General features: G+C 42.4%; 3 protein-coding genes across 6 annotated transcripts; 2 read left to right on the top strand and 1 right to left on the bottom strand.

The window, feature by feature from the left end:
• The first annotated feature begins 35658 nt into the window (after positions 1–35658).
• On the top strand, positions 35659–36340 carry LOC127294726 (protein transport protein sec61 subunit beta). The gene has a single exon (XM_051324604.2). The coding sequence runs from the start codon at positions 35771–35773 to the stop codon at positions 36104–36106; it is 336 nt and encodes a 111-aa protein (XP_051180564.1). The 5' UTR covers positions 35659–35770; the 3' UTR covers positions 36107–36340.
• A 1954-nt stretch (positions 36341–38294) lies between these two features.
• On the bottom strand, positions 38295–42537 carry LOC127294725 (RNA-directed DNA methylation 4). Of its 4 annotated transcripts, none has more exons than XM_051324600.1 (10): positions 42255–42537; positions 42042–42131; positions 41715–41809; positions 41228–41299; positions 40989–41030; positions 39302–39450; positions 39095–39213; positions 38912–38993; positions 38761–38834; positions 38295–38672 (listed from the first exon to the last, which is right to left on the bottom strand). In XM_051324600.1, exons 1-10 carry the CDS (start codon positions 42361–42363, stop codon positions 38536–38538), a joined length of 969 nt encoding a protein of 322 aa, XP_051180560.1. In that variant the 5' UTR covers positions 42364–42537; the 3' UTR covers positions 38295–38535. The 4 variants fall into 4 exon arrangements, with proteins under 4 accessions (XP_051180560.1, XP_051180561.1, XP_051180562.1 ...); XM_051324601.1 differs by having other exon boundaries at positions 41228–41296; XM_051324602.1 differs by having other exon boundaries at positions 41715–41803.
• A 4352-nt stretch (positions 42538–46889) lies between these two features.
• Positions 46890–48164, top strand: LOC127347433 (uncharacterized). Its single transcript, XM_051373622.1, has 2 exons — positions 46890–47277; positions 47362–48164. The coding sequence occupies exons 1-2, from the start codon at positions 46890–46892 to the stop codon at positions 48162–48164; spliced, it is 1191 nt and encodes a 396-aa protein (XP_051229582.1).
• Positions 48165–72089: the final 23925 nt, after the last annotated feature.

Below are 72089 nucleotides of genomic sequence, written 5' to 3'. Positions count from 1 at the left end.
GGATTCACCGTAGACGAAGCCGGAGTGCTTTGGTACAAAGAACGTCTCTGCGTACCATCGGACTCTGACTTGAAACGAGTCATTCTGCAAGAAGCCCATGACACCCTTTATTCAATCCACCCCGGAGGTACCAAGATGTACCAGGACCTGAAAGAACAATTTTGGTGGCACGGAATGAAGAGAGAGATCGGTAGCTATATCGCTAAATGTGACATCTGTCAGAGAGTCAAGGCAGAACACCAAAGACCCGCCGGACTGTTGCAACCCCTTCAGATTCCAGAATGGAAATGGGACTCCGTAGGAATGGACTTTATCACCGGACTGCCCAAATCCAGCAAAGGCAATGATTCAATATGGGTAGTGGTCGATAGATTGACCAAAGTCGCCCATTTCATCGCCGTCAAAACCACCTATCAAGGCCCCAAGTTAGCTGAACTTTACATCTCCAGAATAGTCGCTCTGCACGGAACCCCCAAATCGATAGTGTCAGATAGAGGATCACAGTTCACCTCAAGGTTACGCGTAAAGTGCATGAAGGACTAGGCACTCGCCTAAACTTCAGCACCGCCTATCACCCTCAGACCGACGGACAGACTGAGAGAGTAAACCAGATACTGGAAGACATGCTTAGAGCATGCGTACTGGAATACGGATCCAAGTGGGAAGACTGCCTACCTTACGCAGAATTCTCTTACAACAATAGTTACCAAGCCAGCCTACAGATGGCCCCCTTTGAAGCCTTGTACGGAAGGAAGTGCCGTACCCCCCTGAACTGGTCAGAAGTCGGAGAAAGCCAAGTTTTCGGCCCAGATGTTCTTCGTGAAGCCGAAGAGAAAGTCCACAAGATCCGCGAGTACCTCAAGACTGCGCAATCCAGACAGAAGAGCTACGCCGACAAGAGACGTCGGGAGATGACCTTTGAGATCGGAGACTTCGTCTATCTCAAAGTATCCCCCTTGAAAGGGATGCAAAGGTTTCAGCTGAAAGGAAAGCTTGCACCTCGCTATGTTGGACCTTTCCAAGTCCTTAGCCGCCGAGGTGAAGTATCTTATCAACTGGAGTTGCCTGAAGAAATGTCGGTTGTGCACGACGTATTTCACATCTCGCTTCTCCGGAAATGCCTCGAAGTCCCGGAGAAGACCGAAGTGTTCAAGAACATCGATCACCGATCGGTGGATATCAACAAGGATCTGACTTACCGCGAAGTGCCGATTCGCATATTGGAAGAAGCTTACCGAACCACCCGCACTCGAAGCATCAAGTTTCTGAAGATCCAGTGGAGCAATCATACCGAGGATGAAGCCACATGGGAACGCGAAGACTTCATGAAGAAGGAGTACCCAGATCTCTTTAGTACCTAACTTTCTTTTCGATCTCGGGACGAGATATTTTGTAAGGGGGAAGGGTTTGTAACACCCCAAATTTCAATAAAAAGAAAGTTAGAGAAATCCAGAAAACCAAAATTTCAAACCAACAAAAACTTTTCTTTTTGCATATAGTACCATGCATAGGACTTGTGCATTTGAGTGATATGCCATGATGATTGCTTTTACTTGTAATTGCTATGCTCTAAAAACCCTAGAGTGATCATGTGAAGATCACCAACCAAATAAATCAAAGAGGAAGAAATTCCATAAATTGCAAAACCCTAAAAACCCTCACATATGCTCTATGGCATTTTTATAAATCTTGACCCTAGACCTATTTGGTCTTCACCATTAGTTGGATAATGTTACTAAACACTTATTACAACTTATGGAATCAAGGTTGCACAATTCAAATGAAATTCAAACACAATTCCCACTCACATGAGATAATGGCCAAATCTGCCAGATTTAGTCTGATCACTACTTTGAGCCCCTGCAAATCAATTTTCCCAAACCAATTCTTGCTAACTCTTTGCACCATTTCAAAGACAACATCAAGGTGAACAACTTTGATGAAGATCACCCTGCCAAATTCATCTTGGATCAATAGCTATGCTCATCCAAAGTTGCAATATTTTAACAAGTGCAACAATCTCCACTTAGCCATTTTGGCCAATCTTTGAATTCAAATTTTTCCCCCACCACCTCCAATCACCTCTGGTCATTTACAACTTATCTCAACACTCACATTTCAAAAACTTTCACTTTTTGAATTAAGTCAAATTTGGAGAATTTTGCAAATTGCAAAATATGACACTATTTAGACACTATTTGCTATAGTGATCTACACATCTAATCTACATCAAACCTAGCCCATTTGGTCCCCTGGTTCCCTCTAACCATCAAGGACACATAGTGGAGCTAAGGAGGAGGGGGTAGCTCACATGTGCATGCCATGCCGGCCATGGCACCACCATGCCGCCCCACCTCCTCTCTCCTTCATCGCCACCCCTGCCCACCTTGCCAAACAACGCCACCGCATCCTACCAAGCATGCTAGGGCAAGCCACGGTCGAGGAGAAGCTCGACACTGGCCGGAATGCATGCGCCCGGCACGGCGACGCCATGCCGTGGACGTCGCACAAGCGCGCGCCCTGGACACGCGCCGCGCCACTACCTCGAGCACGCTCTGGCCCCGCTTGCAACGCGTTGAGCACCGCAGTGACACCGCGACGCCGCCAGACATGCACCCAGCCCAGACCCGTGACCGCCGGCGCCGGAGACGACGACCATATCCCGTGAACGCCGCGACCGTCGTGGAAGCAACGCGACCCAACCGAGCCTCCCCCGACCAAGCTGTCGCTGCCGTTAGACTCGCCTGGACACACAGAGCACTGCCGCCACCTCGCCTAGCTCGCTAGCTCGCCGGAGACGCCGCGAGCATGTCGACCACCACCCTGCCCCGCAACCCTTGCTCAATCCTATAAATAGAGCGTTCCCTGGAAGCAACTGAGCACACCACCTCACTCCCCACCCTTCACCACTTCGCCTCGCACCGTTAGCCACCTCGATCGTCGCCGGAGCAAGGCCAATTGCAAGATCGGAGCCGCGGAAGCCCTGGAGAAATCGCCATTGATCCAGGCCGCCTCGAGCTCCGCCACTGCTACCAGCTGCTTCGCCGTCGTCCACACCTTCCCCGAGCACACTGCCATCCCTTGCTGGAGCCGCGGTGAGCTCTCCGACCCCCTACCCTTGCCGCCAACCTCTCTGCCTCTCGCCGGAGAAGACGACGCACCAGCGCTGTCCGATCCCCTTCTAATCCTACGCCCCACATTAAAACGTACCGATTCGGGTGAGATGAGCCGCTGACAGGCGGACCCCACCCTGTCAGGCAGCCCGCGCGTCCGTGGACCGTGGTGGGCTGGCTCGGGCCGTTTTCAAATCGTTTGGCCCAATAGCTTTTCCCGCCGGCCCTTTAATTCAAACCTAGTTTAATTAATTCAAATGAATTTGAATACTGCCTCCACTTTGAAATTCAACCATTTCAAATTGGCTAAACCAAATCTAGTGAATTTTATGTTGTTAGAAAGCCACTGAAATTCTCTACAACATACCACTGGCCTCATGGTCAATTTCTTTGTAGAATTAATGTGACAAAAATAACAAGACAGGGACTTTTCCCTATTCAAATAATTCTTAAAAATCAACCAAAATAGATATTAAGTCTTTTCCAACTCTAATAGCTCACATTTGACTTACACTAATTGTTTATGCAATAAAATGGGGTGGTCACTTTGCCTGATCATGCCATGGTTTAATGAATGGATATTTGACTAGTTTAACTAGTTGATATTGTCCAAAACTATTAAAGTTAAATTGTGTGAAGTCTTACACTTCATTTAAATTTGTCTCACATAGATTCATGGGATGTTTGGACCCCTGGTCCCAAACTCTCTTATATGAATTACTTGAGATTTAAATCAAAGGTAGTGTTATTTAAACGGTATGAGGTGATCCACCTCATTTAAACCATTTTCCCAAATGATGATGATGAACATGTGACTTAGGTCAATATGAGTTCATCCATGATTGTTGGAGAAATTAAATCTTAAGAAGATTTCAATGAGAGGAAATTATTTCTCAAGAACCCTATGGAAACTATCACTTACATAGGAAAGGCAAAGAAGTGAATTCTATTTAAACCCCACAACCCATGCACCCTAGTTTATTTATTTTGTGTGCATAGAGTAGTTTGTGTGTTTATTTGTGATGTGTGGAATAGCCATTGAATTAGTGAGTAATTATACTCGTATTCAAATTTAGACGGTAGCACCGGAGAGTACGCCGAAGAAGAAGGTTGCTACCAGGAGGAAGAGGAGGAACAGTTTGAGAACTATCAAGGCAAGCTACTACCAATGCAAGCTATTATTCTTGCAAAGTGCAAAGCCCCTTGGGGCAAGGCACCATGTTCTTACCTTTTCTTATATGAACCCATCCCAAGTTTTTACTTTACAAGTTGTTACCTGTTTTCTAAATGAGTTACTTTTATAGTTAACTTTGGTCAAGGTACAAGTTGAGTCCTAGAGTAGTGAGTTAGTCTCCCCCAAAGCAAAGCAAATTAGCACCCCTCATGAATTAGAGCTAGTGCTAAAGAATTAAAACTTGACTACTCTAGATGGGAACCATGTGAATTTTGAAAGGATTTTTAAACCTTGGAATGAAGATGCATTCCATTGAATGATTTTTGAAGGTGAATATGACCAAGAGAAGATGGTGATTTTTGATAAAACATGATGTTGGTTTGAATGCGATACCTTTCCAATTATCAAGTACCCCCACAATACCTGATTATGGGTAGGGCTTAACTGGAAGTTTATGCGTCTTAGTATGGGTTCCCTCTAAACAAGCGTCATCGGGGTTATGCCGAAAGCTGCCTCTACCACAAAAGAAACGATACGATATGATGCGAAATGAGGTGAATGTCCGGCCCAAGCCCTGTGCAGTTCCCAGGCTGACTGTCTGTCTTCACTGGGAGGCCAAGCTCATGGGGAGAGGTGCTCATACTAGGATTTGTAAGTGAAAGGTTATGGTTGATGATCCGCGTACTGTGTTACGATGATTCGGGGAAATCCCGACGGATGAAATCAAATGTTGTGGCACAAGTGTGCAACCTCTGCAGAGTGTAAACCTATTCGAATAGCCGCGTCCACGGTTACGGACGGTTGGAAAGGCCATACAGTTTCCGATGTCATATCTTTGAAAATGATGTTGAAAAGGATGATGGTGAAATGACTTGTGGTGGATTGAATTGAAATCACCACTTGAAGGGTGGGAATGACACTAATGTTCCCACTTGAGTTAGTTAGCACAGGAAGAGTTGTTTACAAAAATGTTTGTGAAATAAAATTAGCTTTATGCAAATAAACTAGAGCTTAGCAAACCATACTAGAATGTCTAGCACTTACATTAGTATTAGTTTGCGAGTACTCAATGTACTAACGGCTTTGTCCCTGGCTATTCAAATGGCCAGAGTATGAAGATGAACAAGGAGATGACCAGCAGGACGCCTACGACAACTAAGCGCCTTCCGACGTCAAGCGTTGGCCTGTGGACTAGAGAGTCCTTGTATCTTACGCTTCCGCTATGTTGAACTATGAACTTGTGTTTGTTCGTTGATCAATAGATCAACTATTCGTGTAATATGGATCATGTGATTCCAATTTGTAAGACTTATGGTTTGTAATGAATGATGACTGTGATACTTAACTATTATGCCTCGCAACAACAATATTCCTGGGATTGCGATGTATGACATAATAGGCATTCGGACTTAAAAATCCGGGTGTTGACAAGCAACACAAAGGAAGATTAAGTTTCAGCGGTTGCTTTCAACTTGTAACATATATATCTCATGGATATTGTCAACATAGAGTAATATAATAAGTGCAATAAGCAAGTATGTAGAAATCAATGCACAGTTCACACAAGTGTTTGCTTCTTGAGGTGGAGAGAAATAGGTGAACTGACTCAACAATGAAAGTAAAAGAATGGTCCTCATAGAGGAAAAGCATCGATTGCTATATTTGTGCTAGAGCTTTGATTTTGAAAACATGAAACAATTTTGTCAACGGTAGTAATAAAGCATATGTATCATGTAAATTATATCTTACAAGTTGCAAGCCTCATGCATAGTATACTAATAGTGCCCGCACCTTGTCCTAATTAGCTTGGACTACCGGATCATCACAATGCACATGTTTTAACCAAGTGTCACAAAGGGGTACCTCTATGCCGCCTGTACAAAGGTCTAAGGAGAAAGCTCGCATTGGATTTCTCGCTATTGATTATTCTCAACTTAGACATCCATACCGGGAAAACATAGACAACAGATAATGGACTCCTCTTTTATGCATAAGCATGTAACAACAATTAATAATTTTCTCATATGAGATTGAGGATATATGTCCAAAACTGAAACTTCCACCATGGATCATGGCTTTAGTTAGCGGCCCAATGTTCTTCTCTAACAATATGCATGCTTAACCATAAGGTGGTAGATCGCTCTTACTTCAGACAAGACGAACATGCATAGCAACTCACATGAAATTCAACAAAGAGTAGTTGATGGCGTCCCCAGTGAACATGGTTATCGCACAACAGGCAACTTAATAAGAGATAAAGTGCATAAGTACATATTCAATACCACAATAGTTTTTAAGCTATTTGTCCCATGAGCTATATATTGCAAAGGTGAATGATGGAATTTTAAAGGTAGCACTTAAGCAATTTACTTTGGAATGGCGGAAAATACCATGTAGTAGGTAGGTATGGTGGACACAAATGGCATAGTGGTTGGCTCAAGGATTTTGGATGCATGAGAAGTATTCCCTCTCGATACAAGGTTTAGGCTAGCAAGGCTTATTTGAAACAAACACAAGGATGAACGGCGCAGCAAAACTCACATAAAAGACATATTGTAAACATTATAAGACTCTACACCGTCTTCCTTGTTGTTCAAACTCAATACTAGAAATTATCTAGACCTTAGAGAAACCAAATATGCAAACCAAATTTTAGCATGCTCTATGTATTTCTTCATTAATGGGTGCAAAGCATATGATGCAAGAGCATAAACATGAGCACAACAATTGCCAAGTATCACATTACCCAAGACATTATAGCAAATTACTACATGTATCATTTTCCAATTCCAACCATATAACAATTTAACAAAGAAGAAACTTCGCCATGAATACTATGAGTAGAAACTAAGGACATACTTGTCCATATGCTACAGCGGAGCGTGTCTCTCTCCCATAAAGTGAATGCTAGGATCCATTTTATTCAAACAAAACAAAAACAAAAACAAACCGACGCTCCAAGCAAAGCACATAAGATGTGATGGAATAAAAATATAGTTTCAGGGGAGGAACCTGATAATGTTGTCGATGAAGAAGGGGATGCCTTGGGCATCCCCAAGCTTAGATGCTTGAGTCTTCTCAGAATATGCAGGGGTGAACCACCGGGGCATCCCCAAGCTTAGAGCTTTGATGCGTGTGGTTGGCACGTCCGTTGGGAACCCCAAGAGGAAGGTGTGATGCGCACAGCGGCAAGTTTCCCTCAGTAAGAAACCAAGGTTTAATCGGACCAGTAGGAGTCAAGAAGCACGTTGAAGGTTGATGGCGGCGAGATGTAGTGCGGCGCAACACCAGGGATTCCGGCGCCAACGTGGAACCTGCACAACACAACCAAAGTACTTTGCCCCAACGAAACAGTGAGGTTGTCAATCTCACCGGCTTGCTGTAACAAAGGATTAACCGTATTGTGTGGAAGATGATTGTTTGCAGAAAACAGTAAAACAAGTATTGCAGTAGATTGTATTTCAGTAAAGAGAATTGGACCGGGGTCCACAGTTCACTAGAGGTGTCTCTCCCATAAGACAAGCAGCATGTTGGGTGAACAAATTACAGTTGGGCAATTGACAAATAAAGAGGGCATGACCATGCACATACATATCATGATGAGTATAGTGAGATTTAATTGGGCATTACGACAAAGTACATAGACCGCCATCCAACTGCGTCTATGCCTAAAAAGTCCACCTTCAGGTTATCATCCGAACCCCGTCCAGTATTAAGTTGCAAAGCAACAGACAATTGCATTAAGTATGGTGCGTAATGTAATCAACAACTACATCCTTAGACATAGCATCAATGTTTTATCCCTAGTGGCAACAGCACAACACAACCTTAGAACTTTCATCCTTTGTCCCAGGTGTCAATGCAGGCATGAACCCACTATCGAGCATAAGTACTCCCTCTTGGAGTTACAAGCATCTACTTGGCCAGAGCATCTACTAGTAACGGAAAGCATGCAAGATCATAAACAACACGTAGATATAACTTTGATAATCAACATAACAAGTATTCTCTATTCATCGGATCCCAACAAACGCAACATATAGAATTACAGATAGATGATCTTGATCATGTTAGGCAGCTCACAAGATCTGACAATGATAGCACAATGGGGAGAAGACAACCATCTAGCTACTGCTATGAACCCATAGTCCAGGGGTAGACTACTCACACATCACACCGGAGGCGACCATGGTGGCGTAGAGTCCTCCGGGAGATGATTCCCCTCTCCGGCAGGGTGCCGGAGGCGATCTCCTGGATCCCCCGAGATGGGATCGGCGTTGGCGGCGTCTCTGGAAGGTTTTCCGTATCGTGGCTCTCGGTACTGGGGGTTTCGTCACGGAGGCTTTAAGTAGGCGGAAGGGTAAGTCAGGGGGCCACACGAGGGACCCAGATGACAGGGCCGCGCGGCCAAACCCTAGGCCGCGCTGCCCGGTAGTCTGGGCGCCTCGTGGCCCCACTTCGTTTCGTCTTCGGACTTCTGGAAGCTTCGTGGAAAAATAGGCCCCTGGGCTTTGATTTCGTCCAATTCCGAGAATATTTCCTTACTAGGATTTCTGAAACCAAAAACAGCAGAAAAAGAATCGGCACTTCGGCATCTTGTTAATAGGTTAGTTCCAGAAAATGCACGAATATGACATAAAGTGTGCATAAAACATGTAGATAACATCAATAATGTGGCATGGATCATAAGAAATTATCGATACGTCGGAGACGTATCAGCATCCCCAAGCTTAGTTCTGCTCGTCCCGAGCAGGTAAAACGATAACACGTATAATTTACGGAGTGACATGCCATCATAATCTTGATCATACTATTTGTAAAGCATATGTAGTGAATGCAGCGATCAAAACAATGTATATGACATGAGTAAACAAGTGAATCATATAGCAAAGACTTTTCATGAATAGCACTTCAAGACAAGCATCAATAAGTCTTGCATAAGAGTTAACTCATAAAGCAATAATTCAAAGTAAAGGTATTGAAGCAACATAAAGGAAGATTAAGTTTCAGCGGTTGCTTTCAACTTGTAACATGTATATCTCATGGATATTGTCAACATAGAGTAATATAATAAGTGCAATAAGCAAGTATGTAGGAATCAATGCACAGTTCACACAAGTGTTTGCTTCTTGAGGTGGAGAGAAATAGGTGAACTGACTCAACATTGAAAGTAAAAGAATGGTCCTTCATAGAGGAAAAGCATCGATTGCTATATTTGTGCTAGAGCTTTGATTTTGAAAACATGAAACAATTTTGTCAACGGTAGTAATAAAGCATATGCATCATGTAAATTATATCTTATAAGTTGCAAGCCTCATGCATAGTGTACTAATAGTGCCCGCACCTTGTCCTAATTAGCTTGGACTACCTGGATTATCACCGCAATACATATGCTTTAACCAAGTATCACAAAGGGGTACCTCTATGCCGCTTTGTACAAAGGTCTAAGGAGAAAGCTCGCATTTGGATTTCTCGCTTTTGATTATTCTCAACTTAGACATCCATACCGGGACAACATAGACAACAGATAATGGACTCCTCTTTTAATGCTTTAAGCATTCAACAACAATTAATTCTTTTCTCATTAGAGATTTGAGGATGTTTGTCCAAAACTGAAACTTCCACCATGGATCATGGCTTTAGTTAGCGGCCCAATGTTCTTCTCTAACAATATGCATGCTCAAACCATTCAACTCAGTGTAGATCGCCCTTACTTCAGACAAGACGAACATGCATAGCAACTCACATGAAATTCAACAATGAAAAGTTGATGGCGTCCCCAGTAAACATGGTTATCGCACAACAAGCAACTTAATAAGAGATAAAGTGCATAATTACATATTCAATACCACAATAGTTTTTAAGCTATTTGTCCCATAAGCTATATATTGCAAAGGTGAATGATGGAATTTTAAAGGTAGCACTCAAGCAATTTACTTTGGAATGGCGGAAAATACCATGTAGTAGGTAGGTATGGTGGACACAAATGGCATAGTGGTTGGCTCAAGTATTTTGGATGCATGAGAAGTATTCCCTCTCGATACAAGGTTTAGGCTAGCAAGGCTTATTTGAAACAAACACAAGGATGAACCGGTGCAGCAAAACTCACATAAAAGACATATTGAAAACATTATAAGACTCTACACCGTCTTCCTTGTTGTTCAAACTCAATACTAGAAATTATCTAGACCTTATAGAAACCAAATATGCAAACCAAATTTTAGCATGCTCTATGTATTTCTTCATTAATGGGTGCAAAGCATATGATGCAAGAGCTTAATCATGAGCACAACAATTGCCAAGTATCACATTACCCAAGAAATTAATAGCAATTACTACATGTATCATTTTCCAAGTCCAACCATATAACAATTTAACGAAGGAGAAACTTCGCCATGAATACTATGAGTAGAAACCAAGGACATACTTGTCCATATGCTACAGCGGAGCGTGTCTCTCTCCCATAAAGTGAATGCTAGGATCCATTTTATTCAAACAAAACAAAAAACAAAAACAAACCGACGCTCCAAGAAAAACACATAAGATGTGATGGAATAAAAATATAGTTTCAGGGGAGGAACCTGATAATGTTGTCGATGAAGAAGGGGATGCCTTGGGCATCCCCAAGCTTAGACGCTTGAGTCTTCTTAATATATGCAGGGGTGAACCACCGGGGCATCCCCAAGCTTAGAGCTTTCACTCTCCTTGATCATGTTGTATCATACTCCTCTCTTGATCCTTGAAAACTTCCTCCACACCAAACTCGAAACAACTCATTAGAGGGTTAGTGCACAATAAAAATTAACATATTCAGAGGTGACACAATCATTCTTAACACTTCTGGACATTGCATAATGCTACTGGACATTAGTGGATCAAAGAAATTCATCCAACATAGCAAAAGAGGCAATGCGAAATAAAAGGCAGAATCTGTCAAAACAGAACAGTTCGTATTGACGAATTTTAAAATGGCACCAGACTTGCTCAAATGAAAATGCTCAAATTGAATGAAAGTTGCGTACATATCTGAGGATCATGCACGTAAATTGTCTTAATTTTCTGAGCTACCTACAGGGAGGTGGACCCAGATTCGTGACAGCAAAGAAATCTGGAACTGCGCAGTAATCCAAATCTAGTACTTACTTTTCTATCAACGGCTTTACTTGGCACAACAAAACACAAAACTAAGATAAGGAGAGGTTGCTACAGTAGTAAACAACTTCCAAGACACAAAATAAAAACAAAGTACTGTAGGTAAAAACATGGGTTGTCTCCCATAAGCGCTTTTCTTTAACGCCTTTCAGTTAGGCGCAGAAAGTGTGTATCAAGTATTATCAAGAGACGAAGTGTCAACATCATAATTTGTTCTCATAATAGAATCAAAAGGTAACTTCATTCTCTTTCTAGGGAAGTGTTCCATACCTTTCTTGAGAGGAAATTGATATTTTATATTACCTTCCTTCATATCAATAGTAGCACCAACAGTTCGAAGAAAAGGTCTTCCCAATATAATGGGACAAGATGCATTGCATTCAATATCCAAGACAACAAAATCAACTGGAACAAGGTTATTGTTAATGGTAATGCGAACATTATCAACTTTACCCAAAGGTTTCTTTGTAGAATGATCAGCAAGATTAACATCCAAATAACAATTTTTCAGCGGTGGCAAGTCAAGCATATTATAAATTTTCTTAGGCATAACAGAAATACTTGCACCAAGATCACATAAAGCATTACAATCAAAATCTTTAGCCTTCATCTTAATGATGGGCTCCCAACCATCCTCTAGCTTTTTAGGAATAGAGGCTTCACGCTCTAGTTTCTCTTCTCTAGCTTTTATGAGAGCATTTGTAATATGATGCGTGAAGGCCAAATTTATAGCACTAGCATTAGGACTTTTAGCAAGTTTTTGCAAGAACTTTATAACTTCAGAGATGTGGCAATCATCAAAATTCAAACCATTATAATCTAAAGCAATGGGATCATCATCCCCAATGTTGGAAAAAATTTCAGCAGCTTTATCACAGCGATTTAATGAGCTTTAGCGATTTAGCGGTTTCGCGCTTTGCATTAGAAGTGGAAACATTGCTAACACCAATTCTTTTATTATTATTAGTAGGTGGTGCAGCAACATGTGTAGCATTAGCATTACTAGTGGTGGTAATAGTCCAAACTTTAGCTACATTCTTCTCTTTAGCTAGTTTTTCATTTTCTTCTCTATCCCACCTAGCACGCAGTTCAGCCATTAATCTTATATTCTCATTAATTCTAACTTGGATGGCATTTGCTGTAGTAACAATTTTATTATGATGATTTTCATTAGGCAAAACTTTTGATTTCAAAAGATCAACATCAGCAACAAGACTATCGACTTTAGAAGCAAGCATATCAATTTTCCCAAGCTTTTCTTCAACAGATTTGTTGAAAGCAGTTTGTGTACTAATAAATTCTTTAAGCATGGCTTCAAGTCCAGGGGGTGAACTCCTATTATTGTTGTAAGAATTCCCATAAGAATTACCATAGCCGTTGCCATTATTATAAGGATATGGCCTATAGTTGTTACTAGAATTGTTCCGGTAAGCATTGTTGTTGAAATTATTATTTTTAATGAAGTTTACATCAACATGTTCTTCTTGTGCAACCAATGAAGCTAATGGAACATTATTAGGATCAATATTAGTCCTATCATTCACAAGCATAGACATAATAGCATCAATCTTATCATTCAAGGAAGAGGTTTCTTCGACAGAATTTACCTTCTTACCTTGTGGAGCTCTTTCCGTGTGCCATTCAGAGTAGTTGATCATCATATTATCAAGAAGCTTTGTTGCTTCACCAAGAGTGATGGACATAAAGGTACCTCCAGCAGCTGAATCCAATAAATTCCGTGAAGAAAAATTTAGTCCTGCATAGAAGGTTTGGATGATCATCCAAGTAGTCAGTCCATGGGTTGGGCAATTTTTAACCAGAGATTTCATTCTTTCCCAAGCTTGAGCAACATGTTCAGTATATAATTGTTTAAAATTCATTATGCTACTCCTCAAAGATATAATTTTAGCAGGGGGATAATATCTACCAATAAAAGCATCCTTGCATTTAGTCCATGAATCAATACTATTCTTAGGCAGAGATAGCAACCAATCTTTAGCTCTTCCTCTTAATGAGAAAGGGAACAATTTTAGTTTAATAATATCACCATCTACATCTTTATATTTTTGCATTTCACATAGTTCAACAAAATTATTAAGATGGGCAGCAGCATCATCGGAACTAACACTGAGAAAATTGCTCTCGCATAACAAGATTCGATAAATCAGGTTTAATTACAAAGAATTCTGCTGTAGTAGCAGGTGGAGCAATAGGTGTGCATAAGAAATCATTATTATTTGTGGTTGTGAAGTCACACAACTTAGTATTTTCAGCGTTGGCCATTTTAGCAACAGTAAATAAAACAAACTAGATAAAGTAAATGCAAGTAAACTAATTTTTTTGTGTTTTTGATATAGCAAACAAGATAGCAAATAAAGTAAAACTAGCAACTAATTTTTTTGTATTTTGATTTAGTGCAGCAAACAAAGTAGTAAATAAAACTAAGCAAGACAAAAACAAAGTAAAGAGATTGAGAAGTGGAGACTCCCCTTGCAGCGTGTCTTGATCTCCCCGGCAACGGCGCCAGAAAAAGAGCTTGATGGCGTGTAACTCACACGTTCGTTGGGAACCCCAAGAGGAAGGTATGATGCGCACAGCAGCAAGTTTTCCCTCGTAAAAGAAACCAAGGTTTATCGAACCAGGAGGAGCCAAGAAGCACGTTGAAGGTTGATGGCGGCGGGATGTAGTGCGGCGCAACACCGGGGATTCCGGCGCCAACGTGGAACCTGCACAACACAACCAAAGTACTTTGCCCCAACGAAACAAAGTTGAGGTTGTCAATCTCACCGGCTTGCTGTAACAAAGGATTAACCGTATTGTGTGGAAGATGATTGTTTGCAGAAAACAGTAGAAACGATGTTACGATAGATTGTATTTCAGTATAGAGAATTGGACCGGGGTCCACAGTTCACTAGAGGTGTCTCTCCCATAAGATAAACAGCATGTTGGGTGAACAAATTACAGTTGGGCAATTGACAAATAAAGAGGGCATGACCATGCACATACATATTATGATGAGTATAGTGAGATTTAATTGGGCATTATGACAAAGTACATAGACCGCCATCCAGCATGCATCTATGCCTAAAAAGTCCACCTTCAGGTTATCATCCGAACCCCTCCGGTATTAAGTTGCTAACAACAGACAATTGCATTAAGTATTGCGCGTAATGTAATCGGTAACTACATCCTTGAACATAGCACCAATGTTTTATCCCTAGTGGCAACAGCACATCCACAACCTTAGAACTTTCTCACATTGTCCCAGAGATATCAATGGAGGCATGAACCCACTATCGAGCATAAATACTCCCTCTTGGAGTTACAAGCATCTACTTGGCCAGAGCATCTACTAGTAACGGAGAGCATGCAAGATCATAAACAACACATAGACATAACTTTGATAATCAACATAACAAGTATTCTCTATTCATCGGATCCCAACAAACGCAACATATAGAATTACAGATAGATGATCTTGATCATGTTAGGCAGCTCACAAGATCCGACAATGAAGCACAATGGGGAGAAGACAACCATCTAGCTACTGCTATGGACCCATAGTCCAGGGGTAGACTACTCACACATCACTCCGGAGGCGACCATGGCGGTGTAGAGTCCTCCGGGAGATGAATCCCCTCTCCGGCAGGGTGCCGGAGGCGATCTTCTGAATCCCCCGAGATGGGATCAGCGGCGGCGGCGTCTCAGTAAGGTTTTCCGTATCGTGGCTCTCGGTACTGGTGGTTTCGCGACGGAGGCTTTAAGTAGGCGGAAGGGCAGGTCAGGGGGCCACACGAGGGGCCCACACCACAGGGCCGCGCGGCCAAGGGGGGGGGCACCTCCCTAGGGTGTGGCCACCTCGTGGCCCCACTTCATTGACTCTTCGGTCTTCTGGAAGCTTCGTGGCAAAATAGGACCCTGGGCGTTGATTTTGTCCAATTCCGAGAATATTTCGTTACTAGGATTTCTGAAACCAAAAACAGCAGAAAACAGCAACTGGCACTTCGGCATCTTGTTAATAGGTTAGTTCCAGAAAATGCACGAATATGACATAAAGTGTGCATAAAACATGTAGATAACATCAATAATGTGGCATGGAACATAAGAAATTATCGATACGTCGGAGACGTATCAGCTATATATTGTAAAGGTAGAGGATAGAAATTTTAAAGGTAGCACTCAAGCAATTTACTTTGGAATGGCGGAGAAATACCATGTAGTAGGTAGGTATGGTGGACACAAATGGCATAGTGGTTGGCTCAAGGATTTTGGATGCATGAGAAGTATTCCCTCTCGATACAAGGCTTAGGCTAGCAAGGCTATTTGAAACAAACACAAGGATGAAGGGTGCAGCAAAACTCACAAAAAAGACATATTGTAAACATTATAAGACTCTACACCGTCTTCCTTGTTGTTCAAACTCAATACTAGAAATTATATAGACCTTAGAGAGACCAATTATGCAAACCAAATTTTAGCAAGCTCTATGTATTTCTTCATTAATAGGTGAAAAGTATATGTTGCAAGATCTTAAACATGAGCACAACAATTGCCAAGTATCACATTATCCAAGACATTTTACCAATTACTACATGTAGCATTTCCCGTTTCCAACCATATAACAATTTAACGAAGAAGATTCAACCTTCGCCATGAGTATTATGAGTAAAGCCTAAGGACATATTTGTCCATATGCAACAGCGGAGCGTGTCTCTCTCCCGCACAATGAATGCTAGGATCCATTTTATTCAAACAAAACAAAAACAAAAACAAACCGACGCTCCAAGCAAAGCACATAAGATGTGATGGAATAAAAATATAGTTTCAGGGGAGGAACCTGATAATGTTGTCGATGAAGAAGGGGATGCCTTGGGCATCCCCAAGCTTAGACGCTTGAGTCTTCTTGATATATGCAGGGGTGAACCACCGGGGCATCCCCAAGCTTAGAGCTTTCACTCTCCTTGATCATGTTGTATCATCTCCCTCTCTTGATCCTTGAAAACTTCCTCCACACCAAACTCAAAACAACTCATTAGAGGGTTAGTGCACAATCAAAATATTCATGTTCAGAGGTGACATAATCATTCTTAACACTTCTGGACATTGCACAAAGCTACTGAAAGTCAATGGAATCGAAATATCCATCGAACATATCAAAACAGGCAATGCGAAATAAAAGGCAGAATCTGTCAAAACAGAACAGTTCGTAAAGACGAATTTTATTGAGGCACCAGACTTGCTCAAATGAAAATGCTTAAATTGAATAAAAGTTGCGTACATATCTGAGGATCACTCACGTAAATTGGCATAATTTTCTGAGTTACCTACAGAGAATTTGCCCAGATTCGTGACAGCAAAGAAATCTGTTTCTGCGCAGTAATCCAAATCTAGTATGAACCTTACTATCAATGACTTTACTTGGCACAACAATGCACAAAACTAAGATAAGGAGAGGTTTCTACAGTAGTAAACAACTTCCAAGACTCAAAATAAAAACAAAGGTACTGTAGTAAAAACATGGGTTGTCTCCCATAAGCGCTTTTCTTTAACGCCTTTCAGCTAGGCGCAGAAAGTGTATATCAAGTATTATCAAGAGATGGTGCATCTACAGCGGGGTGTGGAGTTTTCTCAACCATGCATAGTTTATTGGATACATAAGTTTCAGCGGCTCCCTTTTCATTAGTCTTGGGCTTGCTACTTTCATCAAACAAATTTTCAGGAACAAGCCAAGCATAGTTATTTTCTAGTGCTTCATGCATTGCTAGGAGCTTACATGGTATTGGTGCTTTAATCTCCCCACCATTATTAAATATTATTAGTATACTTAATTCTATCCATATCCATCTTTTCAAGGATACTAACAAAATTGGTATAAGAACCAAGCATCTTATATTTAATAAAGACCTTTCTAGCCTCTCTTGCTATACCACCAAATTCTCTAAGAAGGGTTTCTAAAATAAAATCTTTCTTTTCCCCTTCTTCCATATCACCGAGTGTAAGAAACATGTGTTGGATTATAGGATTGAGATTAACAAATTTAGTTTCCAACATGCGAACTAAAGAAGCAGCAGCAATTTCATAAGTAGGAGCAAGTTCTACCAAGTGTCTATCTTCAAAATCTTCAATGGTACTAACATGATTGAAAAATTCTTCTATATTATTTCTCCCAATTATAGACCCACGTCCTACCGGTATGTATTTTACGGTAAAATTAAAAGGAAACATGTTGAGATAAGTAAAGCAAATATAAGTAACTAAATTTTTTTGTGTTTTTAATATAGAGTATGCAAACAAGATAGCAAATAAAGTAAAACTAGCAACTAATTTTTTTGTGTTATGATTTAGTGCAGCAAACAAAGTAGTAAATAAAGTAAAGCAAGACAAAAACAAAGTAAAGAGATTGCGATGTGGAGACTCCCCTTGCAGCTTGTCTTGATCTCCCCGGCAACGGCGCCAGAAAACAGTTGCTGGCGCAAAGTTGACGTGGGAGTTAGAGATCTCTGTGGTGCAACTTTTCTTCAGTTCCCCGGCAACGGCGCCAGAAAATAGTCTTGATACGCGTACAGCACGCGTCCGTTGGGAACCCCAAGAGGAAGGTGTGATGCGTACAGCGGCAAGTTTTCCCTCAGTATGAAACCAAGGTTTAATCGAACCAGTAGGAGCCAAGAAGCACGTTGAAGGTTGATGGCGGCGAGATGTAGTGCGGCGCAACACCAGGGATTCCGGCGCCAACGTGGAACCTGCACAACACAAACCAAGTACTTTGCCCCAACAAAACAGTGAGGTTGTCAATCTCACCGGCTTTCTGTAACAAAGGATTAGATGTATAGTGTGGATGATGATTGTTTGCAGAGAACAGTAGAACAATTGCAGTAGATTGTATTTCAGATGTAAAGAATGGACCGGGGTCCACAGTTCACTAGTGGTGTCTCTCCCATAAGATAAATAGCATGTTGGGTGAACAAATTACAGTTGGGCAATTGACAAATAGAGAGGGCATGACCATGCACATACATGATATGATGAGTATTGTGAGATTTAATTGGGAATTACGACAAAGTACATAGACCGCTATCCAGCATGCATCTATGACTAAAAAGTCCACCTTCAGGTTATCATCCGAACCCCTTCCAGTATTAAGTTGAAAACAACAGACAATTGCATTAAGTATGGTGCGTAATGTAATCAATAACTACATCCTCGGACATAGCATCAATGTTTTATCCCTAGTGGCAACAGTACATCCATAACCTTAGAGGTTTCTGTCACTCCCCCAGATTCACGGAGACATGAACCCACTATCGAGCATAAATACTCCCTCTTGGAGTTACTAGCATCAACTTGGCCAGAGCCTCTACTAATAACGGAGAGCATGCAAGATCATAAACAACACATAGGTCTAAATTGATAATCAACATAACATAGTATTCTCTATTCATCGGATCCCAACAAACACAACATATAGCATTACAGATAGATGATCCTGATCATGTTCGGCAGCTCACAAGATCCGACAATGAAGCATAATGAGGAGAAGATAACCATCTAGCTACTGCTATGGACCCATAGTCCAGGGGTGAACTACTCACTCATCACTCCGGAGGCGACCATGGCGGTGTAGAGTCCTCCGGGAGATGAATCCCCTCTCCGGCAGGGTGCCGGAGGCGATCTCCTGAATCTCCCGAGATGGGATTGGCGGCGGCGGCATCTCTGGAAGGTTTTCCGTATCGTGGCTCTCGGTACTGGGGGTTTCGCGACGAAGGCTATTTGTAGGCGGAAGGGCAGGTCAGGGGGCGTCACGAGGGGCCCAGGAGACAGGGCCGCGCGGCCAAGACCTGGGCCGCGCCACCCTGTGGTCTGGCCACCTCGTGGCCCCACTTCGTTGACTCTCCGGTCTTCTGGAAGCTTCGTGTGAAAATAGGCCCCTGGGCGTTGATTTCGTCCAATTCCGAGAATATTTCCTTACTAGGATTTCTGAAACCAAAAACAGCAGAAAACAACAACTGGCTCTTCGGCATCTCGTTAATAGGTTAGTTCCAAAAAATGCATAAATATGATGTAAAGTATGCATAAAACATGTAGATATCATCAATAATGTGGCATGGAACATAAGAAATTATCGATACGTCGGAGACGTATCACACCGCCACCACTCCGACGTGCTTCCGGATTCAAGGAGGAGCTACTACTTCCGCTGCCCGCTGGAACGGGGAGAAGGACGTCGTCTTCATCAACACCGAACGTGTGACCGAGTACGGAGGTGCTGCCCGATTGTGGCACCATGATCAAGATCTTCTACGCGCTTTTGCAAGCGGCAAGTGATCGTCTACCGCAGCAACAAGAGCCTACTCTTGTAGGCTTTGGAAATCTTCAAGGGTGAGTTTCGATCATCCCCTCGTTGCTCCCGTCTTCTAGATTGCATCTTGGCTTGGATTGCGTTCTCGCGGTAGGAATTTTTTTGTTTTCTACGCAACGAATCCCTACAGTTAGAATTAATGAGAATATAAGATTGATGGCCGAATTGCGTGCTAGGTGGAAAAAAGAAGAAAATGCTAAAGATAACAACGTAGCTAAAGTTTGGACTATTACCACCACTAGCAATGCTAATGCTTCACATGTTGCTACACCTCCTACTATCAATGGTAAAATAATTGGTGTTGGTAATGTTTCCACTTCTAATGCAAAGCTTGCAAAACTTCCTGAAAGTGCTAAAACTGCTGAAACTGCTTGTGATAAAACTGCTGAAATTTTTTCTAATGTTGGGGATAATGATCTCATTGCTTTAGATCATAATGGTTTAGATTTTGATGATTGTCACATCTCTGAAGTTATAAAGTTCTTACAAAAACTTGCTAAAAGTCCTAATGCTAGTGCTATAAATTTGGCCTTTACGAAACATATTACAAATGCTCTCATAAAAGCTAGAGAAGAGAAATTAAACCGTGAAGCTTCTATTCCTAGGAATTTAGAGGATGGTTGGGAGCCCATCATTAAGATGAAAGTCAATGATTTTGATTGTAATGCTTTATGTGATCTTGGTGCAAGTATTTTCGTGATGCCTAGGAAAATCTATAATATGCTTGACTTGCCACCATTGAAAAATTGTTATTTGGATGTTAATATTGCTGATAATTCTACAAAGAAACCTTTGTGGAGGATTGATAATATTCGCATTACGGTTAACAATAACCTTGTCCCCGTTGATTTTGTTGTCTTGGATATTGAATGCAATGCATCTTGTCCCATTATATTGGGAAGACCTTTTCTTCGAACTGTTGGTGCTATTATTGATATGAAGGAAGGTAATATTAAATATCAATTTCCTCTCAAGAAAGGTATGGAACACTTCCCTAGAAAGAGAATGAAGTTACCTTTTGATTCTATCATTAGAACAAATTATGATGTTGATGCTTCATCTCTTGATAATACTTGATTCACACTTTCTGCGCCTAGCTGAAAGGCGTTAAAGAAAAGCGCTTATGGGAGACAACCCATGATTTTACTTCTGCACTTTTGTTTTATATTTGAGTCTTGGAAGTTGTTACTACTGTATCAACCTCTCCTTATCTTAATTTTGTTGCATTGTTGTGCCAAGTAAAGTCTTTGATAGTAAGGTTCATACTAGATTTGGATTACTGCGCAGAAACAGATTTTTTTCTGTCACGAATTTGAGCAGTAGTCACTGTAGGTAACTCATAAAAATCTGCCAATTTACGTGAGTAATCCTCAGATATGTATGCAACTTTCATTCAATTTGAGCATTTTCATTTGAGCAAGTCTGGTGCACCTAAAAAATTCGTCTTTACGGACTGTTCTGTTTTGACAGATTCTGCCTTTTATTTCGCATTGCCTGTTTTGCTATGCTTGATGGATTTCTTTATTCCATTAACTTTCAGTAGCTTTGTGCAATGTCCAGAAGTGTTAAGAATGATTATGTCACCTCTGAACATGGGAATTTTTATTATGCACTAACCCTCTAATGAGTTGTTTTGAGTTTGGTGTGGAGGAAGTTTTCAAGGATCAAGAGAGGAGGATGATACAATATGATCAAGGAGAGTGAAAGCTCTAAGCTTGGGGATGCCCCGGTGGTTCATCCCTGCATATTTCAAGAAGACTCAAGCATCTAAGCTTGGGGATGCCCAAGGCATCCCCTTCTTCATCGACAACATTATCAGGTTCCTTTAGTGAAACTATATTTTTATTCCGTCACATCTTATGTGCTTTACTTGGAGCGTCTGTATGTTTTTGTTTTTGTTTTGTTTGAATAAAATTGGATCCTAGCATTCATTGTGTGGGAGAGAGACACGCTCCGCTGTTGCATATGGACAAATATGTCCTTAGCTTTACTCATAATGTTCATGGCGAAGGTTAAAACTGCTTCGTTAATTGTTATATGGTTGGAAACGGGAAATGCTACATGTGGTAATTGGTATAATGTCTTGAATAATTTGATACTTGGCAATTTTTGTGCTCATAAGGATCATGTTTAAGCTCTTGCATCATATACTTTGCACCAATTAGTGAAGAAATACATAGAGCTTGCTAAAATTTGGTTTGCATGATTGGTCTCTCTAAGGTCTAGATATTTTCTAGTAAGGGTTTGAACAACAAGGAAGACAGTGTAGAGTCTTATAATGCTTGCAATATGTTTTTATGTGAGTTTTGCTGTACCGGTTCATACTTGTGTTCGCTTCAAATAACCTTGCTAGCCTAAGCCTTGTATTGAGAGGGATTACTTCTCATGCATCCAAAATCCTTGAGCCAAGAACTATGCCATTTGTGTCCACCATACCTACCTACTACATGATATTTCTCTGCCATTCCAAAGTAAATTGTTTGAGTGCTATCTTAAACACTTCAAAAGTTATTACCTCTTATTTGTGTCAATGTTTTATAGCTCATGAGGAAGTATGTGGTGTTTATCTTTCAATCTTGTTGGGCAACTTTCACCAATGGACTAGTGGCTTCATCCGCTTATCCAATAATTTTGCAAAAAGAGCTGGCAATGGGGTTTCCAGCCCCAATTAATTAACTCTCATAATTTTACAAAAAAATAGACACTCCTCCATGGTATGTGATTGTTGGACGGCACCCGAGGATTCGGTTAGCCATGGCTTGACAAAGCAAAGGTGGGGAGGAGTGTCATCTAAATAAAACTAAAATAAAAAGGCACTCCTTCATGGTATGATATTGTTGGCAGGCACCCGAGGATTCGGTTAGCCATGCTTTGTGAAAGCAAAGGTTGGAAGGAGTGCCACCCAAAAATAAAAACTTTCATGGGAGCCGCTCTTTGAAAGTCTGCCTGGCAAGGGGGTTAGAGTGCCCACTACCATTCGTTGACAACAACAAACACCTCTCAAAATTTTATTTTTTATGCTCTCTCTATGTTTTCAAAACAAAAGCTCTAGCACAAATATAGCAATCCATGCTTCCCTCTGCGAAGGGCCATTCTTCTACTTTTATGTTGAGTCAGTTTACCCACTTCCTTCCATCTTAAGAAGCAAACACTTGTGTTAACTGTGCATTGATTCATACATACTTTCTTATTGCACTTATTATATTACTTTGCATTGACAACTATCCATGAGATATACATGTTACAAGTTGAAAGCAACTGCTGAAACTTAATCTTCCTTTGTGTTGCTACAATGCCTTTACTATGAATCTATTGCTTTATGAGTTAACTCTTATGCAAGACTTATTGATGCTTGTCTTGAAAGTACTATTCATGAAAAGTCTCTGTTATATGATTCAATTGTTTACTCATTGTCTTTACCATTGCTTCGGATCGCTGCATTCATTACATGTGCTTTACAATAGTATTGATCAAGATTATGATGGCATGTCACTTCAGAAATTATCTTTGTTATCGTTTACCTACTCGGGACGAGTAGGAACTAAGCTTGGGGATACTGATACGTCTCCAACGTATCGATAATTTCTTATGTTCCATGCTTGTTTTATGACAATACCTACATGTTTTATACATACTTTATGTCATATTTATGCATTTTCCGGCACTAACCTATTAACAAGATGCCGAAGAGCCAGTTGCTGTTTTCTGCTGTTTTTGGTTTCAGAAATCCTAGTAACGAAATATTCTCGGAATTGGATGAAATCAACACCCAGGATCTTATTTTTCCACGAAGCTTCCAGAAGTCCGAAAGGGAAACGAAGTGGGGCGACGAGGCAGCCACACAACAGGGCGGCGCGGCCAGGCCTGGGGCCGCGCGGCCCTAGCGTGTGGGCCCCTCGTGGCGCCCCCAGACCTACCCTTCCACCTACATAAGCCTTCGTCGAGAATAACTCTAGTACCGAGAGCCACGATACGGAAAACCTTCCAGAGACGCCGCCGCCGCCAATCCCATCTCGGGGGATTCAGGAGATCGCCTCCGGCACCCTGCCGGAGAGGGGAATCATCTCCCGGAGGACTCTTCACCACCATGGTCGCCTCCGGAGTGATGTGTGAGTAGTTCACCCCTGGACTATGGGTCCATAGCACTAGCTAGATGGTTGTCTTCTCCTAATTGTGCTATCATTGTCGGATCTTGTGAGCTGCCTAACATGATCAAGATCATCTATTTGTAATGCTACATGTTGCGTTTGTTGGGATCCGATGAATATTGAATGCTATGTTATGTTGATTATCAATCTATCATCTATGTGTTGTTTATGATCTTGCATGCTCTCCGTTATTAGTAGAGGCTCTGGCCAAGTCGTTACTTGTAACTCCAAGAGAGAGTATTTATGCTCGATAGTGGGTTCATGCCTCCATTAAATCTGGGATAGTGACAGAAAGTTCTAAGGTTGTGGATGTGATGTTGCCACTAGGGATAAAACATCAATGCTATGTCCAAGGATGTATTTGTTGATTACATTACGCACCATACTTAATGCAATTGTCTGTTGTTTGCAACTTAATACTGGAAGGGGTTCGGATGATAACCTGAAGGTGGACTTTTTAGGCATAGATGCATGCTGGATAGCGGTCTATGTACTTTGTCGTAATGCCCAATTGAATTTCACACTACTCATCATAACATGTATGTGCATTGTCATGCTATCTTTATTTGTCAATTGCCCAACTGTAATTTGTTCACCCAACATGCTATTTCTTATTGGAGAGACACCACTAGTGAACTGTGGACCCCGATCCATTCTTTACATCGAATACAATCTACTATAATACTCGTTCTTACTGTTTTCTGCAAACATCATCATCCACACTATACATCTAATCCTTTGTTACAGCAAGCCGTTGAGATTGACAACCTCACTGTCACATTGGGGCAAAGTATCTTGGTTGTGTTGTGCAGGTTCCACGTTGGCGCCGGAATCCCTGGTGTTGCGCCGCACTACACTCCGCCGCCATCAACCTTCAACGTGCTTCTTGGCTCCTACTGGTTCGATAAACCTTGGTTTCTTACTGAGGGAAACTTACTGTTGTACGCATCACACCTTCCACTTGGGGTTCCCAACGGTCGCGTGTTGTACGCGTGTCACCAATACATATCACTTGGAGTTCAAGGGCAAGAAAATTAACTTACAGCCTATGTCACCACAGCAAATTGTCAATGAGTCTTGTCAGAAGATTGAAGTAAACTTCGAGGATGCATCCATAGATAGGCGAGAGAATTGTAATGCCCTGAGTGATATAACGAAAAGTGAGAGAGTGAATTCCTTAGTCTCATTAGCCACCAAAGAAGACATGAGAGAATTTTGTGAGGATCCTACATCCATGCCTATTGTGCTCATGTACAAGGGTACGGTTTTGGTTTCTAACGACATGACCCCTCTTCCTCTTGGTGTTTCTAATGTTTTGCAGGAGTTCCATGACGTGTTTCCGGAGGAGGTACCCGCGGGACTACCACCATTGCATGGTATTGAGCATCAAATCGACTTGATCCTCGGCGCCTCGCTACCCAATAGGGCGCCATATAGGACGAATCCCGAAGAGACGAAGGAGATACAGAAGCAAGTACAAGCGCTACTCGACAAAGGTTATATCCGCATAAGCCTTAGTCCTTGTGTTGTTACTGTTATTCTTGTTCCTAAGAAAGATGGTACATGGCGTATGTGCGTAGATTGTAGAGCGATAAACAACATTACTATTCGATATCGTCATCCTATTCCCCGTTTAGAGGATATGCTAGATGAATTGAGTGGTCTTTCTTGTTTTCACTAAAATTGATTTGCGTAGTGGTTATCATCAAATTAGGATGAAAGAAGGGGATGAGTGGAAAACCGCATTTAAAACAAAATTTGGTTTATATGAGTGGTTAGTAATGCCTTTTGGTTTGACTAATGCACCTAGCACTTTTATGAGACTGATGAACCATGTTTTGCGTGATTTTATTGGCAAGTTTGTGGTTGTGTATTTTGATGACATATTAATTTACAACCTCAATGAATCTGATCATATTATACATATTCGACATGTTTTGCAAGTGTTGCGTGATAGTAAACTCTATGGTAACCTTGAGAAGTGCACATTTTGCAAAGATAAGGTCATATTTCTGGGTTATGTTGTCTCTAAGCATGGAGTAGAAGTAGATGTGTCTAAAATTGAAGCTATTCAAACTTGGCCTACTCCCATGAATGTGAGTCAAGTAAGAAGTTTTCATGGTCTAGCTGGGTTTTATCGCCGTTTTGTGCCTAATTTTAGTACTATTGTTGCACCTTTGAATGAATTGACTAAAAAGGGTGTTGCATTTGAGTGGGGCGTTGCCCAAGATCATGCTTTTGATGAACTGAAACGATTGTTAACTTCTGCACCGTTGCTTGCACTTCCCGATTTCAATAAGCAATTTGAGATTGAATGTGATGCTAGTGGTATTGGAATTGGTGGTGCGTTGATGCAAGAGGGTCGCCCAATTGCATATTTTTCTGAGAAACTTTCTGGTGCTAAGTTGAACTATCCTATTTATGATAAAGAATTGTATGCTTTAATTAGAGTTCTTGAGGTTTGGCAACATTATTTGTGGCCAAAAGAATTTATCATACATTCTGATCATGAAGCTTTGAAATATCTAAAAGCCCAATCTACTTTGCATAGGCGTCTTGCTAAGTGGGTTGAGTTCATTGAGTCTTTTCCGTACATTATTAAGCATAAGGAGGGAAAAGATAATATTGTTGCTGATGCTCTATCTAGGAAGACTATGTTGTTAACTCATCTTGATGTTAAAATTCCTGGATTAGAGGTGTTATGTGATTTATATGCGACCGATCATGATTTTGCTGAATCATACCGCTTATGTGTTATTGGTAAAGCATGGGAAAAATATCACATACATGATGGGTTCTTGTTTAGAGCTAACAAGCTATGTGTTCCAGAATCGTCTGTGCGTTTGCTCTTATTGCAGGAATCACATGCTGGAGGTTTGATGGGTCACTTTGGGCGTGAGAAGACGCTACTCATGCTCGCTGATCACTTTTATTGGCCAAAGATGAGGCGGGACGTGGAAAGGTATGTGAAGAGGTGCATTACTTGCAACAAGTCCAAGTCCAAGCTGAAACCTCATGGTTTGTATACTCCGTTACCGGCACCTACTACACCTTGGGAAGATATTAGTTTGGAGTTTGTGTTGGGGTTGCCGCGTACTAAAAGAGGCCATGATTCTGTATTTGTTGTAGTGGACAGATTTTCTAAAATGTCACACTTTATTGCCTGCCACAAAAGCGACGATGCGTCGCATATTGCTAACCTGTTTTTCAGGGAGATTGTTCGACTACATGGAGTCCCGAAGACTATTGTTTCTGATCGTGATGTGAAGTTCATGAGCTACTTCTGGAAGACACTTTGGGGAAAGCTGGGGACAAAGCTACTGTTCAGTACTACTTGTCATCCCCAAACTGATGGTCAAACTGAGGTGGTGAATCGAACCTTGTCACAACTGTTGAGATCCATGATCAAGAAGAACCTGAAGGAGTGGTAAGAGTGTTTGCCGCATGTCGAGTTTGCTTACAACATGGCGGTACATTCTACCACGGAGCTATGTCCTTTTGAGGTGGTGTATGGTTTCAAACCCATTACTCCACTTGATTTGTTGCCTTTACCCATACATGAGAGAGTTAATATGGAGGCATCCAAGAGGGCAGATTTTGTGCAAAAAATCCATGTGAAGACTAAAGAGTTGATAGAGAAGAAAGGCAAGAGCAATGCTGCAAGGATGAACAAGAAGCGCAAAGAGATGTTGTTCAAGCCTGGTGATATGGTCTGGGTACATTTTCGCAAGGATAGGTTCCCGAAGCTGCGGAAGTCTAAGCTGAAGCCTCGTGGTGCTGGTCCTTACAAAGTGCTTGCCAAGATCAATGATAATGCATACTCGATAGATCTTCCAGTTGATGAGTTTGGTGTCAGTAATTCTTTCAATGTTGCTGATTTGACACCATATGACGGAGAAGACCTTGGAGCATCGGGGTCGACGCCTTTTGAAGGGGGGAGATGATGAGGACATCCCTACTACACCACTACCTCCGTCACTGATAAATGAAGATGAAACTGCTGTGAAGCTCAAGTCCAATGAAGTTCGGATTGGACCAATTACAAGGGCTCCGGGCTCGTGCGAAGCTACTTAAACAACAGGTGAACTTGTTTCTAAACGATACTTTGATTGATGAGAACTTTATACTGCCTAAGTCCTATTATTTATGTATCATCAGGTATCAAGAGGAGACGAGCATCGCACAAGGAGTAGAGGAGCAGCTGGACATGAAGACGGACGTCAAGATGGACGTGAAGCTGGACATGAAGATATCTCATGGACGCGCGAGGGAGGAGCGGGAGGCATGCGCGAGAGGAGAAGTCAACGTCCAGGCCGACCCAGCGCCCAGTTAGACCGGCCTCCAGACCGGCGCGCCCGGTCCCTGGCCCGGTTGACTGGGCGGCTACCGGATGCATCGTACCGGGGCCAAACCGGACGAAGTTTTGCGAACTTTCCGTTTTGCCGCCCGGTTGACCGGATGCCAGACCGGCCAGCCCGGTTCCTGGCCCGGTTGACCGGATTCCATACCGGATCTGTCCGAGTCTGTCTCGACCAGAACTATTCTGGGTCGGTTTTACTAGTATCTTTCGACCAGAACTCGTCCCGGACGCCTATATAAGTGCCTTGGACGACCCCCTAGCTTCTTTAGACCAAGTTTAAGATAAACCCTAGTTCTTAGTTGTTTGCTATGCAAAACTATTGAATACTACTCTCCAATTCGTTGCGATCTGGAGTTTTATGCTACTGAAAGTTTGTGTGATCTGCTGTTCCATTGGGGATTAGAAGATTGCAATCTACCGCTTTGTGGTCGGCGGCTACGTGCGCAAGTGTGTGGAGTTGCGAATATCTTGCAGGGTTGAGAGCTGTTGCATTGGCATCAGGAATCAATCGAGAGACTTCGTCGGCGTCATACAAGTTATCCTCCTCATTATCATCGATTCCATCCGCTGCTACCATCGTGTGTTCATCACCACCCGTCGCTTACTGAGAAGATCGGACCACCCCATATCAAGAATTATCTCTTCGAGTCGACGTGGTACCTTTTTTTCTCGGCATGCACATAATTTTTCTTAATACATAGCCAATACTTTTGCAACACCCTTTTTCTTGTTTATCTTCAATGGTTCCTAGAGGTATATATACTGCTGCAGCAACTACGTGGTTCAGTGGAATGGATTTGTCCTCCTTTCTTTGTATGATCTGCAACTCAAATTATTTGATTAAAAGGATACAACGGATCGTTATCCGTGGCTACCCAAAATTTCATTCAAGCTACAATAATACGTATGAACTTTTACTTTAGAGTCACTAATGTAAGATCTGAATTTATCGCATGAGAAAACAGCAGGAAAAAGTTCTCGTTCAGCCAAAGGATGGTTTCTTTGAGCCTCATTAAGAGTACAACTAACATGGTGAATGGTGTTAAAATTTGTACCATCACATTGGCTTAAGATAGCTCCTACATCACCATCACTAGCTTCAAAAGTGAGTTCAAATGGTTTATATCAAATGGGTGGTTTAATTATAGGAGAATTTAATAAAGCTTGCATGAGAGCATAGAAAGCAATAAAACATTTATCGTTAAAATCAAAGCGTGTTTTGATAGATTTATTTGAAAATGCACCACTCAAATCCTTGTGAGGGTGTTTTGATAGATTTATTTGAAAATCTTTGCATGATGTTACATTGTGTACCATCTAGCCAGGTGGATGTCTCTTTGAAGCCTTTATGGTTCTTAGAAGCCAAGCGTTTGTGAAGACGGTTGCCTACTTCATGTGACGGTCTACCCATAGTGATTGGGCATGATTTAGTGTCCTAACTTAAGAAGGTATATGTGGATCTTGGGCTATTGGTTACTTCGGACTTTGTGTGTTCTCGGAATTTGTGTCTGAACCTTCTCTAATGATGGCACATGATAGTGCAAACTATCCGGTCTCTAAGAACAAATTATTTGTTTTCAATTCCACAAGCTTATATTCGTAATATACTAGTTTTTAAAAGAGTATTTCAAAACAGAGGTAATAATATGCATGCTTATGATGGTCAATAAATATAACCAAATTGCTATAGTAACATATGTTAATCTGATTTTAAACCGTCTATTCACCCTCTTAATAATAGTAATTTTTTGCTTGGGATCAAAGCAGGATGGTAGGAGACGGCAGCGACAAACAAGGCTTGCCTTTTGGTGAAGGTAGTGAGTGTTTATGTTAACGGTGCTCTATATACCATATAGCATTCCAAAGTAAAATGCTCGCCGTTTTGGGCTTAGGTAAAGTAAAATTTGCAGAATTTATTTACCATAAGGTAGAAACATAGGGATTACTGATTAGGGAGTAGCCCAAGAACACGTGGGAGAAAATGGCTGAAAATCTGAAGGAGAAAGGATATACAGTATATGAAAATAAAACAAACGATCGGGCGTGATACATGCTCAACTCACTGACAAGTGGGCCCCCACCCAGGCAGCATCTACCCGCCTACCTCCGTTGTCAAGTCTTGTGCTCTTGTCTCTTGTTAGCTTCGAGTTCTAAGTATTGAAACACCTTTTACAACCAGTTTTGCTACATATTTGCTTGCTGCTATTTTTTTATATTTCAGATTGCAATTACTGCTTACAATCATTCATATTACTTGTATTTCACTATCTCTTCACTGAACTAGTGCACCTATATACCTGACAAGTGTATTGGGTGTGTTGGGGACACAACAGACTTCTTGTATCGTAATTGCAGGGTTGCTTGAGAGGGATATCTTTGACCTCTACCTCCCCGAGTTCGATAAACTTTGGGTGATCCACTTAAGGGAAACTTGCTGCTGTTCTGCAAACCTCTCCACTTGGAGGCCCAACACTGTCTACAAGAATAGAGGCGTGCGTAGACATCAGTCTTCTCCTTCGATTCTCCAAAGACCAAGAGCCTTGGGTGGTTGAGGGAGGATATCAACTGATTGTATTGGCTCAATTGGAGGTGGTGTTCTTGAGCAAATCGAGCAACTTGAGCTTGGGGAAGAAGAGGGGTATTTATACCCTCTTAGAAAATCGAGCCGTTGGTGAAATCTGGGCCCGGATTATCCGGCCTAAGTGAGGGCCGTATTATCCGGCCTGGCCAAATTATCCGGGTCGCCATGAAATATTAGGCCAAATATCCGGGGGGGGGGGGGGGGGAGGATCTAGTGGTTCTTTTTCTTAAGTCCTTAGCCGTTTTTTGGGGCCAAGATATTTGCAAATAATATGGCCCTGAATTATCCGGCCTGGAGTATTTATGATTCTTCTTTCTTCTTTCTTTTCAACATACATTCAATATAGATCAAGATCTGCACCACTTAACACACATTAAGGTATCACAAGTGTTGTCATCACACACACAAAACCGTAATAGTAGAGAGAAGTTCTTTCAATCGGGCACAACATCCCTGTGAAGTATTTCCTTAAACGTAGGAGGGAGTGGCTATTCGGCAAACACGTTTTCAAAGATTTCTTCAATACACTCTTCTTGCGGCTTCACGGACATGTGTGCGGTGAAGGTGAGCTTCTTCTTCGTCTCCGTGCACGAGGTGGCTTCCTTGTAAACTCCAGTTATGTTGTTCATCACCTTGGGTGATCTCCTCCTCTTGCTTGCTCGATCAGTGGTGATGACTTTGATGGATTCTACAATACATATGGCTTGTATGCTTCTCCCTTATTGATGAATCCGTCATAAATCTCCACACCAAGGTCGAGTTCATCATCTACACATTCTTGGATGCATTCCACGGAGGAGTCCCTAAATCAGCATGGGCTTGGCACCGTTGGCCTGAGATCTCTAGCTTCAGTGGGGAAAGGTCTCCTCTTCTTCCTCCCATGGTGGCATGAGGATGAGATCCTTTCCCTTGCCTGGAACTGGGTACTTCATGTTTTAGATTCAATCTAAAAAATTGTGAGAGAAAGAAAACACGTAGAGAGGTATTTATGAGGGTTAAGAACCAGAAAATCTCATAATATTGGCATTTAGGTCGGCTAGAAAAGAGTCCAAGAAGATTAGAACATGAAATAACAAAATCTGACAAAGTCGGGCACTTTAGCCACTATCAAATCGGGCAGCTGCCCGTATCTCCTGACCGAAATCCATGGTAGAAATTTCCAAATAGTAACTAGCGGTAAAACTTTCCTAACAAGTCGTACTGATGGGTTCTACCCGTATCGGAGCTACCGATTTCTGATATGCTTATTTTTAAGGAATCGTATGAAAATGTAAGAAAACGTTTAAGAGTTTAACAAGAGGCGGTACGGGCAGGGACTACCTCTATGCCTCCCCATATCACCCGACGAGAAAACGAAGTAAAGAACCTTACCAAGAGATGATACAGGTATAGCCTACCCGTATGACTGCCCTTGCCATATGGCAAAGCAAATTCTAGAGATACCAGAGAGAAAAACGAACAACCATACGGGCATGGGACACCGTATGCCTAACCGTATCGGCTCCAGAAAAATTGCAAATAACTTAGAAAAATGCAAGGGTAATGGTAATGAAGATAAATAATCAAAATAAGAGTTACAATTAAAGAAAATAAGAAGTAGACTTACCTAGTACTTACACATGATTTTTAGGATGGTTTTATGGGAGAAGATTTATCTCTTCGAGTCGACGTGGTACCTTTTTTCTCTGGATGCACATGATTTTTCTTAATACATCGCCAATACTTTTGCAACACCCCTTTTCTTCTTTATCTTCAATGGTTCCTAGAGGTATACATACTGCTGGAGCGACTGCGTGGTCCAGTGGAGTTGTTTTGTCCTCCTTTCTCTGTATGATCTGCAACTCAAATTCTTTGAGTAAAAGGATCCAACGGATCGTCATCCGTGGCTTGACATCTGTTCTACCCAAAATTTCATTGAAGCTACAATAATCTGTATGAACTTTTACTTTAGAGTCGTCACTAATGTAAGATCTGAATTTATCACATGAGAAAATAGAAGGAAAAAGTTCTCGTTCAGCCAAATGATAGTTTATTTGAGCCTCATTAAGATTTAAGAGTACGACTAGAATGGTGAATGATGTTAAAATTTGTACCATCACGCTGGTCTAAGATAGCTCCCTACAGCCCCATCACTAGCTTCAAAAATGAGTTCAAATGGTTTATCTCAAATGGGTGATTTAATTATAGGATAATTTAATAAAGCTTGCATGAGAGCACATAAAGCAATAAAACATTCATCGTTAAAATCAAAGCGTGCTTTTTTATTTGAAAATGCACCACTCAAATCCTTGTGAGGGTGCTTTGATAGATTTATTTGAAAATATTTGCAAGAGATGAAGATTCAAGTGCTAGTTCAGTTGATGTTACATTGTGCGCCACCTAGCCAGGTGGATGTCTCTTTGAAGCCTTCATGGTTCTTAGGAGCCAAGCGTTTGTGAAGGCGATTGCTTACTTCATGTGACGGTCTACCCATAGTGATTGGGCATGAGTTAGTGTCCTAACTCAAGAAGGTATATGTGGATCTTGGGCTATTGGTTACTTCGGACTTTATGTGTTCTCGGAATTTGTGTCTGAACCTTCTCTAATGATGGCACATGATAGTGCGAACTATCCGATTTTCAATTCCGCAAGCTTATATTCGTAATATACTAGTTTTTGAAAGAGTATTTCAAAACAGAGGTAATTATATGCATGCTTATGATGGTCAATAAATGTAAACAAATTGCTATAGTAACATATGTTAATATGATTTTAAACCGTCTATTCACACTCTTAAAAGTAGTAATCTTTCGTTGGGAGAGTGGTCAAGATTGGTGGGAGAGTGGTCAAGATTGATGCATGCCTTTCAAGCATTACTGTCTATCAGATGTCTATGAGATTGCTCCATAAATCTAATATTGAACAGGTGGATAAACCTATAAGAACATTCTTTTGGGCTGGCAGTGCAGAGAAAAAGAAATATCATTTTGTGAGGTGGAAATGGATCTGTAAACCCAAGAAAAAAGGTGGTTTGGGTATAAAAAAATCTTCACAAGTTCAATGTTAGCCTGATGTGCAAATGGCAGTGGAAATTGGAGAATGGCTCAGGCCCTTGGCAAAAAATAATGAAATAAAAATATATGGCACATGGTGGTGTTTGCCATGCAAAGAAAAAACCTGGAGATTCTCCTCTTTGGACTGATATGTTACAAGTCAAACAGATATATCTGGCTGGTAGAAGGATGAATGTGGGGAATGGAAGAGATACAAGTTTTTGGTGTGACTCTTGGTGTAATCAGATACCATTAAAAGATAGATTTCCAGATATTTATGATATCTGCAATGAGCAGGAGGTTTCTGTGGCTGAGGCTGCTGCCATGCATTGGAGTTTCTCCTTCAGGAGATGGATGACTCCTGACCTTGCTTGGAAAATTCATGGTCTAAACCAAATTATGTCTCAAACCATACTCATAGATGAACAAGATATAGTTGTATGGAAATAGACAAAAAGTGGTAAATTTTCTGTTAAGTCTGTTTACAAGGCCTGGATAGATCATTTAAACATCTTTGGAAGAGCAAAATTTCTCTGAAAGTCAAAATTTAGCTGTGGATGATCTGGCACAATGCCATTGCTACAAAGGACAATCTGTTGAAGAGGAACTGGCAAGGAGGAGCCACTTGTCAATTCTGTGCTTGTGATGAATCCATTTCTCATCTTTTTTTCACCTGTCCAACTGCAAAATTTGTGTGGAGTGCTGTGGGAAAGTTGATTGGTGCCCCATCCAAACCAGGATCCTTTACACAATTTTTCTGGTGGCTTCCACAGTTCTTGCCTGCTAGCAGAAACACGCAAATTGCGGGGTTAGCTGCAATTTGCTGGGCCATTTGGAAGCTTCGGAACCGTTCCTGTTTTGAACATAAACTGATCAGTAGTCCTGTGGAGCTAATCAGTTATTCCACTGTTTTCATGAAATATTGGGCAGGTTTGCATGGGGAGAAGGACGCTGCCGACCTGCAGGCGGGTGCTGATGGTTTGCTGCGAATTGCTAGTGCCGCTACCTCCAATGTTGTTGCTTCTCAAGATTGTGCTCGCCATGTACAAGCTCCTTTACCGATGAGAGATACAATCAGGATTGTTGGCGTTGACAAAATGGAGCTGAAAAAGCAAGATTGATGACCTGTTTCCCTTTTCACTAGTGATCTTAGTTCCCTATCGTTTTTTTTTCTTCTCTCGTTTGTGCTGGTAGCTCTGTGCCTTGGGCAAGAGCTTAAAAACTCCTATATTGTGTGTCGTTGGCATTAGGCGGCGGCTGTAATAAGTTTGGGTAGCTGCTGTTTCTTTTGTTGTGTTCACGCCTGGACGTGCTACTATGTTTCGTTATCCTTGGATAATGAAATCCGACCTAAGAGGGTCATTTGGAAAAAAAAAAGTAATCTTTCGTTGGGGCTCAAAGCAAGATGGTAGGAGACGGCAGCGACAAACAAAGCTTGCCTTTTGATGAAGGTAGTGAGTGTTTATGTTCCCATATAGCATTCCTAAGTAAAATACTCGCCCGTTTGGGCTTAGGTAAAGTTAAATTTGCAAAATTTATTTTACCATAAGGTAGAAACATAGGGATTACTGATTAGGGAGTAGCCCAAGAATACGTGGAAGAAAATGGCTGGAAATCTGAAGGAGAAAGGATATATATGAAAATAAAACCAACGATTGGGCGTGATACATGTTCAACTCACTGACGGATGGGCCCCCAAGCAGCAGCTACCCGCCTACCCCCGTCGTCAAGTCTTGTGCTCTTGTCTCTTGTTAGCTTGGAGTTCGAGATCCAGACTCGAGAGAGCGAGAGAGACTTTTCCTTCCACCCGCCTGCAGCCGACGAGATCCCGACGAGAAGCCGGCGGCGCAACCCATGGCTCGCACGTCCTCGCAATCCCAGTCCTCCGTCGGCGGCGGCGGCGCTGCCGGATCCCGCCCGGCCACCGCCGGGCCCCGCGGCACGCCCGCCGCCACGGCCGGCATGCGCCGCCGGCCCGGCCGCACCTCCTCCTCCGCGTCCGGAGGCGGAAGCTTCTCCGGCGCCGGAGGGAACAACATGCTCCGCTTCTACACCGACGAGGCCCCGGGGCTGCGCCTCTCCCCCACCATGGTGCTCGTCATGTCCGTCTGCTTCATCGGCTTCGTCACCGCCCTCCACGTCTTCGGCAAGCTCTACCGCTCCCGCACCGCCGCCTCCGCCTCCGCCTGATCGACCCGGCGGTGCCCCTTCTTCCTCAGATCAGGTCGTGTCAGATCAGATGGTTTTGCTTGTGTGACAAACAGGATGTGGCTGATATGCCTCTGAGTTAGATCTACCACCAAACAACTTTACATGTTTAATTATGGTGCCCTTTTGTTTCCCTTTACATTATTGTGCTGAACAGTGGCTAATCGAGTAATTGAAATCATCAGAAGTGTCTGCTTCTTGGGTATTGGTACACAATTTTGCTTGTCAGTGAGGACTCCCTAGTAGTAGAACATTTATGTATCTTGCTAGCTTCATTCATTTGCTGCTTAATTGATTACCTACTGCGTTGGTCTATTAATTGGCATCAAATTTTTTTAGAGAATTGGCTATTTTTGTCAGGTGATTAAGCCTCTCATGATTCGTTCTCGAGCTTCCATATTCTTGTCATAATAGTCGCTAATCTTTCTTCAATAAATATCTTTTCTATATATAGAGTATCCATGCCATGTTCACAGATCACACCACTCAAAATGCTTTACTGTCATCATGGTCTCTCTTATCGTGGGAATTCTGCTTGATTGATCTAGAATTGTCGTAAAATCAAGTTACCTTGCAAGTAATTTGCATCTCTATTCCAGAATTTTAGCTACGCATCTTAATCATGTTGGGTCTTTGTGGAGTAATGTTGTGATTATCTCTAAGACCTGATTCTAGTGACATGTCTATTACTCGGAACCTTGGTTTGTCGAATTTCCTTTTTAGTCCCGACTCCCGAAGAAGAGAGAATCCAGAGAACCATGGTGCCCTTTTGTTTCCGTTTACATTATTGTGCTAAAAAGTGGCTAATCGAGTAATTGAAATCATCAGAATTGTGTGCTTCTTGGGTATTGGGGCACAATTTTGCTTGTGAGCGTGGGCTCCTAGAACATCTATGTATCTTGCTAGCTTCATTCATGTGCTGCTTAATTAATTACTTAGTTGGCATCGATCTATTAGAGAATTGAACATCTATGTGAACATCTATGTGAACATCTATGTTTTGTCGGCTCATGATTCTTTCTCGAGCTTCTATATTCTTGCCATAATAGTTGCTAATCTTTCTTCACTAAATATCTTTTCTATATATAGAGTATCCATGCAATGTTCACAAATCACAACACTCAAATTGAGGAAAAATCACAACACTCAAATTTCGGGAAAAATCACAACACTCAGAATGCTTACTGTCTTCATGGTCTCTTATCGTGGGGATTCTGCTCAATTTTCGACGGAAGAATAGATGAGGAATGATCAATTATATTAGTCTAGAATTGTCATAAAATCAAGTTACCGGTTACCGCACGAGTGATTTGCATCTCTCTTCCAGAATTTTAGCTATGCATCTTAATCATTATGGATCTTTGTGGTGTAATGTTGTAATTTCATCCCTAAGACCTGGTTGTAATGGCATGTCTATTACTCAGAACCTTGGTTTGTCAAATTTGTCGAGCCTGGTACAAAACCTTTAGTTCCGAATGCCTTTTTAGTCCAGAAGAAGAGAGAATCCAGAGACTGTTGATGTAACTGGCAACATCATGTTCTCAGAGTTTTGGTGTCATGAGTCTATAGAGATGTCTTATTTTTGTTTTTCTAGAGCCATTTTAAAATGAAGGCATGATACTTTACAAGAAAAAGAATGATTTATCTGTCTCAGATGCTAGTGTTTTTTTTCTCTATATATGGAGGAGGTTAAGTTTCTACATTTGTGCTCCGTAGAGGCCCAGATACCACATGGATCAGCTGATCTCAGTACTCCTTGGTTGAGCACGGTGGTGTTTTAAATTCTGAGTTGAGGTTTGAAGTGAACAGCGTGCGAAATGTTGATGTTGTTTCCTCATAAATGGAAGTTTGGGCTAAACGCTTGCACGTTTCGGTGGAGTTCTGAACACACCTAGTGTTCACTCAAAAGAAGCCAAGAGTCACACACACAGCATCATCCTGGCTGGAACACTGATGCCCAAAACCAAGTCGCGCTTTCTGTAAGATCAACATGTGCAGGAATTCACAATCGAAAAAGAAATGCTGAAACTTATTTTCAACCCCCTTAGCATTTCATCGCTTGCTATGCCCTTTTGTCTTTTCAACTTCTACAACAGTTGTTGAGGATATGCCATCCTACTGTGCTAGTACTATGGAAGGATCATACCAAGGTCCATGAAATGAGAAATCATAGATCAAGCTACCTAAGGAGCAAAATTCATTGCAATCATATTATCCACTAAGTTCACGAGGTCGATGGTTTTTCCTCATAATGCACAATGCTTCAGCAAGGGTTAGGGATGAAATCCTTGAGTTTACCAACACAAGAGGTTACCTTGGCCTATCCCACACCAAACATTACACACGGTTCAAACAGTTTCTGTCCTTCCCCTACATCTAAATTACCACAGAACTGAACTTTATGTTGCCACCTACTCATCGTCGTCATCATCGTCCTTTTCCACCTCTTCATTCTCATAGTCAGAACCTGAGGCATCTATGTCGCTGTTTTCCTCATCCTCTGACGACTCTACTTCTTCAGGATAATCGTAGAGTGGGTTATCTTCGGCTGCATGTTCAAAGCAGAAATGTTAAGGTAATTCATATGACAAAGATCTTACCAAATAATTATTGGAGCAGAATGATTGTACAATTACCATTTGAATCATCAGTATCGTATGGATACTCATCATCATTGTAACATTCACCATCCTCATCATCCACTTGTAACCTAGTGTGGGAAGACTGGTCAGACAGAATTCCAACGAAAGAGTTTTGAATATAGCAACATGTTTGAACCAGAATTACAGTGGGTATGAAGCTGCTGATGTCTCCTCCATGTCTGCATCATCCACTTCCTTGACAGTATATATGTCATAAACATCTGAATCTGCTCACCAAAAAACAACATTCTCATCAAAATTAGTACCAAAAAAAAGTGCTCACGATTATTAGACTTCACTATCAAACAAAGGAAAGAAGTTTACATACCTTCTGAATGTGCCAGCGAAGTAATATCCGATTCGATTTCTTCAGCAGCTGATGGCAAGTGCTCCCGTATAAGTGGAAGAAAGTTGCACAAAATTGCATTCTCTTCGAAAGAGGTCATCCTGCAGAGAGCATCATAAGGAACCAGATAGCTCATCTCTTTTTTATTTTAGAAACTAGAAGTGATAAGTTATCCAAAATGAAACGTACTCTGGTTCCGCTGAATGCTTCTCTCCATCAGAATCTACTTGGACAGCATCATAAAGATGGCACATTTCTCTAAGTGTTTCATCAGTCTCATTATTGTCTCCTTTCCGACTCTTCCATATTTGTGCAAAGCGGGCATTTCTTCCAAGATTCTATATAGAACCAGTGACAAAAACAATTATTAACAGTGAGGGAAACAGAGTGTACCAATGTCACCCAATCTCTTTGATGGATGTGAAGAAAATAAATAACTCGACAAAACAATTCCTACTGCCAAGATAGCATAATAACCGTCAAAAGCTATGCAAAAGATACAAAGTACTCCCTCCTTACCCGTTAATAGGGCAGCTAATCAAATTCCGCAGATCCCAGATTCAGTTAGATGAAATTGTTGTGTGAATTATGCCAGAGGATGAGGTAAAACCCACCTTCAGAACGCTGTGCAGATATTTTTACTTGGAAAAATAAAACTACAAGTTTGATGTTCAAGAGTAAGTGTCAATTTGCTATTGGCTTTGTCTTAGCATTGGTGCTTCTCATGCCGTCCAGGAGATCAATCAGCACAAGTCCAAGTAGCACACATAGAAGATTCAAGCCTGATTTATTTCCAGAAGCATCATAGCCTTTTGTTCAATCTTTCATTTTTGTTTTCTGTGTGCCCAACGGCCCAAGTCTACTTGGAATCCTGGAGCCAGGCTTTGCCCTAGTTGGTTCGGACGTATAGAAATCCTAGGCAGTCCCAGTCACCCTTGTATGATTGTATCCAACAGCTTATTTTACGTGAGTAAAGAAACCAGAAAATTGGCGATATGGTGGCCAACTCTGCAGGTGATTTTGTTGAAGAGCCCATCAAGGTCTTGTTCCTTGTTGTGCGGATTGGAGGGTGTCTTTCTAATCTGTTGTGTGAGCCTGCTTGTCCATGCAATTTATACGAGGTGTAGGGTTTGCATCTGATTCTTGTAAATCAAGTTCTTCTTTACTACAGTTTTCTACTACAAGATTGCGTAACTGCTGGACTGTGACTAGTTGTGCTGTTGCCGTCAAATACAAATCAGGCTATGGTGATATTTTCCTAGGTCAGTGTGACTAATATTTACACACTTTGATTGCTGATGTGTGGCCACAACTCATCTTGGCGTCACTTCCGTAGTTACACCGTATCAACGGATGCATTAACTACACAGTTCCCCCCACCTTCGCTCCACCTAAATTCCCGCCCGACTAATGCATTAAATACCGAATTACGTGGGCTAATATAAATGCAGCGTCAGGAGACCGTGGCGTTTTTTCAATTACTCATGCATGCGATTAATTAGGGGGAAATGTCCGGATTTGGTAACACGAGGAGTCTTTGGTCTTTGGGATTTTTCTTAGACGTCAAATAATCAGGAATGAGGGAGTATACATAAATAAATAATTATGAAGTAAGAAAGAAGACGTAAACTGAATCTCACTCATAAGAAAGAAAACATGCATTCTTCACTTACTATTAGTCATGTATTAACTACGTATAAATATATGAGCATGTTGTGTAAAAACACTTGTTCAAACCCTTTTCTTCTAAAATAATTCTACTCCTCAAATTACAACACATTACTTGATCTATGGAATCCATCAAATTAAGTGCATCATTCGAACACATAAAAAGTATAACAAGTTCACTATAATCAGAATAGTAGGATATACACACCTCATGTCTCTGTCTGGCTGCTGAACGTAGTTGGTCTTGTTTCTGTCAACACAAAAGGAAACCATTTTAGAATTTGTCGATTAAATTGTTCCAAATTTTGAGTAGAAAGGTGTGGCAAGTGCTGTTTGTCACATTCTAGTTGTTTTTAGATGCTGAAGGAGGAAATGGAAGGTTTAATTATCCAAATTATGGTCAGAGGACCAGCACTTAATTATGTAAATAACTGCAAATGGACTTACATTGTCTTTCTTCATTCTTTCATTCCACTCCTTTGTCTTGCTCTTTATCTCTTTGGCACTCGCGTCAGACTGCTGAAAAGGAACAAATGTGATTATTCTCTATAAAATGTATTCTTATGCAGTTGTCTAGAATAGTTACTGTTGATCATTGGGCAAACACATATGGATACATAACAGGAACTTGTAGTTTCTCCGTTCCATGCATGTAGAGTACAGCTTGCAAAATTTATTTTCCAACAATTTCAAAGAAGTTATTCAGCTGTAGTACGTCGCCCCTCAGAAAGGCAATGATAAAAATGACAGAATCAAAATTAATACTAAGTACCAATAAGAGGTCGTTTGCAGCGAATGCTAACGAGTAACAACATATCAACCGGATTAGAAGCCAAAAAAAAATGCGGGTTTGTTATGTGACGCCACCAAAAGCCGTGTGATGCTTAACCAGTTTTCCAAGAAAGAAACATAAAAGGCTCCAATGAATATTTACCAAAAGGGAATGAAGAACATCTTCAACAGCTCCAGAATGATGCACTGTCTCGACATGTTGGACAAGAAGCTTCTTAACTCGCGGTTCCTCTGAAGGTGTAGGCACAAGAATGAAGTTAAACAATGTTTTTTTGCGGTCGCAGGAGGTTAGAATTTTTGTTGTCTACCACTACGATTCGTTTTAGGAAGGCATGTGTCAAATCAGGTTCTGAGTTATGTTGAGCAAAAGAACACATAGACACATTGTGTACCATCTCTCGGCATGGTTTTGCATAGGCAGGTTAGAGTTATGTTAAGCAGGGCAGAATCATGTGACAGATTTCCATACCTTGGGCAGTTGAGGAGGAGGGTTGCGAGATAGAAAGGCTCGAGAAATCTAGCATGGCCTTCTTCATGGGCCTCTCATTGATCTCTAACCCTAACAAAGCACAGGGAAAAAATCACTTTTATTATACCTAGGAAAGCTCCCTTTTCACTGTAAAATCGGACCAAAGGGAGGGGGGGGGGGGAGCAATGGGGAGATAAGGGAAGGAGTGCCCACAGAATGCGTCGGGGCGGGCCTGCGAGGGCTTGCGCTTGACCCTGACGACGACGGGCTTCTCCCGCGCTTCAGCAGCGGAGGTGGAGGCGGCCACAGCTGCAGACGCCATGGCCGAAAAAATTGGGGAGAAATCCGGATTCTAGGAGCCGCCGGTACTTCGCCTCGGGGCCTCGCTTGCAGTACAGCCGCGCGCCGCCGCCGGATGAGTCGCCGCCGACAGCCCAGAGGTTGTCGAGCTGCCGGGCAGAGAGGGTTTTTTGGGGAATATAAATGCAGCAGCCACCGCCGGTCCGAGACGAACTGCGACTCTACTACTAGACTAGAAAAAAACACACAGACGATGGGCCGAGAAAAGCGAAAGGTTGGAGGCCCAACTCTGAAAGCACAGATGGACCGAGCAAGGACGTGTTTGTTAGCTGCCCGAGGGTCAACCAGGCCCATCAGACCTACACTAGTTTACAACTTTACACGCGTTTTGGTTGCATACAGGAGCTGATCGGCTCAGACACTGCTTTCCTGCTTATATAACACGAGTTCTTTCCTAAATGGCTTTTTTAAAACTTTAAACCACTTTTGGCCCTTCTGAAAACTTTTAAACTTCTATGGCACTTCTTGATCACGCCATGCATGATGGCTAAACTGAAGTGGAAGTCATGTAGTAACTTAGATTGGCTAGACTGGAATGACTTGGCCGTTTTTTTTGCTCCAAAACAGCTAGATCATGCCAGCTAATTTGCAAAATTCTTGGACCCTCTGAAAACAGGCAAGTCACCCTATTTGGTATGGCCAGATTAAAATGACTTAGTCATTTTTTGCACAAATTTTGAGCAACCTTGCCAACCAAAGTGGCATGACCTCCACTTCAGTTTAGCCATCCTCCATCGCGTGACTAAAAAGGATCATAGAAGTATTGAAGTTTTAAGAGGGGCCAAAAGTGACCTAAAGTTTTGAAAGGGCCACTTAGGACAAAGAACTCTTATAACACCTCCAAACAGGTGGGGCCATGAACCTGCAAACGCACTTTTGTTATCGCTCCTCGGAACAAGACAAAGTCTAGAATTCTAAACAAAACCTAACCAAAAAAAAAAAGTTTGGAGAGGGAGATGAAGTTTCTATCTCTGAAAAAATTGGGTCCCAAAAATCTTCGGGTTGTGCATATGACGATCTAGTTATTGTTTTATGCACTCTATGTCAATACATAATATGGCAATTTGAACTTATATGGTAATACAATGCATACTAGACATCATAAAAGTACAAGATTATAAAGTATAAATTCAAACAAATAACATATTTCATCACATAACATAATATTTAACAAATAAGTTCAAGAAACAAGTCAAGCATGTATCAAGCACATCCCATAACACACAGGTATATAGATTGTTCTTTCACCAAATGTTCGTTCCATATCTTTTCTAAGAGGAGTTTGAATAGTGGTATAGGGAATGCTCTTTTCTACCTCTGGGCTTTGACATTGGCTTCTCAAATGTTGCCCATTGAGGATAGATCCCATCTTCAAGAAAATATTCCATTGTGCACTTGCCCTCATTGAGATCAAACTCAACAAGAGGTGCCTCTCCACAGACTAGCCTAGAAAAGAAAAAGTGATCAACACATACATTGATATCATTGCGAGACCCGGGCATACCGAAGTAAGCGTGTAAAAATTCATAGTTCCTAATCTGCAAAAACGTAAAACTTGACGGTAAGATCATGGAAAAGTACGGTGAATTTCACATGACATGCGGCAAGCAGTTCTTCTACCTCCAACACATAATTTTTTTCGATCAAATACATGGAAACCCTCAAACTTTTGTAGAATGCTAGAATCGTCTCGTTGTCTTGCTCATTTCGTGCGTGTAGGTATTCCTCAACAAACACAAAGCTTACTACAAGTTCCATTTTATCTAATACACGTGTTCTCCTACACATGCCCTAGCATACTTGTTTGATCATAACAAGCACACAAGACCGGCGAAATAATATGCATCTACAAATACATCATCATGAAACATAATCCATCATTGCATGTAGAAAAGTCATCTCATCTACTAAGGGCATGTTTGGTAGACCGGCTCAACTAAAAGATTCCCATCTGGATCGAGATTTTTGAGAATTTGGGTGTTTGGTAGGTCGGTTTCCCATCTAGGTAGTGACCACCTCAAACGGAAAAGGGTCCTCATCTCTGCTCGATGGAGAAGCTCAAATCGAGCTTCTCCACTCCACCGAGTTGGGTCCGCCTGAAAATTTTCCCGCACGCCCTCTCTGCCCAAGGCGCTCGCGACCGTCGGTTGGCTTCCTCGTCGCCAAGCTTCGCTAGTACAAGCCGCCATGAAGCGCCCATGTGGCCGCCAAGACGCGCCTCCTTCACGCGCCTACATGGCCATGACTAGAGCTTCCGCCACGCGCCACCATGGCCACCTCCAGAGCCGCCTCCACGCGCCGCCATCGCCAACACTAAGCTCCGCCCCAGCATGCATCCACGCACTGCCTGCACGCGCCGCCATGGACGGAGCAATGCGGTGGTTGGATGAAGTAAGGACCCGATTGCTTTTTAAATTTTTCTGGGTAGGGACATTTGTATAAAAATCTAGGCTCAACATCATCTCAAGTCATACAAGCCACCAAACAACATCTCAACTCAGCAACTCTCATCAAATACGGGCTACCAAACAAGGCAAAAAAATCTCAACTCAGCATACTTAAGGTCAACATGCCTGAGGTGGGAAACACTTGTTGAGATGACCCAACCTACCAAACACATCCTAAAGTCTCGATGGTGAAAACCCAAGATCTTCGAACAGGCGACAACAATGCTTGTGCATTGTTTCCTTTTTGGAGGCTTTTTTTTTTTGAGAAACTTGTTTGCAGTCTGGGTGTCGTCTTCGGTGGTGGTTACGGTGCTAGTGTTGTGAGTGGTTCAATACCGTGATGGGGTCTTGATCTTTGTTTTTCTTTTCTCTCTTTTTTATTTTTTCTAGGCTGCATCTCTGATGTTTTTGGATATCTTGTTGGTGCAGAGATTGGGTATAGTAATATCTTGATGATATTAATATATAATTTCTTTATCAAAAAAAGATGACCAAACAAATTGATGAAACGTGTGGCTCAAAGACCTTCATGGATACCAATCACGCCTCTAATATGGAGAAGACCCGGAACCTGGCGGAGCGGTCCTCTCCTTCCATCCTAGCCTCGGCATCGCCGGGCCAGCGGTGATGGAGACGGATCTCGTACAGCTCCTCCTCAAGGTCTGGGACCACGGCACCAAGGGCGGCGGCCCTAGATGGCGGGGATGACGTCGACCTGGTGGCAGGTGGCGGGCGTCTGGTGCCACTGACCGTGGCACCGCGGTGGTCGTCTTCTCTCTCGCCGGAGGAGATCGACTAGTTGTGTGGCTAGCCGTGGCGGATCTCGCGATCCGTCGCCTAGCTCCCGATGGAGAGGCGCAGCTGCCGGTGAAAGCCGGCCTGGACTTCGGTCATGGCGGATGATGGCGGCATGCTTCGTCGTTACCTTGTTGAAGGCATTGTCTCTGCAGCCTGCGTTCTTCGCCTGGGCTGTTCCAGGGGAAACCCTAGACCCGGGTCTCCCGGATCGGACGATGGCGGCGCGCAACGCCGTTCTCCCTGTTGGGGGCGTTGTTTTTGGAGCAGACAACGGATGACGGTGGTGCTGAGGTGGAGCAGTGTGCTTTTGCTGTGTCGGCGTCGTCGAGTCGCCGCGGCAATGGTGCAGTGGTGTCTCGGGGCGGATGCAGTGTGATGGACTCGTGCAGGATGGTGGAGTCGTCTGGCGCCATGGCGGCATCGATGGCAGGCTTGACATGGTCAATGCGATGATCTCTCTTGAAGATGGAGTTGAGGAAGACGGCGGTAGCAACTTCTATGGCGTGTGTGTTGGCGTATGCTGGGAGTCTGCTTGACTGGATGTGCTTCTCATATGCTATTGGACGGCCTGAGAAGGCATTTGGTTTTTGATTGATGTAGTTGGTGAATTGTCACCCCTTCATCCCCCTTTATCCCTCTGTAGGTTTAGCGAGGTGGCTTCGAGTTTGATCTTTGTATTGCTCTTGTAAGGTGTTGTCGATGATCTAATAAAAAAGCTGTGTGCATCCCTTGGATGCAGAAGCTGGGACGATTTCCCCCCCACTTCGAAAAAAAAAAGATGCCGTTACATTTGACTTACAGTAACAATGTGTCCGGCGTGTCCGGGGATATGTGACATTTTCTTGAACTTCACAACATGAGAAGTTGGCAGCACCGTTAGACTATCGAAAAACAAGTGTCAAGACGTTGTTCTCATGGATAAGCTCTCACGCCTTTTTTTTCCCATTGAGCAGGACCATCAGTGAAGCAAGACCACATGGATAAGTTGGATGGCCCCTCGGACTCCGACTTCCTGACGTGTCCGGCTTCCGAGTCAGAAACGAACCCCACGAGCGGCTCCAAAATCGCAAGTTCACAACCCGCCGTCTGAATCGCTAGCTACCTTTTCCTGCGACAGATCGACTTAGCTAGGAGTATATAGCGCTACCGTCCCGGCCGCGCGATCAAGAAAACAAAGAGTCTCTTGATCTAGATAAAATTTGTCAAAAAGCTGAAGAATTAGCTGCTGCGTCTGCGTGCGACGATGGCTACGGCTAAGAGAGCTAAAGCGAAAGCTGCCAGGGCCAAGGCCGCGGAAGCTGCCAAGGCAGCCATGGCGAGCGCCTACGAGGCCGAGTGGTCAGCAAGAACAGAGGCCGCACGAGCCGCCAAGGTAGCCAAGGCGAAGGCCGAAGAGGCCGACGAGGCTGCTAAGATAGCCACCGCGAAAGCCCAAGAGGCAGAAGAAGCCGCCGAGATTGCCAAAGCCATGGCCGAAGAGGCCGCCAAAGTGAAGGGAGCCAAGGACGAGATGAGGCGGCGGCTAAAAGAAGAGGAAACGGAGTGCGAGGCAGAGTGGTTTGCCCCCAGGTTCCGCCGTCACTGGAACCCATTGTACGCCAACCGCGGCGTCCGCACCTTCCTCCAAACCAGTAAGCACGACGACCTCTTACTTCTCACTTAATTCCCTTCTTCATTCTTTCACTAACTTGGTATCCATTCATGGATCAATGCAGCATCTATACCCGCCATGCGTTACACGCACCCTGCTTCAGATGACAGCCCCAAGGCCATGGAAGGTTTGCAGATCGTCTCGGTCAAAATAGCATCGATCAAGGACCCTTTACACTGGCCACTGCAAGTGTATGGCGTCGTCGCCGCACGCGATGTATTGGATCACAAGCGCAACATTATCTTCCACCGCTCCAGGAAGAACTGCCAAACCATCACCCCAGAGGAGCCGTATCTTGCATTGACCGGCCCTAGCCGCGCCATTGCCGTTACAGTGGACCCTTCATACGTCGAGATTTCGCTGAAAGTCAAGGGCGCCACTAAAGCCGAGGATAAAGATCTGAGCGAACTAGCTATGATGTACAGAGCTGGGTGTGTTCTAAGCGGTATTTACCCTAGCAGGCTCAGCACGTTGGAACTCAAGTTCGGCCACATTGCTCGCTCTGTGGAGGCTACAGTCTCTATAAAGCTCAAGGCTGGGTCATGGCCATCTTCTTTCCGAGGTGTATTCAGTGCTGCCATTGGTACTCGTGACGACCTGAAAGTCGAGTTACTTGATTCCGGGGATGATGGTTTGCCCAGCGATGCCGATGGCGTGATCAAGCTCTCGCGGCGTGTGGTTTCTGCTGGACTCGGCATGCCTCTGAAGATTTCTATCGTGGCAAGTCCAATTCATCAGGATCAAGTCGTTGAGTGTAGGGAAGCAACTTTTAAACCCGAGAGAGCCAGTATAAGCCTCAGCGAGCTCGGTGTTAGTTTCTGTAGTATGGAAGTTAGCGTTGCTTGGTCATGTTTCCGTTATGAATGACTTTGTCCTTAATTAGTTATTATTACTGAGCTTGATACAGAATTTGTCTTTAATTTCTGTTAAAAAATATATATTACCCATCCTTTATCCAACTGCTTAGGCGTTTGAAAAACCTCGTTAGTGCACCAATTCAATATGATACCAGAGCATCGAGGTCTTAAGTTTAAGACCCGGGTAATGCATTATTAATTTAAATGGTTGCGCCCTTCTATCGATCCCACATCTAAGGCCTTTGTATGTCTACGGTCTCTCCATATGTCCAGCCTTATGAGGGAGGGTGTTGAAATATGATGAAATCCACAATTATATTAAGGAGAAGATCCTAAAATCACTCACAAGCATCTAGTTTCATTTCCTGGGCATCAGTATTGTACAAGACTACTCTAGAAAGGAACCGAACCTTATCTGTTCTTCTCCTCTTTGTTTCCTTTAATATTTACATGTACTTTTACATTTCCATCCTCTAACTAATTTTACATTTACACTCAAGGACTCCTTACAACAAAATATATATAGGCTCTCATCAATTCAATAATTTGTGAGAAAATTGCGAAAAGCCACCACAATTCAAGGTTCTTTTATATTGCAGTGTAGTTAAATTATACCATTTCACTTACGGATTTGCTAATTTTTAGCTCGCTAAAAACTAGCTTATCACTCAATCATTTTTCTAACCGCCCGATCATGGAAAATACTTCAGGGGTTGCCACCAATGGTGGTAGTGTAGTTGTGAGGGTCCACGATCTCCCCTTGCATATGACCTACCTCTATGTCTATCTTTGAGGTGTTTGGGTTTTGCAAAAGTCCGTAGACATGCAGAACATAAATGTTATGCCCATTCCGACCAAGACATAACTTTTACCAAAAATTTATTGTGATGTTTTTGTTCAAATAACAACTAAGGTGAAGCAGGGTCAGGGAAAATGAAACTATTTCTAAGAAACATATATATTTTGCACATTTGTTATTACAGGTAGTTGCAACGAAGAATCGGACTAATGGCATATACAATGCTTGAATTGTCGATGTTGATACTACATAGTGGGTTCTCAATCTCCAGCGGCTACGAGTGTAATAGGAGTCATCCGTTGACAAAAGGATCACCCTAAGATGACAGTGTGCTTCAAGTGAGGGGAGATTCGGCTCATCCGACCTCAACAACTTTTACCTTAGTTGAAGGGGCCAATGTCGCATTCCTGTCCCGAACGAAACATGGGTATTCCTAGGGTGTGATCTCGTGGTTTGGTTCAAGGCTCATGGTGTCGGGCTCGGTCAGATTCATGGCTTGTTGGAGCGGTCTTTCTCGCTCGTTGGGTTGGTAGATGGCGACGTGTACACCTGGGCATGGGCAGCCAGGCCCGGACGGCCTGACCCGGGTAAAAAATCCCTGTCCGGTCCGGGCTTACATGTCGGGCCGGGTTCAGGCCTAGATTTGGAGTCGGGACGTCGGGATGGGCTCGGGCTTGTAGAAAACATAGTTTTGGCTTAGTTCGGGCTGGGCTTGTCGGGTCGTGCAGGGCTTTTGTCTATTTGGGCGGGTTTGGGCCTAGTTTGTAAGCTCGAAGGTCAGGCCTGGCCGGGCTCGTGCCTGAGAATTTAGGTTTGGGCTTTTTCCTGCTCGGCCTGAAACCCGGCCTGGCTCGAGAAATGCCCAGGTGTAGCGACGTGCACCGACTCGAGACCACAAGAGGCAGAGAGTATGCTGCTACCCTAGATAGAAATGATGTCATTTGGCCCAGGGAGCTTTAGCTGAAGGCGGATGTAGTTGACGACCGACACTAACTTGGCGAGGAAGGGTCATCCTGTTGGAGATATGCCCAAGAGGCAATAATAAAGTGGTTATTATATATCTTTGTGTTTATGATAAATGTTTATATACCATGCTATAATTGTATTAACCGAAATATTGATACATGTGTGTTATGTAAACAACAAGGAGTCCCTAGTAAGCCTCTTGTATAACTAGCTTGTTGATTAATAGATGATCATAGTTTCATGATCATGAACATTGGATGTTATTAATAACAAGGTTATATCATTATGTGAATGATGTAATGGACACACCCAATTAAGCATAGCATAAGATCACGTCATTAAGTTCATTTGCTATAAGCTTTCGATACATAGTTACCTAGTCCTTTCGACCATGAGATCATGTAAATCACTTATACCGGAAGGGTACTTTGATTACATCAAACGCCACTGCGTAAATGGGTGCTTATAAAGGTGGGAATAAGTATTCGGAAAGTATGAGTTGAGGCATATGGATCAACAGTGGGATTTGTCCATTCCGATGACGGATAGATATACTCTGGGCCCTCTCGGTGGAATATCGTCTAATTAGCTTGCAAGCATATGAAAGGTTCATAAGAGACCACATACCACGATACGAGTAAAGAGTACTTGTCAGGAGACGAGGTTGAACAAGGTATAGAGATACCGATGATCAAACCTCGGACAAGTAAAATATCGCGTGACAAAGGGAATCGGTATCGTATGTAAATGGTTCATTCGATAACTAAGTCATCGTTGAATATGTGGGAGCCATTATGGATCTCCAGATCCCGCTATTGGTTATTGGTCATAGAGAACTCTCAACCATGTCTGCATAGTTCACGAACCGTAGGGTGACACACTTAAGGTTTGATGTCGTTTGAGTAGATATGGAATATGGAATGGAATTCGAAGTTTTGTTCAGAGTCTCGGATGGGATCCAGGACATCACGAGGAGTTCCGGAATGGTCCGGAGAATAAGATTCATATATAGGAAGTCATTTTATAAGTTTGAAAATGATCCGGTGCATTTATGGAAGGTTCTAGAAAAGTCCTGAAGAAATCACTATGGAAGGTGGAGTCCCGGAGGGACTCCACTAGCATGGCCGGCCAACCCTAAGGGGGAGGAGTCCCAGGTGTACTCCACCTAAGGTGTCCGGACACCCCCCCTCAAGGAAAGGTGGGAGTCCCACCTTGAGTAGGACTCCCTCCTTGAGTAGGTTTCCCACCATATGGGAAGTTTTGGGTTGGGGTCTTATTCGAAGACTTGTAGTCCAACACTTGGGGCTTCCACCTATATAATGAGGGGCCAAGGGGAGGGGCCGGCCACACCAAAGCCTCCTAGGCCGCAGCCCCCAAGTGGCCGGCGCCTGATACGTCCAATTTGCATCACTATTTTATATCATAATTTGCTGTTATTCATTGATATATTTCATATTGGGACACATTACTTATGTTATTTCATCTATTTTGCATGTTTCATCGTTATTGGAGGATCGAACACCGGAGCCAGGATTCTGCTGGAAAAAGCACCGTCAGAACGCAATATTTCGGAAGATCAACTCTGGAAGGAAATTATACCAAAAATCCTATTTTTCAAGATGACGAAGGAAGCCAGAAGGAGGAGCCAGGAGCAGCCAGGGTGGGCCCACACCCTAGGGCGGCGCGGCCCAGGCCCTGGCCGCGCCGGCCTGTGGTGTGGAGGGCCCACGACCCTTTTCGCCTCCTTTTCTTCGCCAAACCCTTCGTCCCGAAGACCTAAGCCACAGAGGGTACCTCGCGAAGAGTTACAGCCGCCTCTGCGGGGCGGAGAACACCAGAGAGAAAAGAGCTCTCCGGCGGGCAGGAATCCGCCGGGGAAATTCCCTCCGGGAGGGGGAAATCGACGCCATCGTCACCGTCATCGAGCTGGACATCATCGCCATCACCATCATCATCATCTCCACCATCATCACCGTCGTCATCACCGCTGGACACCGTCACCGCCATAGCAATTTGGGTTTGATCTTGATTGTTTGATAGGGGAAACTCTCCCGGTATCGATTTCTACTTGTTGTTGATGCTATTGAGTGAAACCATTGAACCAAGTTTATGTTCAGATTGTTATTCATCATCATATCACCTCTGATCATGTTCCGTATGATGTCTCGTGAGTAGTTCGTTTAGTTCTTGAGGACATGGGTGAAGTCTAAATGTTAGTAGTGAACTATGGATGAGTAATATTCAATGGTGTGATATTTAAGTTGTGGTGTTATTCTTCTAGTGGTGTCATGTGAACGTCGACTACATGACACTTCACCATTTATGGGCCTAGGGGAATGCATCTTGTATTCGTTTGCCAATTGCGGGGTTGCCGGAGTGACAGAAACCTAAACCCCCGTTGGTATATCGATGCAGAGGGATCGCAGGATCTCGTAGTTTAAGGCTGTGGTTAGATTTATTTCTTAATTACTTTCTTGTAGTTGCGGATGCTTGCAAGGGGTATAATCACAAGTATGTATTAGTCCTAGGAAGGGCGGTACATTAGCATAGGTTCACCCACACAACACTTATCACAACAATGAAGATTATTTAGCCGTATGTAGCGAAAGCACTAGACTAAAATCCCGTGTGTCCTCGAGAACGTTTGGTCATTATAAGTAAACAAACCGGCTTGTCCTTTTTGCTAAAAAGGATTGGGCCACTCACTGCAATTATTACTCTCGCACTTTACATACTCGTACTTTATTCAACTGTTACATCAAACCCCCCTGAATACTTGTCTGTGAGCATTTACAGTGAATCCTTCATCGAAACTGCTTGTCAACACCTTCGCTCCTCGTTGGGATCGACATTCTTACTTATCGAAGATACTACGATACACCCCTATACTTGTGGGTCATCAAGACTATTTTCTGGCGCCGTTGCCGGGGAGTGAAGCGCTATTGGTAAGTGGAATTGGTAAGGAAAACCTTCTTGTTGTGCTGATTTTATTTCTGCCTGCTGCTATAAGTCATTATGGAGAGATCTTCTCTTCAATTTCTATTTGGGAAATCTACTACTACTGCAACGGTAGTGGATGAAGCGCCAGGTGAGGAAGTAATACCATATAAAATACCTATGAAAATTATTGAACGTGTTATGGATAACCGCTATGAAGGGGATGGAACTGTCCATCCCGGTGATCATTTACTGTTTTTGCATGAATTATGCGGGTTATTCAAATGTGCAGGTATTGCTATGGATGAAGTGAGGAAGAAACTATTCTCTTTATCGCTGTCTGGTAAAGCGGCGCATTGGTATAAATTACTGGATAATGGGGATTCTCTTGAATGGAATGATATTGTGCCCCGGTTTTATTCTAAGTTCTATCCTCCAAGTGAAATTCATAAGGATCGGAATCGCATATATAATTTTTGGCCTCATGATGGAGAGAGTATTGCCCAAGCTTGGGGGAGACTGAAGTCTTTAATGCTCAAATGCCCCATTCATGAGCTTCCTGGTAATGTTATTATTGATAATTTCTATGCAAGACTTTCTTTTCAAGACAAGACCTTGCTGGATACTTCTTGTTCTGGATCATTTACACGCAACAAAGAAGAGTTTAAAAGGGACCTTCTTGATCGAATCCAAGAAAATACTGAAGGATGGGAGAACGACAAAGATCGAGAATCAGGTATAATTTATGATTATAAATGCATTGAAGTTTTTATGGATACTGATAAATTTCGTAATATGAGTGCTACATATGGTCTTGATTCTCAAGTTGCTGTAAATCTTTATAAAGCTTTTGCCTCTCATTATGAATTGCCAAAGAAGAACTTTGATAAGTATCATGAACCATATAAAGATAAAATTGATTCATCTATTAATAAATGTGCTGTAGTTGAAACTGCTGATCATGTTATTCCTGAGGTTTATATTGAAAAAACTCCTTTCCCTGCTAAAATGAAGGAGTACTCTGTTATAAATAGTGCGGTTCATAAAAGTGAAAAGAAACCTGTAGAACCTGAAGAACAAATAAAAGTTGAACCTCTTTGTTGCAATAGTTAAAGATCTTGTGACTGAAAATGTGGAGGATGGTCATATTATTTTCTGTGAAGATGCTTCTCATATTGTTTCACATCCTAATAAACCCAAACAAGCTAGTGTTCCTATGCTATCTGTTAGAATTGGTGATCATTGCTATTATGGATTATGTGATATTGGTGCAAGTGTTAGTGCTATTCCGTATGAGCTTTACACGGAGATTATGCACGAAATTGATTCTTGTGAACTTGAAGATATTGATGTGGTTATTCAGCTGGCTAATAGAGAAACTATTTCTCCAATTGGTATTGTTCGAGATGTGGAAGTTTTATGCGGTAAGATTAAATATCCTGCTGACTTTTTGGTACTTGGTTCTGCTGCTAGTGATTATTGTCCTATTATCTTTGGTAGACCTTTTCTAAATACTTGTGGAGCTATTATAGATTGCAAGAAAGAGAAAATTTTGACTAAATTTGCTGGTGAATCTTATGAGTTTAACTTCTCTAAATTTACTAAAACTCCTTATAAAGCTGATTTGCCTAGTAATGATATTAAAATGGAGCAATGTGCATCTATTGTTCTTGTTCCTAATAATCCTTTGCAGCAACATTTGGAGGATAGCGAGAGCGAAATTTTGAGGAAAGAAAGAGATGAGCTTGAGGAAATTTTTCTTCGCCAACCTATTCTCAAGCATGATTTACCGGTGGAAGATTTGGGTACAACACCGCCACCAAAGGAAGATCCTGTTTTTGATTTAAAGCCTTTACCTGATAATCTTAAATATGCTCATATTGATGATAAGAAAATATATCCTGTTATTATTAGTTCTAAGCTTTCAGAGATTGAGGAAGAAAGGTTATTGGAAATATTGAAGAAGCATCGAGGAGCTATTGGCTACACTCTTGATGATTTGAAGGGGATTTCTCCTTCTATTTGCCAACATGCTATTAATATGGAATATGATGCAAAGCCTGTTGTTGAACCTCAGCGTCGTCTAATTCCAAAGATGAAGGAAGTGGTAAGGAATGAGGTACTACGACTCCTTGAAGCTGGTATTATATATCCTATTGCTGATAGTAGATGGGTTAGTCCTGTGCACTGTGTTCCCAAGAAAGGAGGTATGACTGTTGTGCCTAATGATAATGATGAGCTCATTCCTCAAAGAGTAGTTGTAGGGTATAGAATGTGCATTGATTTTCGAAAAGTTAATAAAGTTACTAAAAAAGATCATTACCCTTTACCCTTTATTGATCAAATGCTAGAAAGATTATCTAAAAATACTCATTTTTGCTTTCTTGATGGTTATTCTGGGTTTTCACAAATTGCTGTTAAAGCTAAAGATCAAGAGAAAACCACTTTTACCTGTCCCTATGGAACTTATGCTTATAGACGCATGCCTTTTGGTTTATGTAATGCTCCTGCTACTTTTCAAAGATGCATGTCTGCTATTTTTCATGGTTTTTGTGAAAGTATTGTAGAGGTATTCATGGATGATTTTTCCGTCTATGGGAAAGCTTGTCATTTACCTTTAGAACTAGAGCACAAAGCTTATTGGGCTGTTAGAGAATTAAATAAAGATCCTAAACTTGCCGGTGATAAGAGGTTGTTGCAATTGAGTTCCCTAGATGAATGGAGAAGTGAAGCTTATGAAAATGCTAAGCTCTTTAAAGAGAAAGTTAAAAAATGGCATGATAGGAGGATTATCAAAAGAGAATTTAATATTGGGGATAAAGTCCTATTGTATCGGTCTCGTCTCAGATTCTTTGCAGGGAAATTACTCTCGAAATGGGAAGGACCATATGTTGTCGAGGAGGTGTATCGTTCAGGAGCAATCAAAATTAGCTCTCTTCAAGGCAATGCTACGCAAGTGGTGAATGGACAAAGACTCAAGCATTATATCTCAGGTGATTCCTATAATGTTGATGTTGATATTATTCAAGTGGAAACACCGGAGGATTTCATCAAAGGGCAAATTGACAAATCCGCCGTAACTCGACTTTGAATAGGTAACGATCGGTAATGAAAAGTACGCAATTTACTTTCCGAACAATATTTTTGCTGTTTTTGGAAAATATGCGAAATTACGAGTTCGAAACGGAGTGGAAAGGATGCACGAGGGGTGCCACCATAGGCGGCGCGGCTCGACTCGGGGCCCGCGCCGGCCTATGGTTTGGCCGCCCCGTCGCTCCTTTCCGACTCTGGTTCGATCTGGTATTTTCCTTATTTTGCGAAAATATTTGCTATATAATCTCCCGGACCCCTGGAGGTCCGTATATCGTGTTTTCGACGTGTTTTGTTTTGAGCTGTTTCTGCCAGGATTTGTTTCGGATCTAGAGTCATCATGTCTTCGTCGGAAACTCCGAAGGACGGCTCCAGCAAGGATGTTGGCAACTTGTACATGGAGGAGCTGAAGATGCACCCCAAGGAGTTGCTGCTCGTTGAAGGAGAACTGCAGGTCAAGGATGTCCAGGGTCCTAAAGGAGAAGGAAGCCTGGAAGACAGGATGGAGAAGTTAGAACAAGAGGTTTTCAAGTACAAGAAGATGGCTGAGCGTGAGGTGGATATCTTCCACAGGATTGTGTCTGAACTCATTGCTGAACATGAGAAGGAAACTGCAAAGCTTTGGAGCGACATCCTCTCGCTTCACGACACCACCAACAAGCTCCAAGCACAACTCTATGATTTTCAGAATCAGAACTGTGAGTATGAAAACAGGTTTAAATACATAAGCCGTGCTGCTAGTTTCAGGATCCCCGAGACCAAGACGTCGTTTCTTGATGGAGAGCCTCTTCCTTGGAAGTTTGATGACGGGAGTTCATCACCACCATCGCCGCAGGAGTAATTCATCATCAGTATTGACATCCCCTTGGTTTGTTCCAAGCTTGGGGGAGTGCCGCGGTATCACATTATCACTACCTTTTACTTTTATTGTCAAGTAGTGTCATATCATGAGTAGGGAAGTTATCATATAAGATGGGTTGCGTTTGGAAGTATCTCTCCTTTAGTTGGTTGTCTATGTATCCCTTGGTGTGAGTTATCGTTATGGAATATTAATGAGAAGTCTTATCATTTACATATTGCACATCTTATTTTAGTTTGCAATCTTTACTATATGATTCACCTTGTTGTTAGTATTGGTATCACTTCGGGAGCATTGAATAAATCTATTTGGTTTTGGCAAACTTAGCATTGGTCAATAGCAACAACACTTTAAGGTTTAAATAGAAAAGAGAAATACATGTAGATGTTTCATTGTCTTTCTTGTTAGCTCATAGCTTATTATTCTGAAGTTAAAATTGTTTGTGCTTACAAGGAAGATGCATGATTGTTTCTATCACATGTATATTTGTTTTTTTTCCCTCGACTCTTATGCTTGCTAATTAACCTTGCTAGCCAAAGACCTGTACTGAGAGGGAATACTTCTCGTGCATCCAAACCTTAACCCAAACCTATGTCATTTGTGTCCACTATACCTACCTACTACATGGTATTTTCTGCCATTCCAAGTAAATACTTCATGTGCTACCTTTAAACAATTCAAAACTTAGTATCTCTTATTTGTGTCAATGTTTTATAGCTCATGAGGAAGTATGTGGTGTTTTATCTTTCAATCTTGTTGGGCAACTTCCACCAATGGACTAGTGGCTACATCCGCTTATCCAATAATTCTGCAAAAAGAGCTGGCAATGGGATTCCCAGTCCCAAATTAATTAAATTAATAGACACTCCTCCATGGTATGTGATTGATGGACGGCACCCGAAGTATTCGGTTAGCCATGGCTTGTGTAAGCAAAGGTTGGGGGGAGTGTCATCATCATAATAAAACTAAAATAAAAAGGCACTCCTTCATGGTATGAGATTGTTGGCAGGCACCCGAGGATTCGGTTAGCCATGGTTTGTGAAAGAAAGGTTGGAAGGAGTGCCACACAAAATGAAAATAATATGGGAGCCGCTCTTAGGAGGTTGTCTGGCAAGGGGGTTAGAGTACCCGCTACCAGTCGTTGACAACAACAAACACTTCTCAAAATGTTACTTTTATTCTCTTTATATGATTGCAAAACTGAAAAAGCTCTAGCACATGATTTAATCCCTGCTTCCCTCTGCGAAGGGCCTGTCTTTTACTTTATGTTGAGTCAGTAAACCTATTTCCCTCCATCTCAAGCAAGCATTTGAGTAGTTGTGATCAAACCATTATATTGTGATTTGCTACATCATGTCTTTTATTCTTCCTTGTTTAGTACAAGTTTTATCTGAATGAATATAGCTTTGCAAGTTATCAATGATCATGAGAAGACCATTATGATTGAGTATGCAAGTTGTGCCTTATAAACTCTAACATGAGAGCGCTGCTCAATAAGATAAATATAATCTGTTAGTTGTTCTCTGACCAAGAACGAAGTTTGCCATCACCAATCATGATTTCTCATGCACCTTTACTTGTGATTACCCTATACTTGTTTCAATATGAGTTATAAGAGGTTGTCTACTATAATGTCCTGTGTGAATGAATATGATGCTTCTTGTCCGTATTTTATTTATCGACTCTTCACTCCATAAACATGTGGTCATGTCTATCGAGCTCGGTTCGCTTGGGGACAAGCGAAGTCTAAGCTTGGGGGGAGTTGATACGTCCAATTTGCATCACTATTTTATATCATAATTTGCTGTTATTCATTGATATATTTCATATTGGGACACATTACTTATGTTATTTCATCTATTTTGCATGTTTCATCGTTATTGGAGGATCGAACACCGGAGCCAGGATTCGGCTGGAAAAAGCACCGTCAGAACGCAATATTTCGGAAGATCAACTCTGGAAGGAAATTATACCAAAAATCCTATTTTTCAAGATGACGAAGGAAGCCAGAAGGAGGAGCCAGGAGCAGCCAGGGTGGGCCCACACCCTAGGGCGGCGCGGCCCAGGCCCTGGCCGCGCCGGCCTGTGGTGTGGAGGGCCCACGACCCTTTTCGCCTCCTTTTCTTCGCCAAACCCTTCGTCCCGAAGACCTAAGCCACAGAGGGTACCTCGCGAAGAGTTACAGCCGCCTCTGCGGGGCGGAGAACACCAGAGAGAAAAGAGCTCTCCGGCGGGCAGGAATCCGCCGGGGAAATTCCCTCCGGGAGGGGGAAATCGACGCCATCGTCACCGTCATCGAGCTGGACATCATCGCCATCACCATCATCATCATCTCCACCATCATCACCGTCGTCATCACCGCTGGACACCGTCACCGCCATAGCAATTTGGGTTTGATCTTGATTGTTTGATAGGGGAAACTCTCCCGGTATCGATTTCTACTTGTTGTTGATGCTATTGAGTGAAACCATTGAACCAAGTTTATGTTCAGATTGTTATTCATCATCATATCACCTCTGATCATGTTCCGTATGATGTCTCGTGAGTAGTTCGTTTAGTTCTTGAGGACATGGGTGAAGTCTAAATGTTAGTAGTGAACTATGGATGAGTAATATTCAATGGTGTGATATTTAAGTTGTGGTGTTATTCTTCTAGTGGTGTCATGTGAACATCGACTACATGACACTTCACCATTTATGGGCCTAGGGGAATGCATCTTGTATTCGTTTGCCAATTGCGGGGTTGCCGGAGTGACAGAAACCTAAACCCCCGTTGGTATATCGATGCAGGAGGGATCGCAGGATCTCAGAGTTTAAGGCTGTGGTTAGATTTATTTCTTAATTACTTTCTTGTAGTTGCGGATGCTTGCAAGGGGTATAATCACAAGTATGTATTAGTCCTAGGAAGGGCGGTACATTAGCATAGGTTCACCCACACAACACTTATCACAACAATGAAGATTATTTAGCCGTATGTAGCGAAAGCACTAGACTAAAATCCCGTGTGTCCTCGAGAACGTTTGGTCATTATAAGTAAACAAACCGGCTTGTCCTTTGTGCTAAAAAGGATTGGGCCACTCGCTGCAATTATTACTCTCGCACTTTACATACTCGTACTTTATTCAACTGTTACATCAAACCCCCCTGAATACTTGTCTGTGAGCATTTACAGTGAATCCTTCATCGAAACTGCTTGTCAACACCTTCTGCTCCTCATTGGGATCGACATTCTTACTTATCGAAGATACTACGATACACCCCCTATACTTGTGGGTCATCAGCGCCCTAGACTCCCTCTCTCCCCAAACCCTAGCGCCCCTCCTCCACATATCTCTCCCGCAGCGCATAGGCGAAGCCCTGCCGGAGATCTCCACCACCACCGTCACCACGCCGTCGTGCTGCCGGGATTCCGAGGAGGATCTACTACTTCCGCTGCCCCCTGGAACGGGGAGAAGGACGTCGTCTTCATCAACACCGAACGTGTGACCGAGTAGGGAGGTGCTGCCCGATTGTGGCACCATCAAGATCTTCTACGCGCTTTTGAAAGCGGCAAGTGATCATCTTCTGCAACAACGAGATCTAATCTCGTAGGCTTTGGAAATCTTCAAGGGTTAGTCTCGTGATCCCCTCGTTGCTACCATCTTCTAGATTGCATCTTGGCTTGGTTTTCGTTCTCGCGGTAGGAAATTTTTTGTTTTCTATGCTACGAATCCCTACAGTGGTATCATAGCCGTGTCTATGCATAGATTGGTTGCACGAGTAGAACACAATTGTTTTGTGGGTGTTGATGCTTTGTTGTCTTTAGTTCGAGTACTTTGCATCTTTGTGGCATAGTGGGATGAAGCGGCTCGGGCTAACTTTACATGACCGCGTTCATGAGATTTTCTCCACGCTCGACATGCAACTTGTATTGCATAAGTGGCTTTGCGGGTGTCTGTCTCTCCTACTATAGTGAAGATCCAGTTTACTCTTTCTATTGACAACACTAGAATCACCGTTGTGGTTCATGTTCGTAGGTATATTGGATCTTACTCGAACACCCTAAACCACGTAAAATATGCAAACCAAATTAGAGACGTCTAACTTGATTTTGCAGGGTTTGGTGATGTGATATGGCCATAATGTGATGATGAATATGTATGAGATGATCATTATTGTATTGTGGCAACCGGCAGGAGCCTTATGGTTGTCTTTAAATTTCATGTTGAGTAGTATTTCAAAGAAGTTGTAATAGTTGCTACATGGGAGAACAATCATGAAGACGACGACATTGACCTTGACGCTACGCCGATGATGATGGAGATCATGCCCGTTGATGATGGAGATAATGTCCGTGCTTTGGAGATGAAGATCAAAGGCGCAAAGACAAAGGGGCCATATCATATCACATATGAATTGCATCTGATGTTAGTCCTTTTATGCATCTTATTTTGCTTAGATCGCGACGGTAGCATTATAAGATGATCCCTCTCACTAAATATCAAGATAATAAAGTGTTCATCCTTAGTAGCACCGTTGCCAAGACTTGTTGTTTCGAAGCATCACGTGATGATCGGGTGTGATAGATTCAACATGTGCATACAACGGGTGCAAGCCAGATTTGCACACGCGGATACTAAGGTTGCCTTGACGAGCCTAGCATGTACAGACATGGTCTCGGAACACAGGATATCGAAAGGTAGAGCATGAATCATATGATTGATATGATGAACACTTTGAGTGTTCGCCATTGAAGTTACATCTTATCTCGTGATGATCGGACTTGGTGTGGTGGATTTGGTTCGTGTGATCACTAAGACAATGCGAGGGATATTGTTTTGAGTGGGAGTTCACCTAGTTTTTAATTTTGTTGAATTAAAATTTGAACTCAATTTTTCATAAACTTAGTCTAAACTATTGCAAATATATGTTGTAGATCATGGCGTCCCCATCAATCAATTTTAACCAGTTCCTAGAGAAAGAAAAGCTTAAGAGCAACGGTAGCAACTTCACCGACTGGTTCCGTCATGTGAGGATTTTCCTCGCTGGTGGAAACCTGCAATATGTGCTCGATGCACCGCTAGGTGCCCCACCTGCAGAAACTGAATCCGATGAAGTAAAGAATGTTTACGAGACTCGGAAAACTCGGTACTCTCAAGTTCAGTGTGCCATCCTATGCAGTCTGGAAGCCGATCTTCAAAAACGTTTTGAGCACCATGATCCGTATGAGTTGGTCAATGAGCTGAAAGCTATCTTTGAAACTCATGCGGCTGTGGAATGCTATGAAGCATCGAAACACTTCTTCAGTTGCATGATGGAAGAGGGCAGCTCCGTTAGTGAGCACATGCTCACCATGACTGGGCATGCGAATAAACTCAGTGACTTGGGGATAGTGATTCCTAACAAACTGGGGATTAATCGTGTCCTTCAATCACTACCACCTAGTTACAAGAACTTTGTGATGAACTACAATATGCAAAACATGAACAAAGAGTTACATGAACTCTTCTCCATGCTGAAATCTGCTGAGATTGAGATAAAGAAAGAGCACCAAGTGTTGATGGTCAACAAGACCACCAGTTTCAAGAAACAGGGCAAGCCTAAGGGCAACTTCAAGAAGGGCGGCAAGAAAGTTGTCGCACCTCCTGTGAAGCCTAAGGCTGGCCCTAAGCCTGATGCTGAGTGCTATTACTGCAAGGAGAAGGGACACTGGAAGCGTAATTGCCCCAAGTACTTGGCTGATCTGAAGAGCGGCCTTGTCAAGAAGAAGAAAGGTATATCTGATATACATGTTAAAGATGTTTATCTTACTGGTTCTCGTTCTAGTGCATGTGTATTTGATACTGGTTCGGTTGCTCACATTTGTAACTCGAAACAGGAACTATGGAATAAACGAAGCCTATCGAGGGATGAAGTGACGATGCGCGTTGGAAATGGATCCAAGGTTGATGTGATCGCTGTCGGCACGCTCCCTCTACATCTACATTCAGGATTAGTTTTAAACCTCAATAATTGTTATTTAGTGCCTGCGTTGAGCATGAACATTATATCTGGATCTTGTTTAATGCAAGACGGTTATTCATTCAAGTCTGAGAATAATGTTGTTCTATTTTTATGAATAAAATCTTTTATGGGCATGCGCCTGAGAAGAATGGTTTATTTCTATTAAGTCTCGATAGGAGTGATACACATGTTCATAACATTGATGCTAAGCGAATTAAACTGAATGACAATTCTACTTATATGTGGCACTGTCGTCTTGGTCTTATTGGAGTGAAACGCATGAAGAAACTCCATTCCGATGGATTACTTGAGTCACTTGACTTTGAGTCACTTGATAGATGCGAAGCATGTCTAATGGGAAAAATGACTAAGACTCCATTCTCTGGTATTATGGAGCGAGCTACAGACTTATTGGAGATCATACATACCGATGTGTGTGGACCAATGAGTGTAGCCTCGCGCGGTGGTTATCGTTATGTTCTAACCTTCACAGATGATCTGAGTAGATATGGGTATATCTATTTCATGAAACATAAATCCGAAACTTTCGAGAAGTTTAAGGAATTCCAAAGTGAAGTAGAAAATCAACGTAACAAGAAGATTAAATTTCTGTGATCTGATCGCAGAGGCAAATATCTGAGTTATGAGTTTAGCATGCATTTAAAGAAATGCGGAATACTTTCACAGTTGACACCGCCGGGAACACCACAACGAAATGGTGTGTCCGAACGTCGTAATCAAACTCTCTTAGATATGGTTCGTTCTATGATGTCTCTTACTGATTTGTCGTTATCGGTTTGGGGTTATGCATTAGAGACAGCTGCATTCACTTTAAATAGGGCACCATCTAAATCCGTTGAAATGACATCGTATGAATTATGGTTTAATAAGAAACCTAAGCTGTCGTTCCTTAAAGTTTGGGGTTGCGAAGCCTATGTAAAAAAGTTACAACCGGACGAGCTAGAACCCAAAGGGGAGAAATGCGTTTTCATAGGATACCCTAAGGAAACTATAGGGTATACTTTCTATCACAGATCCGAAGGCAAAATCTTTGTTGCTAAGAACGGAACCTTTCTTGAGAAAGAATTTCTCACTAAAGAAGTGACTGGAAGAAAAGTAGAACTCGACGAGGTTACTGAACCTTCTCTCGTTGATCAGAGTAGCGCAGTACCGGAAGATGTTCCTATGCCGCCTGCACCGGTAACAGATGAAGCTAATGATAATGATCATGAAACTTCGAGGGAGATAGCTACTGAACCTCGCAGATCGACAAGGGAACGTACCACTCCTGATTGGTATGATCCTTGTCTAAATGTCATGATTGTGGACAACAACGATGAGGACCCTGCGACATATGAAGAAGCGATGGTGAGCCCAGATTCCAACAAATGGCAAGAAGCCATGAAATCCGAAATGGGATCCATGTATGATAACAAAGTGTGGACTTTGGTAGACTTACCTGATAGCCGCAAGGCTGTCAAGAATAAATGGATCTTCAATAGAAAAACAGATGCTGATGGTAATATTACTGTCTATAAAGCTCGACTTGTCGCAAGGGGTTTCCGACAAATTCAAGGTGTTGACTACGATGAGACTTTCTCACCTGTAGCGAAGCTAAAGTCTGTGAGGATTTTGTTAGCAATAGCTGCATTTTTCGATTATGAGATTTGGCAGATGGATGTCAAAACGGCGTTCCTTAATGGAGACATTGAGGAAGAGTTGCCTAAAAATGCTGACAAGGTGTGCAAACTTCAGCGTTCAATTTATGGACTGAGCAAGCATCCAGAAGTTGGAACCGACGCTTTGATAAGGTGATCAAAGACTTCGGGTTTATACAGTGTCATGGAGAGGCCTGTATTTACAAGAAAGTGAGTGGGAGCTCTATAGCATTCCTGATATTATATGTAGATGACATATTATTGATTGGGAATGATATAGAACTATTAAGCAGTGTAAAAGGTTATTTGAGTAAGTATTTTTCAATGAAAGACCTTGGTGAAGCAGCGTACATTTTAGGCATCAAGATTTATAGAGATAGATCAAGACGCCTAATAGGGCTTTCACAGAGTACATACCTGGACAAGATTCTAAAGAAGTTTAGAATGGATGAAAGTAAGAAAGGTTACCTATGTTGCCAGGTAAGGTCTTGAGTAAAACTCAAGGTCCGACTACGGCAGAAGAAAGAGAGAGAGGATTAATCAGATCCCCTATGCCTCGGCAGTAGGCTCTATCATGTATGCCATGATGTGTACTAGACCGGATATAGCACATGCTGTTAGTTTGACTAGCAGATATCAAAATGATCCAGGAATGGAACACTGGATAGCGGTCAAGAATATCCTGAAGTACTTGAAAAGAACTAAGGATATGTTTCTTTGTTATGGAGGTGACCAAGAGCTCGTTGTAACAAGTTACACCGATGCAAGTTGGAACACTGATCCTGATGACTCTAAGCCTCAGTCTGGGTACGTGTTTATATTGAATGGTGCTGCAGTAAGCTGGTGCAGCTCGAAGCAGTGCACGGTGGCGAAGTCTTCAACCGAATCGGAATACATAGCAGCTTCAGAGGCTTCATCAGAATCGGTATGGATGAAGAGGTTCATTTTTGAGCTTGGTGTGGTTCCTAGTGCATTGGACCCACTAGTCATCTATTGTGACAACATGGGTGCCATCGCCAATGCACAAGAACCAAGGTCACACAAGAGGCTGAAGCATATCAAGCTGCGTTTTCATTCGATTCGCGACTACATCGAAGATGGAGAAGTAAAGATTTGCAAAGTACACACTGATCTGAATGTGGCAGATCCGTTGACTAAAGCTCTCCCTAGGGCAAAGCATGACCAACACCAGAATACCATGGGTGTTAGGTACCTTACAATGTAATCTGGATTATTGACTCTAGTGCAAGTGGGATCCTGTTGGAGATATGCCCAAGAGGCAATAATAAAGTGGTTATTATATATCTTTGTGGTTATGATAAATGTTTATATACCATGCTATAATTCTATTAACCGAAACATTGATACATGTGTGTTATGTAAACAACAAGGAGTCCCTAGTAAGGCTCTTGTATAACTAGCTTGTTGATTAATAGATGATCATAGTTTCATGATCATGAACATTGGATGTTATTAATAACAAGGTTATATCATTATGTGAATGATGTAATGGACACACCCAATTAAGCAGCATAAGATCACGTCATTAAGTTCATTTGCTATAAGCTTTCGATACATAATTACCTAGTCCTTTCGACCATGAGATCATGTAAATCACTTATACTTATACCGGAAGGGTACTTTGATTACATCAAACGCCACTGCGTAAATGGGTGGTTATAAAGGTGGGATTAAGTATTCGGAAAGTTCGAGTTGAGGCATATGGATCAACAGTGGGATTTGTCCATTCTGATGATGGATAGATATACTCTGGGCCCTCTCGGTGGAATGTTATCTAATTAGCTTGCAAGCATATGAAATGTTCATAAGAGACCACATACCACGGTACGAGTAAAGAGTACTTGTCAGGAGACGAGGTTGAACAAGGTATAGAGATACCGATGATCAAACCTCGGACAAGTAAAATATCGCGTGACAAAGGGAATCGGTATCGTATGTAAATGGTTCATTCGATCACTAAGTCATCGTTGAATATGTGGGAGCCATTATGGATCTCTAGATCCCGCTATTTGTTATTGGTCATAGAGAAGTCTCAACCATGTCTGCATAGTTCACGAACCGTAGGGTGACACACTTAAGGTTTGATGTCGTTTGAGTAGATATGGAATATGGAATGGAATTAGAAGTTTTGTTCGGAGTCTCGGATGGGATCCAGGACATCACGAGGAGTTCCGGAATGGTCCGGAGAATAAGATTCATATATAGGAAGTCATTTTATAAGTTTGAAAATGATCCGGTGCATTTATGGAAGGTTCTAGAAAAGTTCGGAAGAAATCACTATGGAAGGTGGAGTCCCGGAGGGACTCCACTAGCATGGCCGGCCACCCTAAGGGGGAGGAGTCCCAGGTGGACTCCACCTAAGGTGGCCGGCCACCCCCCTCAAGGAAAGGTGGGAGTCCCACCTTGAGTAGGACTCCCTCCTTGAGTAGGTTTCCCACCACATGGGAAGTTTTGGGTTGGGGTCTCATTCGAAGACTTGTAGTCCAACACTTGGGGCTTCCACCTATATAATGAGGAGCCAAGGAGAGGGGCCGCCCACACCAAAGCCTCATAGGCCACAGTCCCCAAGTGGTCGGCGCCCTAGACTCCCTCTCTCCCCAAACCCTAGCGCCCCTCCTCCACATATCTCTCCCGCAGCGCATAGGCGAAGCCCTTCCGGAGATCTCCACCACCACCGTCACCACGACGTCGTGCTGCCAGGATTCCGAGGAGAATCTACTACTTCCGCTGCCCGCTGGAACGGGGAGAAGGACGTCGTCTTCATCAACACCGAACGTGTGACTGAGTACAGAGGTGCTGCCCGATTGTGGCACCGTCAAGATCTTCTACGCGCTTTTGAAAGCGGCAAGTGATCATCTTCTGCAACAACGAGATCTAATCTCATAGGCTTTGGAAATCTTCAAGGGTTAGTCTCGTGATCCCCTCGTTGCTACCATCTTCTAGATTGCATCTTGGCTTGGTTTTCGTTCTCGCGGTAGGAAATTTTTTGTTTTCTATGCTACGTATCCCTACACATCCAAGGAGTGCTTGATAGGCGATGTGGAATTCTAAGACCTAGAAAGTTACATTCTCCCGTCATATATTTCCCTCTCTTCTGAATTCCACCTCTACTGTAATGTGGGCGAGTGATTGGGTATAGACGTATAGGACGATACGATGGAAGGATGTCGAATTGGGCCTAATGGAGGTTTCGAGGATTCTCATCTTTCTCAAGGTCTTGAGGTAGACCAGGTTGAGGTAACTTCCTCCATCGATGAGAACTCGGTCGAGGTGGTGGCTACCCATTACATGATCAACCACAAGAGGGCTCACAGTTGGGCCTAGGCAAAACAGTCAGACTAAGCGTGAGACAGAGTTGTGCAAACCCTACTTGACAGGTGGGGTTCACGCATAGGAGTTGTAGTCGTTGGAAAAAAGTCAAATATTACCCGTAACAAAATCAGTGATGAATCGATATGGGACGAAATAGGCCATCATAACAAACCTTGAGATGGAGCCATGTAAACCGAGTTGACATGTGGGGTCGATGCATAGACGACGCGGTCGCTGAAAATGAATTCAAGACCTGGTGTGTCAAAATATGTAATGTTCATCGTGGCACGAAATGGGGTACGACGAAATATGTGACGGTTCAACGTGGGAGGAAGTGGGCCGTGAAGAACTCCATGACTATTCGATGTTGGAAAAAATGGCTAACTTGGGTCCGGGCTTTTGACGAAAATTGTAAAGGATTCCTCCTGATGAAAACTAGAAACATCAGGCATAACTCAACTTTAGGCCCACCAGAAGAGGTGTGACGAAATGGCCGAGAACATCAAGGCATCTGTGATGTTTCGGCCGCGTCACAAAATAAAACCTCACATGCAACCAGGATTCTTGTAGTGAGGGAAACTCCCGGGATTAGAGACACATGCGGGGATGCCGTCGAGGAGAGGTGTTGAATATAATTTTCTAGACTCTTCCATCAGATCGGTCTTTTGGTTGAACTGGCTAGAGCATGTGATTCCACATATGGTGCTTAAGCTCTCCGAAGGATTTAGATAGACCCTCATCTCCCTACTTCGAGGAGGTCGCCTTATAGGTCCGCTTACTTTGGGTTCCGTCACTGCCGTGGTACTTGAATCGTGGGGGTGATGACGCGTGAAGCACACGTTCGTTGGGAACCCCAAGTGGAAGGTGTGATGCGTACAGCAGCAAGTTTCACTCAGTAAGAAACCAAGGTTATCGAACCAGTAGGAGATGAAGGCCACGTGAAGGTTGTTGGTGAAGGAGTGTAGTGCGGCGCAAAACCGGGGATTCCGGCGCCAGCGTGGAACCTGCACAACACAATCAAAATACTTTGCGCCAACTTAACAGTGAGGTTGTCAATCTCACCGGCTTGCTGTAAACAAAGGATTAAACGTATGGTGCGGAGAATGATGTTTTCTTGCAAAGAACAACAGAGAACAATGATTGCAGTAGATTGTATTCAGATGTAAAAGAATGGACCGGGGTCCACAGTTCACTAGTGATGTATCTCCAATAAGAAATAGCATGTTGGGTGAACAAATTACAGTTGGGAAATTGACAAATAGAGAGGGCATAACAATGCACATACATATCATGATGACTAATATGAGATTTACTTAGGGCATTACGACAAAGAACATAGACCGCTATCCAGCATGCATCTATGCCTAAAAATTCCACCTTCGGGTTAGCATCCGCACCCCTTCCAGTATTAAGTTGCAAACAACAGACAATTGCATTAAGTATTGTGCGTAATGTAAACAATACAAATATCCTTAGACAAAGCATTGTTGTTTTATCCCTAGTGGCAACAGCACATCCATAACATTAGAACTTTCTGTCACTGTCCCAGATTCAATGGAGGCATGAACCCACTATCGAGCATAAATACTCCCTCTTGGAGTCACAAGTATCAACTTGGCTAGAGCCTCTACTAGCAACGGAGAGCATGCAAGATCATAAACAACACATATATGATAGATCAATAATCAACTTGACATAGTATTCCATATTCATCGGATCCCAACAAACACAACATGTAGCATTACAAATAGATGATCTTGATCATGATAGGCAGCTCACAAGATCTAAACATGATAGCACAAGAGGAGAAGACAACCATCTAGCTACAGCTATGGACCCATAGTCCAAGGATGAACTACTCACACATCAGTCCGGAGGCGATCATGGTGATGTAGAGTCCTCCGGGTGATGATTCCCCTCTCCGGCAGGGTGCCGGAGGCGATCTCCTGAATCCCCCGAGATGGGATTGGCGACGGCGGTGTCTCTGGAACTTTTCTCGTATCGTGGCTCTCGGTAATAGGGTTTTCGCGACGGAGAGAATAAATAGGCGAAGAGGCAGAGTCGGGAGAGGCTCGAGGGGCCCACACCCTAGGGCGGCGCGCCCCCCTCCTTGGCCGCGCCGCCAGGTGGTGTGGGGCCACCTCGGATCTTCTTCGTTTCCTCTTCGGACTTCTAGAAGGCTCCGTGGAAAATAAGACCCTGGGCTTTTGTTTCGTCCAATTCCGAGAATATTTCCTGTGTAGGATTTCTGAAACCAAAAACAGCAGAAAACAGGAACTGGCGCTTCGGCATCTTATTAATTGGTTAGTGCCAGAAAATGCATATAAATGATATAAAGTGTATATAAAACATGTGAGTATTGTCATAAAACTAGCATGGAACATAAGAAATTATAGATACGTTTGAGACGTATCAAGCATCCCCAAGCTTAGTTCCTACTCGCCCTCGAGTAGCTAAACGATAACAAGGATAATTTCTGAAGTGACATGCTACTATCATAATCTTGATCAATACTATTGTAAATCATATGAGATGAATGAAGTGATTCGAAGCAATGGTAAAGGCAATGACTAAACAACTGAATCATATAGCAAAGACTTTTCATGAATAGTACTTTCAAGACAAGCATCAATAAGACTTGCATAGGAGTTAACTCATAAAGCAATAAATTCTTAATAGAAGGTTTTGAAGCAACATTACAAAGGAAGATATAAGTTTCAGCAGTTTGTTTCAACTTCAACATGTATATCTCATGGATAATTTGTCAACACAAAGTAATATGATGAGTGCAAATAAGCAAGTATGTAGGAATCAATGCACATAGTTGACACAAGTGTTTTCTTCTAAGATAGAAAGAAGTAGGTAAACTGACTCAACATAAAGTAAAAGAAAGGCCCTTTGCAGAGGGAAGCAGGGATTACTCTTTCTGCTAGAGCTTTCTATTTTGAAAACATAGAAACAATTTTGTCAACGGTAGTAATAATTCATATGTGTTATGCATAAGACATCCTATAAGTTGCAAGCCTCATGCATCGAATACCAATAGTGCTCGCACCTTGTCCTAATTAGCTTGGATTTCCATGGATTATCATTGCATTACATATGTTTCAACCAAGTGTCACAAAGGGGTACCTCTATGCCACCTGTACAAAGGTCCAAGGAGATAGATTGCATTTGATTTCTCGTTTTTGATCAATCTCAACTTGAGGACATCCATACCGGGAAAACATAGAAAACAGATAGTGGACTCCTCTTTAATGCTTTAAGCATTCAACAACAGATAATATTCTCATAAGAGATTGAGGATTAATGTCCAAACTGAAACTTCCACCATGATACATGGCTTTGGTTAGCGGCCCAATGTTCTTCTCTAACAATATGCATACTCAACCATTTAATCATGATAAATCACCCTTACTTCAGACAAGACGAACATGCATAGCAACTCACATGATATTCAACAAAAGTGTGATAGTTGATGGCGTCCCCAGAAACATGGTTACCGCTCAACAAGCAACTTATAAGAAATAAGATACATAAGCTACATATTCTTTACCACAATAGTTTTTAAGGCTATTTTCCCATGAGCTATGTATTGCAAAGACAAAGAATGAAGTTTTAAAGGTAGCACGCAAGCAATTTACTTTGGATTGGCAGAGAAATACCACATGGTAGGTAGTTATGGTGGACACAAATGGCATAGGTTTTGGCTCAAGGTTTTGGATGCACGAGAAGCATTCCCTCTCAGTACAAGGCTTTGGCTAATAAGGTTGTTTGAAGCAAACACAAGTATGAACCGGTACATCAAAACTTACATAAGAACATATTGCAAGCATTATAAGACTCTACATTGTCTTCCTTGTTGTTCAAACACTTTTACCAAAAAATATCTAGACTTTTAGAGAGACCAATCATGCAAACCAAATTTCAACAAGCTCTACAGTAATTCTCCACTAATAGGTTCAATCTACATGATGCAAGAGCTTAAACATGATCTATTTGAGAGCTCAAAACAATTGCCAAGTATTAAATTATTCAAGATAATATACCAATTACCACATGAAGCATTTTGTGTTTCCAACCAAATAGCAATGAACGAAGCAGTTTTCAACCTTCGCCATGAATATTAAAAGTAAGCTAAAAATACCAGTGTTCATATGAACAAGCGGAGCGTGTCTCTCTCCCACACAAGGAATGCTAGGATCCGATTTTATTGAAATAAAAACATACAGACGCTCCAAGTAAAGCACATAAGATGTGACAGAATAAAAATATAGTTTTCACTAGAGGTGACCTGATAAGTTGTCGATGA

The sequence above is a fragment of the Lolium perenne genome, chromosome 4, assembly GCF_019359855.2.
Source record: "Lolium perenne isolate Kyuss_39 chromosome 4, Kyuss_2.0, whole genome shotgun sequence".
In the NCBI taxonomy this organism is placed as follows: Eukaryota; Viridiplantae; Streptophyta; class Magnoliopsida; order Poales; family Poaceae; genus Lolium; species Lolium perenne.
This window is presented reverse-complemented; position numbering and strand designations above follow the sequence as displayed.

Bases quoted from the DNA above. Each gene is read 5' to 3' on its own strand.
- LOC127294726 (XM_051324604.2), top strand. From the start codon at position 35,771: ATGGCTCGCACGTCCTCGCAATCCCAGTCCTCCGTCGGCGGCGGCGGC.
- LOC127347433 (XM_051373622.1), top strand. From the start codon at position 46,890: ATGGCTACGGCTAAGAGAGCTAAAGCGAAAGCTGCCAGGGCCAAGGCC. The intron at 47,278-47,361 runs GTAAGCACGACG...GGATCAATGCAG, and splicing joins CCGCACCTTCCTCCAAACCA to CATCTATACCCGCCATGCGT.
- LOC127294725 (XM_051324600.1), bottom strand. From the start codon at position 42,363: ATGGCGTCTGCAGCTGTGGCCGCCTCCACCTCCGCTGCTGAAGCGCGG. The intron at 42,132-42,254 runs GTGGGCACTCCT...GTGCTTTGTTAG, and splicing joins GGCCCGCCCCGACGCATTCT to GGTTAGAGATCAATGAGAGG. The intron at 39,451-40,988 runs GTGTGTATATCC...GGTTCTATATAG, and splicing joins CAGCCAGACAGAGACATGAG to AATCTTGGAAGAAATGCCCG.